We start from the raw sequence: 72,089 nt of genomic DNA, 5'->3' as shown, positions 1-72,089 counted from the left end.
CAGGAGATTGAGACCATCCTGGCTAACACAGTGAAACCCCGTCTATACTAAAAAATACAAAAACTAGCCAGGCAAGGTGGTGGGCGCCTGTAGTCCCAGCTACTCGGGAGGCTGAGGCAGGAGAATGACATAAACCCGGGAGGCAGAGCTTGTAGTGAGCTGAGATCCGGCCACTGCACTCCAGCCTGGGTGACAGCACGAGACTCCGTCTCAAAAAAAAAAAGATCAAAAGAAGAACAAAAATATGATTATCTGGCTGGGTTGCCTGGTCTCATTGCGCTGTGCAGCTGAGGCTGTGGTTTGGGAAAATCATCTTGTGCTCTGCAGCTTAGATGCTGGGTTCTTCTCCTAATTCAATTGACATATTGTTTTCTTTCTTCTTTAAAACAAAGTTTATTTTTCTATCATGGCAAATCCAGAGAAGATAAAACAATAAGTAAACGAACTAAAAAGTCGTCTCACCCTCATCTTATCAATATTCATCCATTCTATATCTATTGAGTACCTACTATATGTCAGGCTCTATTCTAGGCACTGATATTTTTGTGAATCTCAAAACACCAGTTTCAACTGAATGTAAGAATATCTGTGAGTAAAATATCCTTTAATGAAAGTATACTTTGATAAGCTCATCTTTAGTCCTCTGTCCCTCATTCTCAGCCTTAGTCCTTCCAAGACTTCTTCCCCTGCATTCAGACATTCCCTTTCCAACACATTAGGACTCTGGAATCCTCCAGTGAAATTCTTTATGTTGACTTAAAAGTTGCCTTCAAGAACAGTTCTGGCTGGGTGAGGTGGCTCATGCCAGTAATCCTAATGCTTTAGGAGACTGAGGTGGAAGGATGACTTGAGCCCAGGAGGTCGAGGCTGCAGTGAGCTATGAGAGTGCCACTGTATTCCAGCCTAGATGACAGAGATGCTGTCTCAAAAGAAAAAACAAAAAAGCAAAACAAAAAAAACCAAAACCAAAACCAAAAACAGTTCTAATTAGTGATCATGACAAGCTAAAATGACCCTTAGTAGTTTATAGCAGTCTGGGGTTCTTGGACTTCTAGGGCTTAATAAAGGCAGTTTGAAAACCAAAAAACAAAGGAGAACATATGTTTACCTATGGTAATGCCAGAATGAGCTAAACAAAACAGAAGGGTTGCTTGGCATTTTTATTAGTCTTAGATGTATAAAAGAAGGAAGTATTATTACTCAAGCCCAGTTTGATAAACAAAGTCTTTGAAAACCATGTAAATAAGTGGTAAAAATAAAAGCTAATTTTCTCGATGACATTGCAGGCATAGAACTGAAGGCAGAAAAAGTGTTTTTGATTTGAGGGGAGCCTGGCAGGCAGGTTCCTCCGGCTGCGTACAGGTCGCGCTGACCTTGCTTTTGCATTTTATTCATGCTTTTCATCCTAGAGGAAAGAAGGGGGAGCCGACTGAGCATGGCAAGGGCGATTGCTAGGGACCTGCTGTCCAGGACAGGTCACTAGCACTTCTGTTGTGCCTGCTCCTCTTACAACATGTAAACTGGCTCACCTTGCTTAGTGGATGTCATCTTATCCAGCAGAAAGCTGAGCAGAAAGAGTGCCCACCATATAGGTTTGGGTGTTGGAGCCTTGAGCTGCTCAGAGATCAAAGAGAGGAGCCCTTTCTCCAGATTTTGAATATTATGATTGTTTTCTGAACAATCATGATAGGGTTTTTCTTCTAGGCTTCTCTGAGCTTCAATATTAATTTGCAACCCAACCGAGTGGGTTCAAAATGTCTTTTGATCACACACCAACACGGGGCCATCAGAACACTGATGACATTCAACCACAAAAGAAAACCGGGGAGGGAGGGCTCTCAAAATGAGCATGGTGACAAAAGGGACTTCCGCAGTGCAGCATGTATCTCAGGCGAGGGTAGCATACAATGAATAAACTGTGGCCGGCTGACATTTCATCTGTGAGTCGCTTCTCAAGTATTTGGAGAGGGTGCATTGATCCCACTCTCGTGGAAACCCCCAAGAACTCTCATAAAATGCCTGCTTTCATTTAGCTTTTGTTAAAACAACTAAAATTCCCTTCTCACAATTGTTGGGACATCTCAACAACATAGTCCTTTCTTCCCCAGTTTGCAACTCAAACAAATATTGTTTCATTTGTTTCTTCTGGGTACCCCAGTCTCATACCAATGCTAACAATTTTTGACATTGAAAGGCATTTCCCAGGACTCCCAGAGGGTGGCAGTATTGTTCACGAGTCAGTGATTAGTACAAGAAATTAGGTACCTGATAGGAAAATGATTTAAGGGGCGTGGCTTTATACTATCAAAATGAGCAAAATCTATAATGGCAGTTCCTTTACAATGTAACTAATTCCTCCAAAGCCACATACTCCAACGTGTATAAAAGTGCAAAGATAAAAGATGAAACCTAAAAGGCTCATATCGGCAGAAAAATATGGACAAAAGTGGCAATGCTAAGATTATTTCAAATAGGCTGAATCCCAGATAACTAATACAATAATGCCTTAGGTTCTATGGGTTGTCTACAGATACCTGACTGAGAACATTCAGATGATGTCAATTCACGAGAAATTTTGCAGGAGGAGACAGGCTGCTATTGTTCTTATCCAACATAACCTTCCAATAATTTGCAGGCCCTGTAGCTTACTAGTAGACAGCCTATTGTCTTCTGAGAGGCATGTAGCAAGACTGCTCTAACAAGATAGTTTACACTTATTCATATGTAAATGAAGGCCCTCAGATTGGTCCAAAGCAGAACCAGGTAACTAGAACTTAGTGATAATATTAAATGAGAAAAAAGATTATTACCCATAGTATTGCTTGAAAGGGGAATGTTTATTTGTATGCATAGTCAAAATCAGTTACTTCCTGCAATCAAGATGCTTGTGATGGTGTTTGGGTATACCTGGAGATGACATCATAGTGTCACTTACAAGTTTGGCAAATGGTTGCTATCAGACCTCCAGTAGAAATTTTGAAGGGATACAATGGTCGCAGCTGAAAAGGCAAAACTGCAGTTTAATTTCTACAAACAGGTCAGGGGTAAGGAAAGCCCCTATGTATGGAAGGTTGGGAATATCCAGGTCTTCCCAGAAGATCCCACACTGAGAGAATTCCCAGACTTCCAGATGAGTCACTTCTACCTTTGGTTCTGTCTGGTCATCGGGGTTTTCCAGTTTTCTAGAACTCAGAAGAGGCACAGATACTTCTGTTTGTATTTAAGAGATTAAAATTAGGCAGCATAATTTTTCCACTTTGCATCTCTTGATTTAGCAGCAAGTTGCTTAATATTGTTATACATCAATGTCAGACATTTACTGAGTCACCCACAAACTCTTCCTTCCTGGAGGTCACTGGTAATGATTTAGAAAAAGTCTTCTGGAAAGCAATGCCATTTATAGAAAATTCCAAGTCAATACATAGTATCTTCTATTTGCTGAGTGTTTACTAAGTGGCAGGAACTATTATTGGTGCTTTGCACGTATTATCTCATTTAATCCTTGTAATATCCTATGAGGTAGGCACTAACATTATTTTTTTTATTTGTTTGACAAGGAGATTGAGGCTCAAAGAAGTTCAACTCACCCAAAGTCATAACTGACTACCAAGTGGCAGAGCCAGGATTCAAACTCTGTGCTTCCTTTTTGGAGGAGAGAGCAGGTAAGTTTATGAAACCACTGAACGCGCTTATGAATGTTTCATATGTTCTTTCCTTGTGATTTTAGGTTAGCAGAGGGAGGCTGGTTAGCCTGGTTATATCATGATATTAATTATTGCATGACATCAGATAAAATCACTTACTTGATGCCCTCTGCTTTGAAAATGTATCCCACTGGCCAAAGGAGTGAGCTAGGGAGAGTGTTGAAGGGATAGGACTAATCCACATTATGTAGAGAACTGAAATAGCAACATTTTACTTTAGAGGACAAATGTAGGAAGACCTACACCAGAAGATGACCCGTTCATTCAACCACTGTTACCCCAGTGGCTCAGCTCTCCACCAGTGAACCTGTCACTCAGAGTCTTGTGGGCTTGTACCAGAGCTGCATCTCCTGCTCTTCCTGAAGCCGCTGCTCTCCTGGACAGAGTTCCCACTATCACATGTCCTGTTTTTTCCCACAAAGGACGACACTAGGTGGATGTGCATGTGCCCAGCCATAGGTCACACAGTTGGATGGGTAATGCCTTGCAGATGAGAAATGAAGAAATATGGGCCAGCCACCTGGCATGTAAACAAGAAAAGATCCTGCTACTCTTTTTTTGTTTTTTTTTTTTTTATGAGACAGAGCCTTGTTCTGTTGCTCAGGCTGGAGTGCAGTAGCGTGATCTTGGCTCACTGCAACCTCTGCCTCCCGGGTTGAAGTGATTCTCATGCCTAAGCCACCAGAGTAGCTGGTATTACAGGCGTGAGCCACCATGTCCAGCTGATTTTTGTAGTTTTAGTGGAGACAGCGTTTTGCCATGTTCTCCAGGATGGTCTCGAACTCCTGAGCTCAAGTGATCTGCTCGCCTTTGCCTTTCAAAGTGCTGGGATTACAGAGGTGAAACAGCCTGCCCAGCCAGACCCTGCTACTTTTAAAGAGATACCTTCTGGGTCAGTTGCAGTGAGTCCCCAGCACAGCTAGTAGATTGTGCTCACTGAGGGCTTCATCATCACTAGTGTCCAGTGATCATAAGCCTGCCACCAAGAATTGGTCCTGAAATCAAAGCTGGTGCCATGCCAACAGAGACTCTGATTGGTTTTTTTAGTTAGATCTAGTTCATGGGTCAGTCTAGGCATATGATATGCCAATTGCAAGTAAGCAGGGAGGAAGTCAGATTTTAGCAGGATTTCAAGACAGTAGGAATCATCTGGGATAAGCCTCTGCTATTGCATCATCTTGGGCATCTCAAGGATGTAAAGGCTATAACCAGAAGTTAATATTAAAAATAGAACCAAAGATCAAGGAGCCTATATTGGCATTCTCAAAGTAACACTTGTATAGGAAACACTTGGGTGATTTGATAAAAATTTAAATCTCTGACACCCATTGAATGGGGGACCTAATCCCGTAGCATCTAGTCAGAAAGTAGAAGAGCTGGTTCATGATCTAAATGGAGTAATGGTTCTCAAAATGTGGTCCTCAGACCAACACTGTGAGCACCCCCTGGGAACTTGTTAGAAATACAAATTTTTGAACTTCACTTCAGATCTACTGAACCAGAAACTGAGTGGGGTGGGGAGCGGGCAGCAAGCTGTGCTTAACAAGCACTCCAGGGTATTCTGATGCATGCTCAAGTTTGAGAACCATTGGAATAGAGAGTTCTCTACAGGCCTATAATGATACATGTTAGCTGGAGCCTCAGAAATACGTTAGGAAGGGGCTCTGAAATCTGTATTTTTATTAAGTTTCCCTGGTGATTTTGTTGTATGCCTGTCTGAGTGTAATTGATCTAGAAGAACAAAAGTTTTCTTTCCCTTTTATCTTTTGCCAGGGCACTTCCCCATTATCTCCAAGGCTAAGAACCAGAATCATTCCTTTTGTTACTAAAAGCTCACCCATTTGGGCAAAGGACAGAATAGAAACATCATTCTGTATATCCTATACAAACACAGTGTGGCTATTTTTAAGTGTGTTGTGTGTGTGCACACACAGACGTGTATATGTGCATATGTACACGTGTGTGCAAACATTCAAAACAACAGTTAACTTCTGGGCAGATTATTGCTCTACTATGCCTAAAAGTTAATCAATTCCTCCTTCACTTTATTAGAATGCCTAAAATTTTACCAACTTGAGACAAATATATTTGTGTTAATAAGCATTTTTATCAAATTCAGATATGAAAGTAAATAGATGTTAACATTATGAAAACCTTTGGAGACCATCTAATCTTGAACTTTTCTCATGATAGTGCCTGCTTAGCCCTTCAGCAAATTTCCTCCAAGTGACATTCACACAAGCATGTAAGTCACTCCCAGATGACAAGGTAGGCACTGTCTTCCACTCCTTGCAATTCTGTGCAGGAGGAAGTACATAGATTGACCACCAACGTGAGGCCAATACTATCATCCATGGGTAAAAGATATAGTTGGGAGCCAGCAGCCCTTTCTTATAGCTCTGTGATTTGGATAAACAGGCATATCTTGTGGGTTCAATTTTTCAAGACCCTGAGGGTGCAGTCTTACAAACTGTCCAGCAGACCCAAACCTCTGGTCTCTCTGAGTAAGACTGTGAGAGCAAGCCCTATGAACAAGCATTTTGCTCATAAGCCCATGAGATGCCAGATGTAATCATCACTGCTAAACACCACCAGGCTGCCAGCAAAGTTCAATTCATATCCCAATGTACCCTGCTCACCAGCCAGGAAGGTGAGGGACGTGTTCTGCATCCCTGGAGAATTGGCACTGATATCCAGGTCAAACATGAAAATCCTAAATTTTCAGGCAAATTCTGAGGATCAAGCCTCTTCTGACTGGAAACTAGGATGTCTCTCTTACTAAGATCCATGCTTTCCAGAGTCCTACCACCAGCACTACCTCTGTTCCTTTCAGCCTGCCTGAGGAGATCTCTCTCATAGTCTATTGTGTCATGTCTTTCTCTGGCAATCCAGAGTGACCATCTACTAGCAGGTGTTTTTTTTCTTAAATCAGGAAGCAGTAAACATACAGCTGTGTTAGTGATTCTTAACTGGTACTTGTGCACCTGCCTAGCATAATACTCCCTCTCTGTGTTCCAAACAAGGTCCTCTATTAATAAATAAGTCTTAATCATTTGAGACCACTACCTTTTCTTGCTGATTTTCCATCTTCTGGTCTAGTACCATGGTGAACAACTGTGAATGGAATTAGTGTTTTATGTACCCACCATCTCCTATGGATTAGGGAGAATGAAAGGTAGAAAGCTTTCTGAGGTAGAGGAACAAATAATAATGCTCTTCAACTTGTGTTGTGCTTTCACATCTGTCTGTGATTGTGAATCTGATCCTACACGGACCTCCTGGACAGAAAGTTTCTTATCTATTGGGATATCATATTAAATAATTCCTTCAACAAATTTGGAAGCTTGCAGTGGCCCTTTCTCTGGGAAAACCCTAAGAGATATGAGTTGGGAAGCCCATAAATATGATATTGTGTGCAGGAAAGGCAACTTCTTGAGATCAGATAAGATGTGAATGATTTTGCTGTAAGACTCGGTTCTCTAGAATGATCAAAGATGGCCAGATACTACTGGTGATTTATTCCTCACTGTTACACCAGAAATAGGCTTAGTAATTTCAAGAAGGAAGAGAAGAAACATATCTATTTCACATAGCCATGTTCTTTCTGAGGCCAAAGGTGTTGTTCATTTCTAACTTGACTGGTTCTATCTAAACCTGGCTAATAGCCATGCCAGTTATAACAAAAGGGACAATATTCCACTGGGCAGAACTTTTTGCAATGACTTTAAGACCTGAGCCTACCACTCAGCTCCTCTCAGCCAAAGTTAATTCTACTCTACAGGAGTAAAAATACCCAAAAATTATTTTACATTAATTTTGGGGACATCGCCTCGAGAAGATCTTGCCTTTCTTGGTGGAAGTGCTTTGACCATGCCAACTCAAAGCTGCTGGGATACATACAACAAGGTTTGTCTGTCCCAGCTCAGCTTGGCTGCTTTCCTCATGTGGTTAAATTTTACAAAACAGTATGTGCCAAGCAGCTACAGTTGTAGGGTTGGTGCCTTGTCCTTGAAATGGGTAGTTCCAAAAGAGAGTCTCCCCAGAACAATCTCTATCCTGAGAATTTTTGTCCCTCAAAATTCACATGGCATTTCCACTTAAGTGATGGGAAAATTACATAAAAGTCCACTGTGGGCATTGGCACTGTGATTTCTCATCTTCTAAGCTTATTTCCCTTTATTCTCTCTGCTCACTGTTATCTTTTCTGCACATTCCCATTTCTGGATTCCCTTCCTGTTTTTGACTCTGAATTCTGGTTCTGACTTTTCTTTTGGTGATCTGAACTTGAGTCTCTTTTTGGCAACATATTCTGAATTAAAAATCAATTCCCTCCTGGTACAAGACTTTAAAATTCAGTCATCTGTTCTACATGCTGAAACCATGGATACCAAGCTCCTTATCTTCTTCTCACTTGTATGGGAGGTTGGGTTGATAGGTGCTCCTAGTTTTAGTACCTTAAAATGCACAAGGCAGGCCTATGGCCAGGAGGGGTCATAAGGAAAGTCACTACCATCCAGTGGCTCAACAATTCCTCTGTCTTACCCTACCCCTTCCCATCACTCCTAATCGTTGAAGTGTCTGTGATACCTTGCTCATTGGCTTCCCAGTTCTCTCTGTTTATTTTGGCTTTGTGCCATGGCTCCACCACCCCTTTCCTTTAAAGAATTGCAACCTTGGACTTTGAAAACTTAAAAAAAACAAAATAAAAAAAGCTACCCAAACCTTAGCATCATGCAATAGACCCTTGTAACAAATATATCCATGTACCCCCTGAATCTAAAATAAGAATGGAAATTGAAAAAGTAAAAAATGAAAAAAAATTGTTCTGACTCTGATAGCAGTCACCCTTGAGATTATTCCACATTGGCTCTGGGCTTCACTCAACGTTACCCTTTCTCAGCCCCACTGGTTATAGGTGTATTAGCCCACATCCAGAGAAATTGAAGACAATAGTCTCCCTGCAACTTTGCAACTTCTCTCTTCCTGCTAAGCAATTCTAGTTCCTGCATCTATTCCTCATATGACATAATTATTTTATGGCTTTGCCATCCTGAATGTTCTCTACGGTATGTACTCCAGCTTGTCAATATCCCTGTAGTGTGTGGTTCTCAGAAAAACACAAATCAGCATAGAGTTAAAGGTACCTTCATGCCTTTCGTTTCATGAGTTAACATACCTCTTTAACAGAGCCGAAATTCACATTTAAATTCTGGCCTCTCTTTCACAACGTTAGTATGAATGTTTTACACTTAGTGAAAATCCAGAAACCTTTCCATGTTGCTGTTCAGACATACCTCATCCTTTTATAATTGGACCCTTCTTAGTATAGAACTGTATCTTATTTAAATATCAATCAATTTTTCTCATTCTTTAAAAAATCTTGATTCCAGAAAAATAAATCTGGATACCTAGTACAATACAATGCTTTTCAGACTATGCTCCAAGTGAACCTGGAGTTCTTCAGTCTATACTTCAAAAATTAATTGATATGCTTTCTTATCAATTCGCAGAATGAGTTAAATTCATAGAATTTTCTCCAGATTTAACTCATAATTTTTTCCTCACATATTTATATCTGGTGCCACTTGTTTAATTGTGCTGAACAAACCAAGTGACATAGTAAGATACTTTTTCTCAGAAAGTACTATGACTTCCTGTTACTTAACCCCCCAAAAACAATTTAACAATTTTCTATTCAATATATTAGGTATTCCTACCTTTTCCATGTAGTTTACACATCTGATTGAAATGGCATCATTTGTTATTAATTTAACTTTGAAAAAGACCTTCCCAGTGCAGACAAAATGCATTAATTTTTGTAGTCTTTTGGCGAGATGCCAGATGTAATAATCACGAAATGGGAGTTTACCTTTGTTTTCTCTCTCCATTTATATTTCCACTTCTTCTATAAGAATGTCATGAAAGACCTTGTCAAAGACTTTTCTGCAATCCAGATTCATCTGAAGCATTTATTTCCACTATTCTAGAGATTGTGTGTGTGTGTGTGTGTGTGTGTAACTAGTTTGGCATGATTTGTTCTTTATGGGTCCCGTGGTGTCTGCTAGTGTTCACCACTTCCCCTTGTATGTGCTCACAAATCAACCTATTAATATTCCATCCCAGAGATTTGCCTGGATTTGGTGTCAAGCTCACTAGTTCATAAATGACAGGATCCATCTGCATCTTTTTTAGATAAGTGGGAACACATTTATCCAGTCTACACAATCCCACAAAGTACTGCACATTCTCGAAGCACACTCCACCATGGATGTGTGTTTATACAGCCAGGGAACCAAACCACTTCAGAGAGTCTAGGTGCTGCTTTATTAGACCTTATACATCTATCAATATTTATTCTACCCTTTTAAGAATTAAAATCATGCTTGTTGACAAAGCAGACCAGTGCAAAATACAAATTGAGTTCCTTTCTATCTCCCTGTCACCTGTTAACATTACATCAGTAGCCCAGGCACCTGACAAATACATTTTTACTTGCAAAATACATATTTACTTTCCAAAATGTGTGTTTGCTGTCTTAGCATGCTTCACATTTCTTAGCTCTTTGAGAGTTTTAGGTATTTTAATATTATGCTTAGAGATTCAAGCAACTCCTTCTCTTTTCTTTCTTCCTCTCTTTTTCTTGTTGTATGCTATTTCCCCTCAGCCTTCTCTTTATCTCTTGATGTTTGAGTTTCTAGAGACTTCCCTATTCAAGGACGTTAATCTCTTTAGTGATATTCTATCCTTGCTTCTTACTGGGATCATTGTAATTTCATTGTCAGTATGTAATTTTTAAAGGTTGGCCAGCTCTCATAATCCTCTTCATGTCTATCACATCAGACACGATTTATAGTGGAGAGGCACAGAGGAAGGAACTTAGAAGTTTCTTCTTCCATCTTGTTTGCTCAGATGCATGGTGAGGTTAATTAAACAGCACAATTTTTATACAACACACAAAAATGAAAATTTTATTAGAAATGCGGCTTTAGGCTGGGTGTGGTGGCTCATGCCTGTAATCCTAGCACTTTGGGAGGCCAAGGTGGGTGGATCACCTGAGGTCAGGAGTTCGAGGCCAGCCTGGCCAACATGGTGAAACCCAGTATCTACTAAAAATACAAAAAAATACAAAAATTAGCCAGGCATGGTGGCCCATGCCTGTAATCCAAGCCACTCAGGAGGCTGAGGCAGGAGAATCACTTGAACCCGGAAGACAGAGGTTGCAGTGAGCTGAGATCACGCCACTGCACTCCAGCCTGGGTGGCAGAGCAAGACTCCATCTTAAAAATTAAGAAAAAGAAAAAGAAATGCAGCTTTATACTCTTCTGACAAATTCACTATTTAATTAAACAATAACTAATGACATTCATATTCAGTTTTAAGGAACGTCTTTTGAAAAACATCAAATTTCAGAAACCACCTGGTACCATGATATTAGTCCCTGTCTGCCTCAACCCTCCTTTGCTGTCAGCAGCAACAGCTTGCTCCTTCCTGGCTCAATTCTGGCCAGATAAAAAAACCAAATGGAAGCCTTACTTCAGCAACTACTTTGCCCAGTAGGGAGTAGGTGGCAATTATTTTTCTGCTTTTGTTTTTGATATTTGGTCTGATTGAGAAGATTGTCACTATTATTTAACCTGGTATACTTGACTGTCTTGAGCCTAGAATTTTTTTCTGATTTCCACTCCAATACCTTATTGAGACAGCAATCTGTCCCTGATCCCAGACAGTCAACAGGAGCCAAGACACTTCACATAATTCCTGAAAGTTCCTTTCCAAGATGGACCTACTTTCCAACATCTCATATTGACCCAAAGGACTTTGCTTTGTTTTTACAACTCAAACATGCATGGGACAGAATCTTTGGTGGCTCACAGCAATGCCCCCTGCCCATAGCAGTCTTTGGATATTGACATCCATCTAGATTTGTTAGTAGCTCACTATCATCAAAGATGGCTTCCAACCTGCCCAAGTGTTAGATGGCTTCAGGCTCATTGAAGAGTTCTCAGAATGTCTGGAGTTTCAGAAAGAGGGAAAACTTACTTCTTTTGGAATTGACATAAAATCAGTTTTCTAAAGAAGCTTAAAATAAATCAAAGGCTCTATTCAGATTCTCGACATTTGGGAAGATTTACAGTTTTTCACAACCCCATTGAATTGAAAATTTGAAGAGTATACTTGGCTACATGAAGAAGAATATGGTAAAATAATGCAAACTCTTTGTCTGATGGGTAAAAGAAGGTCAAATATAGAGTTTGGGTGAGATTTTAGTCTTACTTAATATTTCTACCATTAGAACTGATTGCCAAATACAATTTGAACATCTCAGGAACTGTACTTTTATCTTAAGTTTTCACAACAACCCATGATTCCCATTTTAGAGAGGAGGAAACTAGAATTTGGGGTAGTATTTGTAATGAGTTCCTTTGGCTAGAAAGTTCTAGAACTAGAAATTAGGATGATCAGCTGTCCCAGTTTGCCTAGGCCCATCCTGGATTTAGCCTTGAATGTCCTGCATCCTGGGAAATCCCTCAGTTCCATGCAAACCAAGACAACTAGTTACCTTATGAGTGAACCCAAATTTGCAAGAATCTGAAACCCTTGTTTTTTCCTTTAATTGTCCAGCTTTTATTGGCTCTTCTGAGCTTTGCAGTATTTCTATAAAACACTTCAGTTGAAGAACTATTAAAATACTGGTACGCATTTGTTGGGAAGAAAAACAGTGATTAGTCCAAAGCCTTTTAGTTTCTTCAAGGTCTATAGGTGAATTTTAAGACCACTTATTTTATAAAATACTAGGACTTTTTCATAACTCACTACTTTTCTCTTTGTCCAAGTTTCTTTTTTTTTTTATTTTATTTTATTATTTTTTATTTATTTATTTATTTATTTATTTATTTATTTTTATTATACTTTAAGTTCTAGGGTACATGTGCATGACGTTTATATCATGTATAACTCCCCAATGCAATCCCTCCCTCCTCCCCCCTCCCCATGATAGGCCCCAGTGTGTGATGTTCCCCTTCCCGAGTCCAAGTGATCTCATTGTTCAGTTCCCACCTATGAGTGAGAACATGCGGTGTTTGGTTTTCTCTTCTTGTGATAGTTTGCTAAGAATGATGGTTTCCAGCTGCATCCATGTCCCTACAAAGGATGCAAACTCATCCTTTTTTATGGCTGCATAGTATTCCATGGTGTATATGTGCCACATTTTCTTAATCCAGTCTGTCACAGATGGACATTTGGGTTGATTCCAAGTCTTTGCTATTGTGAATAGTGCCGCAATAAACATACGTGTGCATGTGTCTTTGTAGTAGAGTAATTTATAATCCTTTGGGTATATACCCAGTAGTGGGATGGCTGGGTCATATGGTACATCTAGTTCTATATCCTTGAGGAATCGCCATACTGTTTTCCATAATGGTTGAACTAGTTTACAATCCCACCAACAGTGTAAAAGTGTTCCTATTTCTCCACATCCTCTCCAACACCTGTTGTTTCCTGACTTCTTAATGATTGCCATTCTAACTGGTGTGAGATGGTATCTCATTGTAGTTTTGATTTGCATTTCTCTGATGGCGAGTGATGATGAGCATTTTTTCATGTGTCTGTTGGCTGTATGGATGTCTTCTTTTGAGAAATGTCTGTTCATATCCTTTCCCCACTTTTTGATGGGGTTGTTTGTTTTTTTCTTGTATATTTGTTTGAGTTCTTTGTAGATTCTGGATATTAGCCCTTTGTCAGATGAGTAGGTTGCAAAAATTTTTTCCCATTCTGTAGGTTGCCTGTTCACTCTGATGGTAGTTTCTTTAGCGTGCAAAAGCTCTTTAGTTTAATTAGATCCCATGTGTCAATTTTTGCTTTTGCTGCCGTTGCTTTTGGTGTTTTAGACATGAAGTCCTTGCCCATGCCTATGTCCTGAATGGTACTACCTAGATTTTCTTCTAGGGTTTTTATGGTATTAGGTCTAACATTTAAGTCTCTAATCCATCTTGAATTAATTTTCGTATAAGGGGTAAGGAAAGGATCCAGTTTCAGCTTTCTACTTATGGCTAGCCAATTTTCCCAGCACCATTTATTAAATAGGGAATCCTTTCCCCATTTCTTGTTTTTGTCAGGTTTGTCAAAGATCAGATGGCTGTAGATGTGTGGTATTATTTCTGAGGACTCTGTTCTGTTCCATTGGTCTATATCTCTGTTGTGGTACCAGTACCATGCTGTTTTGGTTACTGTAGCCTTGTAGTATAGTTTGAAGTCAGGTAGCGTGACGCCTCCAGCTTTGTCCTTTTGACTTAGGATTGTCTTGGCAATGCGGGCTCTTTTTTGGTTCCATATGAACTTTAAAGCCGTTTTTTCCAATTCTGTGAAGAAAGTCATTGGTAGCTTGATGGGGATGGCATTGAATCTATAAATCACCTTGGGCAGTATGGCCATTTTCACGATATTGATTCTTCCTATCCATGAGCATGGTATGTTCTTCCATTTGTTTGTGTCCTCTTTGATTTCACTGAGCAGTGGTTTGTAGTTCTCCTTGAAGAGGTCCTTTACATCCCTTGTAAGCTGGATTCCTAGGTATTTGATTCTCTTTGAAGCAATTGTGAATGGAAGTTCATTCCTGATTTGGCTCTCTGCTTGTCTGTTACTGGTGTATAAGAATGCTTGTGATTTTTGCACATTAATTTTGTATCCTGAGACTTTGCTGAAGTTGCTTATCAGCTTAAGGAGATTTTGGGCTGAGACGATGGGGTTTTCTAAATATACAATCATGTCATCTGCAAACAGGGACAATTTGACTTCTTCTTTTCCTAACTGGATACCCTGGATTTCTTTCTCTTGCCTGATTGCCCTAGCCAGAACTTCCAACACTATGTTGAATAGGAGTGGTGAGAGAGGGCATCCCTGTCTTGTGCCAGTTTTCAAAGGGAATTTTTCCAGTTTGTGCCCATTCAGCATGATATTAGCTGTGGGTTTGTCATAAATAGCTCTTATTATTTTGAGGTACGTTCCATCAATACCAAATTTATTGAGCGTTTTTAGCATAAAGGGCTGTTGAATTTTGTCAAAAGCCTTTTCTGCATCTATTGAGATAATTATGTGGTTCTTGTCTTTGGTTCTGTTTATATGCTGGATTACGTTTATTGATTTGCGAATGTTGAACCAGCCTTGCATCCCAGGGATGAAGCCCACTTGATCATGGTGGATAAGCTTTTTGATGTGCTGCTGAATCCGGTTTGCCAGTATTTTATTGAGGATTTTTGCATCGATGTTCATCAGGGATATTGGTCTAAAATTCTCTTTTTTTGTTGTGTCTCTGCCAGGCTTTGGTATCAGGATGATGTTGGCCTCATAAAAAGAGTTAGGGAGGATTCCCTCTTTTTCTATTGATTGAAATAGTTTCAGAAGGAATGGTACCAGCTCCTCCTTGTACCTCTGGTAGAATTCAGCTGTGAATCCATCTGGTCCTGGACTTTTTTTGGTGGGTAGGCTATTAATTGTTGCCTCAATTTCAGAGCCTGCTATTGGTCTATTCAGGGATTCAACTTCTTCCTGTTTAGTCTTGGGAGAGTGTAAGTGTCCAGGAAATTATCCATTTCTTCTAGATTTTCTAGTTGATTTGCGTAGAGGCATTTATAGTATTCTCTGATGGTTGTTTGTATTTCTGTGGGGTCGGTGGTGATATCCCCTTTATCATTTTTTATTGCGTCTATTTGATTCCTCTCTCTTTTCTTCTTTATTAGTCTAGCTAGCGGTCTGTCAATTTTGTTGATCTTTTCAAAAAACCAACTCCTGGATTCATTGATTTTTTGGAGGGTTTTTTGTGTCTCTATCTCCTTCAGTTCTGCTCTGATCTTAGTTATTTCTTGCCTTCTGCTAGCTTTTGAATGTGTTTGCTCTTGCCTCTCTAGTTCTTTTAATTGTGATGTTAGAGTGTCAATTTTAGATCTCTCCTGCTTTCTCTTGTGGGCATTTAGTGCTATAAATTTCCCTCTACACACTGCTTTAAATGTGTCCCAGAGATTCTGGTATGTTGTATCTTTGTTCTCATTGGTTTCAAAGAACATCTTTATTTCTGCTTTCATTTCGTTATGTACCCAGTAGTCATTCAGGAGCAGGTTGTTCAGTTTCCATGTAGTTGAGCGGTTTTGATTGAGTTTCTTAGTCCTGAGTTCTAGTTTGATTGCACTGTGGTCTGAGAGACAGTTTGTTATAATTTCAGTTCTTGTACATTTGCTGAGGAGTGCTTTACTTCCAATTATGTGGTCAATTTTGGAATAAGTGCGATGTGGTGCTGAGAAGATTGTATATTCTGTTGATTTGGGGTGGAGAGTTCTATAGATGTCTATTAGGTCCGCTTGGTGCAGAGATGAGTTCAATTCCTGGATATCCTTGTTAACTTTCTGTCTCGTTGATCTGTCTAATGTTGACAGTGGAGTGTTGAAGTCTCCCATTATTATTGTATGGGAGTCTAAGTCTCTTTGTATGTCTCTAAGGACTTGCTTTATGAATCTGGGTGCTCCTGTATTGGGTGCATAGATATTTAGGAGAGTTAGCTCTTCCTGTTGAATTGATCCCTTTACCATTATGTAATGGCCTTCTTTGTCTCTTTTGATCTTTGATGGTTTAAAGTCTGTTTTATCAGAGACTAGGATTGCAACCCCTGCTTTTTTTTGTTCTCCATTTGCTTGGTAGATCTTCCTCCATCCCTTTATTTTGAGCCTATGTATGTCTCTGCATGTGAGATGGGTCTCCTGAATACAGCAGACTGATGGGTCTTGACTCTTGATCCAGTTTGCCAGTCTGTGTCTTTTAATTGGAGCATTTAGTCCATTGACATTTAAGGTTAATATTGTTATGTGTGAACTTGATCCTGTCATTATGATATTAACTGGTTATTTTGCTCGTTAGTTGATGCAGTTTCTTCCTAGCCTCGATGGTCTTTACATTTTGGCATGTTTTTGCAATGGCTGGTACCGCTTGTTCCTTTCCATGTTTAGGGCTTCCTTCAGGGTCTCTTGTAAGGCAGGCCTGGTGGTGACAAAATCTCTAAGCATTTGCTTATCTGTAAAGGATTTTATTTCTCCTTCACTGATGAAGCTTAGTTTGGCTGGATATGAAATTCTGGGTTGAAAATTCTTTTCTTTAAGAACGTTGAATATTGGCCCCCACTCTCTTCTGGCTTGTAGAGTTTCTGCCGAGAGGTCTGCTGTTATTCTGATGGGCTTCCCTTTGTGGGTAACCCGACCTTTCTCTCTGGCTGCCCTTAAGATTTTTTCCTTCATTTCAACTTTGGTGAATCTGGCAATTATGTGTCTTGGAGTTGCTCTTCTGGAGGAGTATCTTTGTGGCGTTCTCTGTATTTCCTGAATTTGAATGTTGGCCTGCCCTACTAGGTTGGGGAAGTTCTCCTGGATGATATCCTGAAGAGTGTTTTCCAACTTGGTTCCATTTTCCCCCTCACTTTCAGGCACCCCAATCAGACGTAGATTTGGTCTTTTTACATAATCCCATACTTCTTGCAGGCTTTGTTCATTTCTTTTTCTTCTTTTTTCTTTTGGTTTCTCTTCTCGCTTCATTTCATTCATTTGATCCTCAATCGCTGATACTCTTTCCTCCAGTTGATCGAGTCGGTTACCGAAGCTTGTGCATTTGTCACGTATTTCTCGTGTCATGGTTTTCATCTCTGTCATTTCGTTTATGATCTTCTCTGCATTAATTAGTCTAGCTGTCAATTCTTCCACTTTTTTTTCAAGATTTTTAGTTTCTTTGCGTTGGGTACGTAATTCCTCCTTTAGCTCTGAGAGGTTTGATGGACTGAAGGCTTCTTCTCTCATCTCGTCAAAGTCATTCTCTGACCAGCTTTGATCCGTTGCTGGCGATGGGCTGCGCTCCTTTGCAGGGGGAGATGCGCTCTTATTTTTTGAATTTCCAGGTTTTCTGCCCTGCTTCTTCCCCATCTTTGTGGTTTTATCTGTCTCTGGACTTTGATGATGGTGACGTACTGATGGGGTTTTGGTATAGGTGTCCTTCCTGTTTGACAGTTTTCCGTCTGACAGTCAGAAGGACTGTCTGTTGGTCTGTTAGAGATTGCTTGAGGTCCACTCCAGACCCTGTTTGCCTGGGTATCAGCAGCAGAGGTTGCCGAAGATAGAATATTGCTGAGCAGCGAGTGTACCTGTCTGATTCTTTCTTTGGAAGTTTCCTCTCAGGGGTGATGCCACCCTGTGAGGTGTGGGGTATCAGACTGCCCCTAGTGGGGGATGTCTCCCAGCTAGGCTACTCAGGGGTCAGGGACCCACCTAAGCAGGCAGTCTGTCCGTTCTCAGATCTCAACCTCCGCGTTAGGAGATCCACGGCTCTTCCCAAAGCTGTCAGACAGAGTCGTTCGGGTCTGCAGCGGCCCCGCTCTTTCCCCTAATGGACTGCAGCTGTGCGCTGTCCGCAGCGGTAGAGTCTACAGACAGGCAGGCTTCCTTGAGCTGCTTTGAGCTCCACCCAGTTCGAGCTTCCCAGCGGCTTTGTTTACCTACTTAAGCCTCAGCAATGGCGGGCGCCCCTCCCCCAGCCTCGCTGCTGCCTTGCGGATAGATCGCCGCAGACGGCTGTGTTAGCAGTGAGGGAGGCTCCGTGGGCGTGGGACCCTCCCGGCCAGGTGTGGGATATATTCTCCTGGTGTGCCTGTTTCCTTAAAGCGCAGTATTGGGGTGGGAGTTACCCGATTTTCCAGGTGTTGTGTGTCTCAGTTCCCCTGGCTAGGAAAAGGGATTTCCTTCCCCCTTGCGCTTCCAGGTGAGGCGATGCCTCGCCCTGCTTCAGCTCACGCTGGTCAGGCTGCAGCAGCTGACCAGCACCGATTGTCCGGCACTCCCTAGAGAGATGACCCCAGTACCTCAGTTGAAAATGCAGAAATCACCGGTCTTCTGTGTCGCTCGCTCTGAGAGTTGGAGACTGGAGCTGTTCCTATTCGGCCATCTTGCTCCGCCCCCCCAAGTTTCAACTGAGTCAAGACACTTTATCTCTCTAAAATATCCTGTTTAAGATTTGTGACCTTATACTGATGAGACTTGCTTTCTTGGTCAAAGTTTCCTTTTTTACCCACTTAAATAGCATACAAAGAGCTTGTTTGAATTTAACTCATAAACACAGCAAAAACACTGGAATTCTGAAAAGAGGCAAACATCACGGTGTTAATTCTCTCTCTCTCTCTTTTTTTTTTTTTCTTTTGAGACAGATTCTCGCTCTGTCGCCCAGGCTGGAGTGCAGTGGCACGATCACGATCTTGGCTCATTGCAATCTCCGCCTCCTGGGTTCAAGCAATTCTTGTGTCTCAGCCTCCCAAGTAGCTGGGATTACAGGTATGTACCACCACGCCCAGCTAATTTTTTATACTTTTAGTAGAGATGGGGTTTCACCATGTTGGCCAGGCTAGCCTCAAACTCCTGGCCTCAAGTGATCCACCTGCCTCGGCCTCCCAAAGTGCTGGGATTACAGACATGAGCCACTGCGCCTGGTCTGTGGTGTTAATTGTCATATCATTTCAAAATGTCTCAACAATATGTCTTTGGTGGAATCAGTTTTATTAGAAGGCTTTTGATTCTTCAGTATGGATTTTTATATTTTCAAATTCGTTAACATGAAAGGAAGGGAGAAACCTTTTCTTATTACATTCTTATACCTTGAACTAGAAGTATCACTACACAATTTTAATGAATTCAGAAGGCAATGCTACATTTCCAAGTATAAAATAAGAAGTTTCCATTTCAATTAAAAAAAAAAAAAGGCCTTTGGGTGTGATGGTTACATGGGAAATGCAGCTTAAAGCTCATGTTAAAACTTTCCACCCTGTTTGTATTAGTCTGTTCTAGTGCTGCTAATAAAGACATACCCAAGACTGTGTAATTTATTTAAGGAAAGAGGTTTAATGCATTCAGTTCCACATGGCTGAGAAGGCTTCACAATCATGGTAGAAGGCAAAGGAGAAAAAAGGCACATCTTACATGGCGTCAGGCAGGAGAGTGTGTGCAAGGGCAACTCCCTTTTATAAAACCATCAGATATTATGAGACTTATTCACTACCACAAGAACAGTATGGGGGAACCTTCCCCATGATTCAGTTACCTCCATCTGGCCCCACTCTTGACAAGTGGGGATTATTACAATTCAAAGTGAGATTTGGGTGAGGACACTGCCAAACTGCATCACTATTCTAGCTTATAGGGAACATCTTCATCTTTGCTTGGCACAGAGGTGTTCAGATTCAATAACATCCATTATTGTTTGACTCAGTATCATGCCCCATGTCACACTGTAGCCTCCTAGATGTGTTTATACCTCCCCCATCGTTTGTATAAGCACATCTAGGAGGCTACAGTGTGATGGGCCTGACACTGAGTCCTGTGTTTGCTGTTCAAATTCCAGAGCATGCCACATAGAATCAGCACTATAGCAGAGGGTAATTACAAATATTGTTTCTTACAGTGAACAACATTATAGCTCTTCCTCTGTCTTGCCTAGTATTTCTGGAGAAGTATCCGTGAAGAGGTCATGGAAGGCAGATATCTCTGGAAAGAGTATTGTAAAGAATAATTTGATTTTCAATATATCCTTAATGTGTACTTCTTTTTGCTGAGGACTGAATAAGAGTGGTGAACAACAAAGCCCTTTTCTCTCCTCATAGGCCTTCCAGTCTAGAAAGAGAGCACTCTGGTTGTCTCTAGGTTAGAAAGTCAATACTAATATGACAAAAGATTATTGAACACCTACTAGGTGCTAGGCCCATTTCTAGGCACTGTGATACAGAGATAGGAAAAAGACATTGTCCTCAAGGAATATTGAAAGCATAACGATGGAAACAAACACAACAAATAATTACTAGAAAGTGTGATAAGTAATAATACAGGGGAAAAAGAAAGTTCTGCAGAAGACAAAGAAAGGAATAGAAACGTAGGCAATTATATTTAACATGGGGCAAGATGGAAAAAGAGGGCTGGAGGTGAGAAGGGAGGTTGGGAAAGGGGTGATATGGTTTTCCACAGCCAAGATCAACTCTGACTAACCCTGATCAGGGGCTGAGTGGGAGACCACAGAGGAGACTGCTGCCTGGGGCAGGCCTTGCTTCTCTGCACCCGGCCTCACAGTGTGTTGCATGCATCTGTCAGCTGCCTGTGATTTGTTCCTGCCCCCACTGAACTGAGAAATGAGTTTTAGGGTCAAATTCCCTAGTCAAAAATTTATTAATCTCATCCAGTGGCTGCTTATGTTTTTTTCAAATCTCATCCCCCTGAGCAAGAATACCTATGGTTTGTTCAGCTGTCATATTCTCTATCCTTCTGTCTAATTTGCTCCCAGGGTGGTTTCTCTCCTTTGTCTGAGGGCCTGATCTGAAGCTGCTTGAACTCTGTGGGCATTCTGCAAAGCCTGGAGCCAGGGCTTCGTATCTATGGAAAGTTTCCCTCATAGATTTCACACTGGGGAGGCCAAGGCAAGGGCTTGGTACGCATGAATGACAACTGCACATTGTCTTTTGCCTTCAACCAAGAGGACACAGCTGCTGGGATAGAGATGGGGAGGACAGTGATAAACTACTAAGCTTTCTGAGATATGAAATGTTTTGAAGTAAGAAATATGTGCAGTGTGCATTAATTTGCATCCACTGGCATTGAATGCTTTTCACATATGCATTCGTTATGTAGATTTCAAGATGACAAAAATAGCTAAAAGTTGACCCTGTTATAAATACCTTCCTGAACAGTGAAAGGAATGCAAATCCCACATTCATAAATTTTGTCAGCAGAGAGTTATATTGATCTGTTCAAATGATCTAAGGACATAGATTTTCCATTAGCCCTCTATAACAATGTCACATTAACCATGATCATCAGAGAGGAGGGAGGCTAGGAGTATTTCTATTTGGGTGTCTAGTTACTAAGGGAGACAACAGCACCATCAAAATGCTTAGAATCTTAAAAGCCTTAAAAATAAAGCAAGGACATATGGAAGTACCAGCAGGCTTTGTGTTCAGATTCTGAACTGGTGCAGACCACGAGGTGTCTGGAGTCAGGCCCCTCTCGGAGCTCTGCCAGGTGTCTCTTTGCTCTCAACTGGGGTGATTCCCAGGGATGGTAAGGAGGGGTAGGAGTACTACCCCTTTGTAGCATCGTTGAGTAGGGACAGCAAAAAACTTTTTCTTTTATCATTTAAACAAAATAAGTTTAATTAAACAATAACAATATTTTTAGCACAATATTCTAACCCAATCATTGCTTTATTTTCTCCGTGTTTCATCCAAAGCTTTCTTCCCATGTGTACATTGTTTTATGTTGTGGCAACCTTGCATGTGCAATTTGATGACTTGCTTTTTTCTTCAGTAACATGATTTTGGAGATGTTTTCTATGTTGTTACAAAGTCTTCATGTTTATCATGTTTAGTGATTGAATAATACTCCACTGACCAGATACTTCATAATTTATATAACAATTCCCTGTTTTTGAATATTTAGGAAAACGATTGTTTTTGGCAGACTTCTGCTTCTGCAGAACTCCCAGCTGTGTGGGCTGAGATGGGAAAGAAAAACCAATCTAAGCAAGTGAAGATTGGATTCAGGGGAGCACGTGGACAGGATGCCAAAATTTAGCTCATGAAAGAGAAGTAGAGTTGGTTGTGGACCAGGGTTAGATTCCAGGCTAATGCAGAAGGAGGTTATTTCCCCACTTCTTCTTCTTTTATTTATGTATTCCCTTTTATCTCTACTTCCCAATCCTATTCCTCACACCCTTCCATAAAAAACTACCTAAAGTGTTTTCCAGAAGCAGCTATCCAGACAGTTATTTATAATCACAGGGAGGGTCATTGGCGCAAGCTTTCTGCTGGGATCCTGCCAGCCATGGGGGATGAGGAGCAGGGAGAACATGAGGAAACCCTGGTCAGAGGGACTGGATGGAGAAGTCTGCCTGATGCTAAGATTTGCCTACACACAGACGTAAGACACTGTCTCCAACATCAGCCTTATCATGAATTAAGTTAGGTTAAGCTGTGATAATAGAAGACACTGACAAATCTGGTAAATAAGGGGAGGAAACTTATTTCTTTGTCTCATTGCAGTCCAAGGGTGGTGTTCAGGTAAGTGGGACCCCATTCCTCCATGCAGTCATTCTGCTCTGCTCTCTTCAACGTGTAACTTTCAGGGTTTCCCTGAATATCCATCCCTGTTCACCAGAAACGCAAAAGAGAGTGAAACATCATGAATAGAAGGATGCATGGAAATGGAGATGTCATAGCCACTTGCATTCCATTGCGGGGAACATAGCCATGTGGACTCACCTAACTTCAAGGGAGCCTTGGAAATGTGATCCCAAAGAGAGAGAACAGATGGGGAAGCTAGTGGCATCTATGCAATCAGTAGTACATTTGACACTTTGACCTTCCATCTGCCTTTCTCTGTCTTATTTCTCAATTGGCTCGGAATTTGTGCAGAGAAAGGTGCTATTCGAAAGGCTCCAACAAAAACTATTTTGGCAGTACACCGGTATTACTTATATGAATATGCTGTCTCAGTGATATGTATTGTAGTGGAGGAAGGGGATGGGGGAAGGCTGAGAAAAAGGGAAATAGAAAGTATTTCTCTGCAGTGGGGTTTGCTTAAGAGTCTCACCCAACCAGGCAATGTGGTTCGTGCCTGTAATCCCACCATTTTGGGAGGCTGAGGCAGGAGGATTGCTTGAGCCGAGGAGTTCAAGACCAGCCTGGGCAACATACCAAAACCATGTCCTTACAAAAAAATAAAAATAAAAATTAGCCAGGTGTGGTGGTGCATGCCTGTATCCCAGTTACTCAGGAGGCTGAGGCACAAGAGTTGCTTGAATCCAGGAGGCGGAGGTGGCAGTGAGCCAAGATCATGCCACTGCACTCCAGCCTGGGTGACAGAGAGACTCTGTCTCAATAAAATAATAAAATAAAATAAAAATAAAAGGCCTACCCATCATGGGACTATATTCAGTGTTCCTAAAGGTAAAACTTTCTACCATTCTTGACAACTCACAGGTAGATGTTTCAATTCCATGGGGCAGCATACATTTCTTGGCTAGTAATTTGAAACTTCAACTTTTCTACACCTCACATTGATTCATTGATCAACATTTATTGGGTACCTGGTGTTTATGAAATGTAGCTACTAGATATAAAACAGTCAAAGAATGTCAAAGTTTCAAGATAAAATGTATTTGAAATTATTGCAATTAAAAATAAACTATAGGTTATATATGACGTTTTTAAATAAGAGAGGTGATTGAAAAAAATGATCAAATAAAATTTGAATTAAGAGAACCTGAAAGAGTGCTTCAGTTCTAAAAATAGATTGGGAAACCAAGTGGTCAAAAAATAATACTCTTTTCTTCATGAACATTTCAGCACTTTGGGAGGCTGAGGTGAGAGGATTGCTTGAGTCTAGAAGTTCAAGACCAGCCTAGGCAACATAGCGAGAGACCCTGTCTGTAAAAAGATAAAAATTAAAAACAAATTAGCTAGGCGTGATGGTGTGCACCTGTACTCCCAGCTGCTCAAGAGGCAAAGGCAGGAGGATTGCTTGAGTCCAAGAGTTTGGGGCTGCAGTAAGCTATGATTGTGCCACTGCACTCCAGCCTGGGCAACAGAGCAAGACTCCATCTCTAAAATAAATAAATAAATAATAAATAAATAAATAGACAGCATTTCACTAATAGTGAGTCACAGAGAAACAACTAAGTGGAGAATTTCGTAGGAACTCAGAAAGGTGTTTGCCAACGGCAGCTTTTACAAGGCCAGGAAAAGAAGAAACTCCATTCTCTGAGCTATCTCAAATTGTTTCGTTGGCATGGCCCTGTTCTGTATTCCAAGCCCTTGATGCCTATTAAGCAGCAGTAGGTAGACTCCTAAACTCAAACTTGGCACCTCCACCTGTGACCGCCCCCCACCCCAAAGGCTGTATTCTCTGTGGTTCTGGGAGCTATGGACGAGAATCATCACAGTAGCCTCCTCTTATTGATACCTACTGTGTGCCAGGCACTGGGGGGCCCAGTTTATGCAGAGTACGACATTCAGTTTTCATGACCCCCAAGAGGGAGATGGTATTACTTTCCCCACATTACATATTGGTAAAACTGAGGCTTAGGTTATTTAGCTTCCCTGAGATTACAGAGTACATCAGGGGAAAATCTGGGTTAAGACGCTAGGGCCATCTAATGTCTGAGCATGAGCAAAAACTATTATGATGTGCAACCATAGAACCCGGGCAGCCACCACACCCCCAAGTTACAATATGCACACCCATTCTTTCTTTTTGTAAAAAAATATAGTCTTTATTTTAAAATCCTTCTTTCCATGTTCCCAACAGCAAACCAAAGTCATTTACATGAGTGTCCCCCAACACTCATGAGTGTTTGCTGTACAAGGTGTAAGTCAAAGAGGTGTGCACTTTAATTAAGACACCTGAACTTCTCACATATGGAATTGGGTTCACCTACCTCATGGAGATCTTCTCCATTTTAAATGCTGGAGAAAACGCCAGCAGATTGTTCTGTAATCGCTATTGACAGCTTTAGGCATATGTATGTGTTTGGAGGCTTTGAAGATGTATTAATTTCTGGAAAACTCAAGCAATTTGTATTTGACTTACATTCTGGAAAACTGCACAGAGAATTCCATCATGGACCTGACCCAACAGATATCACCCCAGGAGAGCAAGCCCAAGATATAGCAAGCTGTCCACCTGAGAGCTCCTTCCAGAAATTAACACCCCGTGAATATAGGTATACTATATTCAGGGATAGAGATGAGCTTTAAAAACCTGAAAACCAGTTTGTAAGCCTTTCAACAGCAGCATCTACCTATGTGGTGTAAATAGTAAAGCTATATTTTCATAATTCTATGTGTATTTTTGTATTGAATAAACTGAAAGAAGTTTTGGGTTTTTAAAAAAGATAGTGTATAATAAAACCATTGTGTAAACTAAACACTTAAATGCAAATGATTATTGTTATTGTTATATAAGACAATCCTGGAAAAGCATGAATATGCTATAAAATATTGTGTGATGAAAAACACTTAGGTGAGGAAATGCTCCCCAAAACCTTACAGGTCCCAGTTTTTTCCCTCATGACCACTTATATATTTACTTATCCCTGTTAACTTTTTCTTGAGAGTTCCGTGTGCACCATCTGTCTTCTGAGCCTCTGGGATTGTGTGTAATCTGGCGGGAAAGTGGATTTCAGTAGACAATCAGCAATGTGACTTTGTAGTTTTTGGTTGAAAGACTCTTCTAGATGGGTGGAATATTAATGCTCTGCTAATGAAACACTGCTAATTGGCTAGCAGGGAATTAGACTTGTCTTATTTTTCATCAAGTCTTGAATCCTCTGGCTGTTCATATTGAACTCTTTAGTGTGGAATAGGTTACTGTGTTAAAATAAACACATGCTTATTATCTGAGGTGTTTTTAACCTAGCAAAATGTTTGTCATTTTAAAAGTTCAAAAACTCTTTAGGTCCTGGGAAGGATTTGTAGATCATATCCTAAAAAGGTGAAACAGAAGCTATTTATTAAATGTCATTATTAACAAAACAATTATGATGAACATTTTGATCTACTGAACAAAAGGTACGCTGGTTTGCCTCAAAAATAAAATAACTGAACACTGTTAGAAAAAACAGTGAAGTTGAGAAATCACAGCCCACCCCCTCTCATATCTCCAAACCTTTCCAGGTCCCTGTGCATAAAAACAAATAAGATGTGGCAGTTTGCTCTTAAACAGAACAAACCTGCATTCCTTAATCTAGCCCTGAGGTCATATTTATGGCAGAAGGGATAGCTGATCCCTGGTGAAGAGTGGTGCCTGTCTGGGGTTCTTAGTTTTCAGTCTTCCCTTGGGAATTGGTTTCCAAAAGACGTGCCTGCCTTGTTTCCCAGCTTTCTTTAGCTAGATGTATGTGTGCGAGATGTTGTATGTAGTATCACTCATACTTCAGTCTCTAGTCAAATTCAGCAAAGTTCCCATAGAGATTATTGACTGAGAAGAGACTGTGGATGGAGTCATCTAGTCCTCCACAAATCTTGCTGTGCTCCTATTGCTGTAGGCCTGGTGGCCTAAACCAAGCCCAGCATCACCATCATCAGTTTCCCGAGCTTTCAGCCAGTGGGACATCGTCATCAACATTGCACTGACTGTCTGTAATACTGCGGTAGCCCCTAACTGTGTTCCCTGATTCCATTTCCACTAAGTAGCCAGGGTGTTTCTTCAAAAATATAAACTCAATCATGTAAAATGGTGCAGCAGCTATAGAAAATGATATGGCATTTCCTCAAACATTAAAAACAAAATTAGCATACAATCTAACAATTTCACTTTTGGGTATTTACTCAAAAGAATTGAAAGCAGGGTATCAGAGAGAGATTTGTATACCTGTGTTCATAGTGGCATTATTCACAATAGCCAAAAAATGGACATAAACCAAGGGTGCAACAATGAATGAATGAATGGAAAAACAAAAAGTGGTACAGTTGGCTCTTTGAATCAGTGAGTTATTCGTTCATGGAATCAACCAACCATGGATTGAATATATTTTGGGAAAAAAAAGTGTTCATACTGAATAGGTAAAGACTTTTTTTCTTATCATTATTCCCTAAACAATACTATGTAACAACTATTTACATACCACTTACATTGTATTAAGAATTATAAATATTCTAGAGATCATTAAAAATATAGGTGATATGCAAATACTATGTCACTTTATATCAGGGACTTGAGCATCCTTGGATTTTAGTATTCAACGGGGTTTCTGGAATCAATCTCTCACGGATACTGAGGAACAACTGTATATTTATACAATGGAATATTATTCAGCCTTAAAAAGGAAAGAAATTCTGGCATATGCTACAATGTGGATAAGCCTTGAAGACATTATACTAAGTGAAATAAGCCAGTCACCAAAGGACAAAGACTGTATGATTCCACTTCTGTGAGGTTCTTAGTGTTGTCCAATGAGTAGAAACAGAAAGGAGAATGGTGGTTTCCAGAAGTTGTGAAAAGCAGGCACACAGGGATTGTTTAACGGGTACAGTTTCAGATTTGCAAGATGAAAAGAGCTCTGTGGCAAGATGATAGTGATAGCAGGACAACAGGAATGCATTTAATGCCACTGAACTGTGCACTTAAAAATTGTTAAGATGGAAGATTGTGTGTATCTTTTACTGCAAACAAATAAACCTGTTAAATTTGCTTCCCTGCACCCAATCCCCTAGGGATTCCCATCACACTGAGAATAAAAGTCAGCAAGGCTGTGGCCTGGCTAAGATTCCCTGATGACCAATGTCCTCTCTTTACCTTACTTATGGCTCTTTCTTGAAGTGTCCCTGAGCCTGTTCCACTTTGGGCCTGTGCACCTGCCTGGAACTGTTTGCTACAGACACTCACCTGATTTACTCACTCAGTTCCCGGAAGCCTCCACTTCAATGTTACCGTCAAGAGGACTTTTTGGATCACTTTACTAAAACATCACCCTTGGTCCCTCTATTCTCTTAAAAAACTTTTTTTAATTTTAATTTTAAGTTCCGGAGTACATAGGCAGGATATGCAGGTTTGTTACATAGCTAAATGTGTGCCATGGTGGTTTGCCACACTTATCAACCCATCACCTAGGTATTAAGCCCAGCATGCATTTACTATTTTTTTCTTAATGCTGTCCCTCTATTCTCTTAACCTAGGCTTTTTTTTCCTGCATTATACTTATCACTCTCTGACACTATTTTGCATATGCATTTGTTTATCTACTTATTGTCTCTCTCCCCAACCAGAATGTTAGCTCAGTGAGATCAAGGATTTTGTCTGTCTCATTTGTCACTGTATCTCCAGTGCCTGGTTCCAGTGAATATTTGTTGAATGAATGGTGCATGAATGAATGAATAAACAAAACGCATGAACCAGCACTCCAAGGGGAGTGCGGCAATCACTTGTATTGGAGGGTCTAAGGCAGAGGGCAGATTAACTAAGTGTCCAGGCAGCTGTAGAAGTGAATGCTGGCTGTGGTCTCTTGTATAACAGTCCCACCCCCTCCATCTCCCTCAGCTTAAGGCCACCCTGGGTGTCTGGGGAGGCTGAGGTGTAGGACTATTATCACCTTCTCTTGTTCCCGGCATTGCCTGACACTCTCCAGTTTATACTTTCCCTTTTCCTTCCCCCATCTGGATCTCTGCCTCTCAACCTGTGTTTCAAAGAATTAAAATCTGAGCCTGCCATTTACACATTTTTCACAAAGCCAAGTCCAGTTGCTTAAAGATGATTGGATGCAATTATCACCACTTCTAGCAGAGGTGCTCATCACTTTATCGAATTGTGTTTGAGAAAAGGAGGAAAATGCATAGCCATTGTTTACACTTTTAGGCTTCAGTATTTGAGAAAACGTTTGCCTCTTCTCCTGTCTTGTAGCTTTGAGGACCAAGCATGTTTTTAATTCAGACCTTCACCTTGGCTTTGACCCTTCACCTCTTCCTTTTAGGCCCAAGTGACTCTTCCTTTGCAGCTGGGCTGTTTTTTTAAAATAATATTTAAGACTCCAGAGCAATCACCACTATCACCTAGAGTAATCTGCCCACATGCACTCCAGAACAGCTGCGATGACCTGTCAATTTCCCAGGGGTCACTTTAACTTTGTTTTGGTTGTGACATGGGATTGGGGCCTGGGAGTCCTCATTTGGATCCAGGCTGATATCCAGTCCAGATACATTTGCACTTGGAAAGCCAATCACACACATATGGCTGAGGGGAATATTTTTTTCTTTTTGTTTTCAGATGCTTTTGTTTTACCCATTAAAGCCAGAGTCTAGACTTGAATGCGTTTCTCAGGGTCTTACTAAAATGCAATCAAGTGAGTTATTGGATGTATAAATTGGAAATTCATAAAATTCTGTTTTTAAGCTTGAAGGTTGTCAGGACTTATTTTTGGCCAAAATGGGATGGTTTCTTAGAGGAAAAGATGTTTAAGGTGAGACTAGAAAAAGAACAGGATTTATATGAGCAAGATAGAGAGGAGTAAAAACAGAACAGGCTTGGGAATTTGCAGGCAATTCAGCAGAGGAGGGGGCAGGTTTTGTGGGGAGTTGAGAGGCGAGTGAGGTCATAAGACACTAATGATCCATGTTAAGGATTCATAATCCTATTCTGAAGGCAACAGGAAACAACTGAAGTATTTGAAGCTAAAGAGAAACATGATTATGATTATTATTTTTTAAAAGTTTTATTTTAAGTTCTGGGATACATGTGCAGAACGTGCAGGTTTGTTACATAGGTAAACGTGTGCCATGGTGGTTTGCTGCGCCTATCAACCCATCACCTAGGTATTAAACCCCACATGCATTAGCTATTTATCCTGATGCTCTCCCTCCGCTCACCCCACTGACAGGTCCTGGTGTGTGTTGTTCCACTCCCTGTGTTCATGTGTTCTCATTGTTCACCTCCCACTTACGAGTAAGAATATGCTGTGTTTGGTTTTCTGTTCCTGTGTTAGTTTGCGGGGATTATGGCATCCAGCTTCATCCATGTCCTTGCAAAGAACGCAATCTCGTTACTTTTTACAGCTGCATGGTATTCCATGGTGTATATGTACCACATTTTCTTCATCCAGCCTATCATTGATGGGCATTTGGGTTGATTCTATGTCTTTGTTATTGTGAATAGTGCTGCAGAGAACACACGTGTGCATGTATCTTTATAATAGAATGATTTATATTCCTCTGGGTATATACCCAGCAATAGGATTGCTGGGTCAAATGTTATTTCTGGTTCTAGATCCTTGAGGAGTTGCCACACTGTCTATAATGGTTGAACTAATTTACACTCCCACCAACAGTGTAAAAGCGTTCCTATCTCTACACAACCTCACCAGCATCTATTGTTTCCTGACTTTTTAATAATTGCTATTCTGACTGCCGTGAGATAGTATCTCATTGTGGTTTTGATTTGCACTTCTCTAATGATCAGTGATGTTGAACTTTTTTTCATATGTTTGTTGGCCACATACATGTCTTCTTTTGAGAAGTGTCTGTTAATGTCCTTTGCCCACTTTTTGATGGGGTTGTTGATTATTTTTATATAGTTATATAGTTATAAAATATCACACCTGCTGCAGAGTGGACTCTGTGTAATGTATAGATTAGAGGGGGAATTGAAAGATGAGTAGGCGGTGGTAATAGTAAATTAAAGGCAAATGTGGATGTGGCCTGAACAAGTGCATGAAAAATGCAGTGGAAAAATGTGGATAGATTTTTAAAATAGACTTTTAAAAAACCAATTTGTTATTTTCAAAGTGGGCTTTATTTTTTAAGGCAGTTTTAGGTTTGCAGAAAAATTGTACAGAGTCCCATAGACCTTCCCCCCATATCAGGTACACAGAGTTTCCCCTGTTATCAACATCTTGCATTAGTGCAGGACGTTTGTTATAACTGATGAACCACTGTTGAAACATTATTATTGTCTGAAGTCCCTAGTTTGCATTAAGGGTTGCTATTTGTGTTGCGGAATTCTCTGGGTTTTGACATATACATAATGTCATGCATTTACCATTATAGTATTATACACAATAGTTTCACTGCCTTAAAATTCTCCTGTGCTCCACCTATTTTTTCCCTTCCTCTTACCCCTGAAACCAATGCTCTTTTTACTTAGTGTTTTACCTTTCCAGAATGTAATAGGGTTAGAATCTACAGTACATAGAACTTTTTCAGCTGGCTTCTTTCACTAGGTGATATGTACTTAATGTAAGTCTTTTGGTGGCTTGATAGCTCAATTTGTAAAATAGATTTTATTTTATTTTTTAAAAGCAGTTTAAGTTCACAGCAAAAGTAAGCAGAAAGTACAGAGATTTCCCATATTCTCTTGGCTCTTTTTTTTAAACACTTAATAATATTTCATTATATGAATATATCACAGTTTATCCATTTACCTATTGAAGGACATTTTGCTTGCTTTCAATTTTTAGTGATTATGAATGATATTGCTATAAACACTCCTATGAAAGTTTTTGTTTGTATATAAATCCTTAGCTCATTTGGGTAAAGAGTATGATTGCCAGATCACATAATACACCTATGTTTAGCCTTGTAAGAAACTAGCAACCTGTGTTCCAAAGTGGCTATACCATTTTGCATTCCCACCAGCAATGAATGAGAGTTTCTATTCCCCTAGATCTTTGTGAGCAGTTTGGTGTTTTCAGTGTTTTGGATTGTGGCCATTTCAATAGGTGTGTAGTGGTATTTCACTGTTGCTGTAATTTGCAAAATGACATATACTGTTGTGCATGTTTTCATATGCTTGTTTGCCATCTGTATATCTTGGTATTATTCATCAGATTGTATATAATATTTAAAGACATGGAAGTAGATGGAATTTCCTCAGAAATATATATGTAAATTGAAAGAAGAGAAATTCTAGAAAAGAAATTAGAGTACTCTCATTTAAGAGATAAGCAGGCAGGGCACAGTGGCTCACGCCTGTAATCCCAGCCCTTCGGGAAGCTGAATTGGGTGAATCACTTGAGGCTAGGAGTTCGAGACCAGCCTGGCCAACATGGTGAAACCCCCCGTTTCTACTAAAAACACAAAAATTAGCCGGGTGTGGGGGCACGCACATGTAATCTCAGCTACTCCAGAGGCTGAGGCAAGAGAATTGCTGGAACCTGGGAGATGGAAGTTGCAGTGAGCCAAGATCGCCCCTGCTGCACTCCAGCCTGGGCGATAGAGTGAGGCTCTGTCTAAAAAAAAAAAAGAAAGAAAAAAAAAATTCAGCAAAGAATAGGAGTCGGCTGTAACACAGATGCAGCAGCTTATACAATATCATAGAAGTCCAGGGAAGGGAGTTTTTGAGGAGGGAGGCCAACTGAGTCAAGTACTACCAGCAGGTCAAGAGAGAAAAGGACAAAAATGTGCATCCTGGATTCAGCAATAAGGTGATTAGTGACTTTCAAAGTAGTTTTGGTAGATGGGATTTGGTGGTGGTGGTGGTGGTAGGAGCAGTCAACTGAAAAGGGAATATTAACTTAGAAAGCATAGAAAGTAAGAGTAGCAACTGTTTCAAGAAATTTGTTGCTGAAGCAGAAGAAAAAAATGAGTCTTGTGGAACAGAAGACACATACTCAAGGTTGATGAGGGAGAATCGTACAAGTGTAAATATTGATGGGAGATGTTAAAGACCCAGTCACAAGACTAGAGGACGGTCATTTTATACTTGGGGGAGAACAAATATCACCCTTGAAAGTGGCTTTTAGTGCCAAGAAAATTGTTAAGATGATGAAATCCAAATGAACCAGAAGAGAAGGCAGGAGGACCCTGGCAAAGGGAGGTGAACCAAGGAACAGAGGTCTTGGCGAAGCCCAGTTTGGAAGGATAAGTCTTTGTGGTTACTGGGGAGAATATTTGATGGAAATATTTCAGAGTTTCAATAGTTTTTTTTTTTTTTTTGAGATTGAGTTTCACTCTTGTCACCCGGGCTGGAGTGCAATGGCACGATCTCTGCTCACTGCAACCTCCCCGTCCCAGGTTCATGCGATTCTCCTGCCTCAGCCTCCTGAGTAGCTGGGATTACAGGTGCCCGCCACCACATCCAGCTAATTTTTTGTGTTTTTAGTAGAGAAGGTGTTTCACCATGTTGGCCAGGCTGGTCTTGGACTGCTGACCTCAGGTGATCCACCCGCCTCAGCCTCCCAAAGTGCTGGGATTAGAGGCGTGAGCCACCATCCCCAGTCAGCAGTTTTAAGTGAAGCTAAATTATACAGGATGTGGTCATGTAGGAGTGGAATAAAAAAGTGCAGTTAAGTTAAAGTCTACTAGAGATGAAACTGATCAAGAAACACAGAAGCCAGGACCTTCTGGGTGCTGTCTCCTGTAACTTTGCATCTCTAGCACAGAAGCAATAGAAAGTGCCAAATTATGCATAGATGGGTATTTTACTCTGAATGTGCATATAAATCAATGCATTACTTTTGTAGAGGATGAGTCTGCATATTCAGTGTGACTTCTCATTACCGAATGACTGTGTCACCTAAAGGAATCCAGAGCTCCAGAAATCTGATCACTTAGGTTTTCTTACTCTTCTTAAGGCAAGGGCAGCTTAGCTAAAGCTACTAATTACAGTTGCATTCTTTTCCTCTGTGTGAACAACTTAAAAATTTCTCTATAACAGTGTTTTTATAAGTAAGGTCTTCAGACTTCCTGCATAAAAATTACTTGGGAGTGATGGTTAAAAATGCATACTCCTGAGTATAACCCTAGACTTAACAAAAGTGGATAGAGTGGGAGTTGGGTTGTGTGCGGCTGGAATATATATATATATAGCGAGAGAGAGAGAGAGAGAGACTCACTCTGTTGCTCAGGCTGGAGTGCAGTGGCAAAATCTTGGCTCACTGCAACCTCTGCATCCCAGGTTTAAGTGATACTTATGCCTAAGCCACTGGAGTAGCTGGGATTACAGGTGTGCACCTCCACACCTGGCTTTTTTTTTTTTTTTTTGAGACGAAGTTTCACTTTTGTTGCCTGGACTGGAGCGCAATGGCACGATCTCAGCTCTCTGCAACCTCTGCCTCCCAGCTTCAAGCGAGTCTCCCGTCTCAGCCTCCCAAGTAGCTGGGATTACAGGTGCCCACCACCACGCCTGGCTAAATTTTTGTATTTTTAGTACAGACGAGATTTTGCCATGTTAGCCAGGCTTGTCTTAAACTCTTGGCCTCAAGGGATCCACCTGCCTTGGCCTCCCAAAATGCTTGATTACAGGCATGAGCCACTGTGTCCGGCTAGGAATCTGTATTTTTAACCAGCTCTTCAAAAGATTCTTGTGCACATGCCAAACACAGACACATACATGTGTCTATATGTATGTATGCTTTCTATGTGTGAGGAGCATATAAGTGGATGTTGCTTACTCATGGGATTCATGCAGAGCTCTCCGTTCTCTGAAATATGCTCGCTCTATGCTTCCCTAAAGCACACTCGCATTCTACTAACCCTGGTTTTCTTTCTTACCTAAATGCTAATATAGATAGCACAGAGAACAGTAAAGTGACTTCCTGCATATTACTCTGAGGGATACAGAATATTCTCCAGGATGTTAGCAATATATTTCTACAGATTTTACCTTTGAATTGCTATTTGATTCCATGATACCTACCTCTCCAGTGAGGTCATAATCTATGAACTCCAAAAGTAAATATCTTCGCTGATTTTGTTTTTTCTTAAAGGAAAGAGTATATGAGTCAAGGGTGAGTTGGCAGAGAAGAATTTAAAGCTTCCAAATGTCAAAAAAAGGACAACACTGCAGCTTGCTTTAAGAAGAAACCAAATGTTCTAATTAACATTTTTATCTTTGACATTTCCTGACTGCCTTTATGTGTCCCTTGGGTGATTATTATAGTTTAAAAAATAAAAATTCAATATTCATTCTTACCCCTACTTTTATAGTTCAGTCAATCCCACGTAGTTCATCTGTTTTGTTGATCTACATTACTAATGCCACTTATGGAAGGCAATCAAGGGTGCTTATAAACATTTTTGTCTGGTTAGTTTAATGCTGCAATCATCTGAGATAAAAAGTACTGGTTATTTTACTCCAATGGCAAAGTACTCAATAAAATTTTTCCTTGGGGTTAATGTGTTTTCTTATTTCAGTCTTTCATCCTCTCTTCCTGTCTATTTCCAAACAGTATCACATTTATTTTTGTACTTCATTTCCTATTCAGCATGTGGATGTGGCCATTGATATCTATTATAACTTATTTGAAACTTCTTGAGTTCTTTCTGCCCCCGCCCTTTTAAATAGGATTCATGGAAAACCCCAGAAAGATGATATTATAGCAAGTTAACTTCTTGTAACTCATTTGGACTTTACAGAGCAAGTAGTATAATAATAAATGAAAAAGGAAGTAAAATAACTACAGTGGTGAGAATGCATATTTTATTTCATGTAATTCTCATGGAAATTTTTGTAGTTGGGATTATCATTTTTATTTTTATAGAAAGAATATAGGTGAGACTCCAAGAGGTAAAGAACCCAAGTTCTCCTTTTTCACCAAGTATCTCCCCAACCACTTATATTTTTAGAATCTATATCTTTTCTAGCTCTTTTCTCTTATTCTATAAACATGTTAAAAATGTCAGATCCTAAAAACACAAATTTTCCTTTTACTATAATCCGATATCACTTCTTTTCTTCACAGACAGCCAAGTTCTTAAAGGAACAGTCTACATTCTTTGTTTCTGCTTCTTCAATTCTCCTAATTCATGGTTAACCTATAGCCATGCAGCTTTAACCCATCCTTCTAATTGTTATGCACATGCTTTAGCATAAAACAATGCCACAACAACCTAAGGCATGCAGGGCTTAAAACCTAGATGACAGATTGATAGGTGCAACAAACCACCATGGTACATGTATATCTATGCAACAAACCAGCACGTTCTGCAGATGTATCCCAGAACTTGAAACAAAACAAAACAAAACAAACAAACAAAAACCAATGCCACTCTCGTCCTCCTCTGTATGCAGCATTCAGTGCTAACCATGTCCTCACTAAAAGGCTTGACTTACTACCAGGATTGTTATCTAAATTAAGAGAGTTAATTCAAGAAGTTTAGAAGAGTGTCTAGCACATAAGAACCACCATTAAATATGAGATGTTGCTGATACATGGTGGTGATTGTTGGCTACTACTAATATAATGACCAGGGTCTCTATTCACCTTATAAATTAAACGTTTTCAGTTTCTTTTGCTTGTTCTTTTTTTTAATCTTCATTTCTGCCTTTATACTCAGGCAAAAGGGATCCCTGCTCTAGGGTTCACACTCTGTAAAATCAGTTGTACTGGCTGGGCGCGGTGGCTCATGTCTGTAATCCCAGCACTTTGGGAGGTCGAGGCGGGCGGATCACAAGGTCAGGAGATCGAGACCATCGTGGCTAACACGATGAAACCCTGTCTCTACTAAAAATACAAAAAATAAGCCGGGCGTGGTGGCGGGCACCTGTTGTTCCAGCTACTCACGAGGCTGAGTCAGGAGAATGGTGTGAACCGGGAGGTGGAGGTTGCAGTGAGCTGAGATTGCACCACTGCACTCCAGCCTGGGCAACAGAGCCAGACTCCGTCTCACAAAAACAAAAACAACAACAACAAAAAACAATGAAAAACCATCACTTGTACTGAAGTTTACCGTACATAATATAACATTCATTAATTATCAGAGTCCAATCTGGTAAGTTTCTACAGATACATGGTAAATTTCTCCAAGTTGGTAAGTTTCTACAGTTGCGAAACCACCACCATAATCCTGATATAGAACATGTCCACCACCCCAAAAACTGTCCTCGTGCTTCTTGGAATCAATCTTCTCCTCTACTCCTGATTCTTGGCAAATATTAATCTTTCTTCTGTCATTATAATTTTATCTTTTCTAAGATGCCATTGTGTATAAATGGCAACTATACCGTAGCCAGGCTTTGGTATCTGACTTCTTTCACAAAGCAGAGTGCTGTTGGAATTCATCTATGTTGTTCCATATCAGTAGTTTCTCCCTTTTTATAACTAAGTATTACAGTATATGGTTATCATCTGAGGACCAGGTAATGGCCATTTGTGCTGTTTTCAGTTTTGAACTATTATACATAAAACTACTATAAACATTTGAATACAAGTCTTTGTGTGGACATGTGTTTTTATTTATCCACAGTAAATACCCAGAAGTGGGATTTGGGGGTATCATAATAATTGGATGCTTTATTGTATAAGACAATGCCAAAATGTTTTCCAAGTGGTTACACCATTTTGTATTTCCAACAAAAATCTATGAGAGTTCTCATAGCTCCACATTCTTGCCAGCATGTGGTACTCAGTCTTTTAAATTTCCACCATTCCAGAGAATGCGCAGTGATAATTCTGTGGTCTTTATTTTCATTTTCTTGATGAGTAACGAAGTTGAGAACCCTTTCATGTGTATGTTTGTCATTGTTTCTTGGTGATATGTCTGTTCAAATCTTTTGCCCATTTTAAAAACTGGGTTGTTTTCTTAGTTTTACCAATGTGTTAAGAGACCTTAAACATTCCGGATATAAGATTTTCTTCTACGTTTTCTTCTAGCAGTTTTATAGTTTTAACTCTAATATTTAGATCTATGATTCATTTCAGGTTAAGTTTTATACACAGGGGTGGTAAGGATCAAGGTTAATTTTTTTGTGTGTGTGTCTAATTGTTCAAGTTCCACTTGGTGAAAACACTATCTCCTTTATGATTTGAGTCATCTTGGCACCACTGTCAAAAATCAGTTGATAAAAAATGTGTGGGTCTGTTTCTGGCCTCTATTCTGTTCCATCAATTTACTTGAGTTTGATTTGCTCTTCTTTTTCTAGTTTTTAAAAGTAGAATCTCAGATAATTGATTTGCCACTTCTATTCTTTTCTAATATAATCATGTAGTGCTAAAAGTTCTCTCTAAATGTTGCTTTAACTGCATCTTACAAATTTTGATATGTTGTATTTGCATTTTCATTCAGCTTAAAATATTTTCTAATTTCTCTTACAATTTTTTAATTGATCCATATGTTATTTAGAGATGTGTTGTTTAATTTCCAAGTATTGGAGGAATTTTCCAGATATCTGTTAGTTATTTTTAGTTTAATTTTGTTATGGTCAGAGAATATACCTTGTATGGTTTTAATTTCCTTTACATTTTTTGAGACTTGTTTTATGACTTAGCATATGATCTATTTTGGTAAATGTACTACATTCACTGAAAAAGAATATGTATTCTGCTGCTATTATGTGAGGTGTTTCATAAATGTCAATTAGGTTAAATTGTTTGAAATGATTATTCAAGGGCATTATATTCTTGCTGATTTTCCATCTGCCTGTCCATCAATTACTGCTAGAGGAGTGCTGCGATCTCCTACTACAATCATAATTTGTTTATTTCCCATTTCAATTCTATTGTCAGTTTCTTTGTTTCATCTTTTAATCCTATCAATTTTGGTTCATGTATTTTGAGGCTCTGTTATTAGGTGTGTAAAAGTTTACAATTGTTATGTACTCTGGATGAAGTAGTGCCTTTATTACTATGAAATGTTTCTCTTTATGTCTGATAAATACATTTTGTTTTAAACGCTAATTGAATAATAATATTATCCACTCCATATTTTGGTAGATTAGTGTTTTCAGAGAACATCTTTAAATAATCAGTTATAGTTCAATGAGGTTAAAAATGAGAAAAACACGTTCTATATTTTGCCACATATTGATCACTTCTGGAATTCTTAATTCTTTACATTGTTTTAAATTATCATCTGTTATTTTTCTTATATCTGAAGAACTGTCTTTAACAATATTTGTAATTCAAGTTGGCTGCTGGAGGCTGGAGGGCAAATCTTATCTGTTGCTCCCTTATGGTTAGAAGGGAAAGTCAGGAGTTTCAGTTCCATTCTTCAGAGAGTCCAGCTCTGGGCCTCATATGACCTTTCCCACAGTGTGAGAATTCTGGGGGCCAAGAAAATGTGCCCACCCAGAACTTATCTCCCTTTCCACCAGACTTATATTATGGATAGTCAGGAACCTGAAATTTCCTATGAAACAGCCAGCCTGGTTTCCAGTCCCTACCTCTTCTCTGGAATTACCCTCACAATGGAAGACCTAGGAGTGGCTATCTGCTGTGGTGGTATGGACAGAGCTCAAATGTGCACACTGAGACATCTTCCCATATGTGTGAGAGGCCTTTTGTGGTATAAGATGGACCCACAGGAGGGAGAAGGAAGGCAGAGGATCAGAAGCTAGCTCCTTCCCATGCTAACACATTCAGGCATGAAATTTTGAGTTCCACAATTCTGTATTCAGCCTGGCATTCCAAGATATTATATTTTTCATGGTAGGAGGATGAAGTATATTTTATTTAACATCGTGCTGGCTTAATGTATAACTTTTAAGTGTTAGACATATGGAATGTGGGCCTCTGTTTGTGCTCTTGCCTCACGCTCTGCATATGTGATATGTGGGCTGCCTCGTTCTCCTCACTATCCCTTCAATGTATTTCTTAATTGCCCTTTATACTCTTCCCTTGTCACTTTATCGATTGGATGATAATCTCCCAAAGTGTTCACTAATACAGCTCTAGAACAGTATAGGAATACATTAAGAGTAGACTTTTAGAGAAACACTAAAGTGTTGGAAACAAGTAGACAAGACTGAAAATGCCTCTCTGGGCAGGAGAGGGGAAAAGAGAATATGCCATTAGACAATAGTAACTAAACTAGTCACTTGAGAAACTCATGGAGAAATCAGAAAGGGTGAACAATACAATGGGTGAGTCCGTACTCTAGAACCCTAGAACCGGATTGCCTGGGATCAAATTCTGCTTCTGCCACTTGCTAGCTGTGAGATCTTGGATGAGTTTTTGAACCCATTTATGCCTCAGTTTTCTCATCTATACAGTGGTATAATAATAGCAACTACCTTATGGGATTATTTTAAGGACAATAATTTAATAATTATGAAACAATTGGAAGAATACCTGGCAAATAGAAAATTCTCAATGCATTTTAGTTAACATACTAACAAAGTAAATTTTCAGGACTCTGGCTGGGTTTTTCATACATTTCTGTTGCATGTTTTAGAACTGGATGATCTTTACTTGCCGACATTAGGATAATCTGTGGCTCTAGCTGAATTTTACTCTAAAAGTAGCTAGATGCTCACTAATCCTGTTTCCTCTTCCTTGACGCATGGGAAGACTTTAATTCCTGGCGATTTCAGGTGTTAGGTAATTAGGACCTAATCACCTCTTAACACCTAATCGTGTTAGGACCTAATACCTAATCATGTGGTAGGACCATGTGATTGGGTTCTGGAAAAAGAAACATATACAGAATTTATGTATATCAATGTTAGACATCATCATAAAATCTTCTGTGTTAAACTCTTTTCATTTCCCTCATCTTCTGACTAGATTATTCCAGGATTGCCTTGAATTTGTAAAATGGCAAAACCATAAGATAGAAGCCACTTGGGTTATTAAGTCACAGTTTGCAGAGGAACCACATAAGACAACCATCAAACTTGAATTAAAAGTATATCTTATTTCATTAAGCCAATAAGGTTTTGAGATGTTTGCTACAGCAGTTAGCCTATTCTAATAGAGATGTTTGTATGTCGACATGGAGTGCTTTCAAAACAAGAATTTATAATATGTGGAATTGGCTTAGTAATTTGTGGCAGTCAATAGGAGGCTGAAACTGACCACTAGAAAAATGGTGATCTTCTTATGCAGTGGCAAAACATTTGGTAAAACTTTTTTTCTGTAAACACTTGGAAGGTAGAATATGTGCCTACTGAAAGTGAACTCTAGGAAAAGAAATGGGAAGCATAATTTTAATGGTGTATGGTTTTTATTGGCTGTCTTTGGCCATGAAAAAGCTTGGGAAGGAATTGGCTGGTTTGCAAGTATAAATGGGAGGAAATAGAGAGAGTCTGGAAATTCAGATTTTGCAATGTTGAAAAAGTCAGCTGTTTCTAGAATGCAAACAGTGAGAAATGAAACTACACAAAGGGAAGAAAAGGAAAGAAAAAAAAATTTAGCCACCAACAGCTTAGTAAACATTTTCAGGTGAATAAACTGATTCACACAAAAAAGATCAGTTTTAGGATAAGGTATTCCCATTCAGAAGTTACAGCCTCAAGGTAGCTGGTATTAAGTTGAATGAGATTAACTAGTATGGTGGCAAGGAAGCAGAGAGATAAACCATATTTGAGAAGTATGTCTAGGAAAGATCTTTGAATGTGGTTTCTGGCACACATGACTACCTGCAAGTAAATTGATCAGAAGCCTATTAAGTTTTTGAGGAATTTTTGTCTACAAGTAAGCCATAAACTAAACAAACAGACAAAATTAAAAACCACCAAACACCAGTTTTGACCATTTTAGAATTCAGACAATCACTCAAACTCCAAAATTCCATAAGCATAAGGCTGTCTTCCAAGGGTCTCAAAAGGCGTGTTCTCCCTCCCTCTCCCACTTCATGTATGACCAAGAGGAGCGAGGGACAAACAAGATGGAGCTTGCAGAGGATGAAGCTAGCTGTAGAGAAGAGTGGTGTGTTAGTCTATTTTCACACTGCTGAGAAAGACATACCTGAGACTAGGTAATTTATAAAGAAAAAGAGGTTTAATGGACTCACAGTTCCACATGGCTGGGGAGTCCTCACAATCATGGCAGATGGTGAAAGGCACATCTTACATTGGCCGCAGGCAAGAAAGTGTATAGAGCTAAGTGAAAGGGGTTTCCCCTTATAAAACCATCAGCTCTCATGAGACTTATTCACTACCATGAGAACAATACGGGGGAAACTGACCCCATGATTCAATTATCTCCCACCAGGTCCCTCCCATAACACATGGGAATTATGGAAGATACAATTCAAGGGGATATTTGGGTGGGGACACAGGCAAACCATGTCAACTGGACGAGGACCTTCCTCCTGGACAGCATCAGCAACACCCTTTCAAACAACTTTTCCTATCACAATGTCAGGGTTCTTCACATTTTCTACTCAAATGGACTTGAGAATTGCTGTAGATCATTGACTTCTAGGCTTTTCCCACTTGTTTCATTTGTAACTGGGAGCATTTATTACTGTTGTCCTGCTTCTGTTCCACTATTGCATATCGCCTGTGTGGGTGGTGGTGGTTACAGGCAGGTAACTGATGTTTTAATTCATAGGCTACCAGAAAACAAGGAGCCATATCCAGCCCTGATAGAAGGACTGCGCATCATGTGGAGATCCTGAACTCTGATGAAGATGTTGTGATTGGATGTGATTTTGAGTCATCTTCATAGATGAGTGGATGAGTGATTTGCAACATAGGACAAAGAATGAGCTGAAAATTTGGTGGTCAGAATGAAGTGTATGGCAGAGAGAGGCTGGAGGTTCTGAAATTATATTTCCTCTTCCTGAGCACACAAGACTACATTTCCCCATCTCCCTTGAAATTGGATAAAAATCACACGACTACTTTCTAGTCAATTAAATGTTATGGAGATGATATGCAATTTCGAAGACTGGCTTCAAAACCCTTTGTGCAAACCTTTGTTCTCTCTTTCCTTTATTGGATGGCTGAAGATGTCAGAAGGACCTTGAAGCCACAGAATGGAAGCAGCCTGGGTTCCTGAGGTTTTGTTTAGTGTAGAGGTGCCCAGGAGAACCACCTGACCAGGAATGTTCATCTTGGGGTATATAAGTGTTAAAATGTTTAACTGAGAGGCATCTAGGCTGAGACAGCTCCAGGACCTTGGGTTCCTACTTAAGCAAATCCAAACCCAATTTAATGTAAACAGTAAAATAAACTTTAAGCTTAACCAATCAGAAACAACCGATTAACCTCTAACTAGAGACTTTGCCAATCAGAAATCTCCAACTAACCTCTAATAAGGAACATTTCATTTTATCTAACCAAATATATTTTCTTTGTCTTTCTTTCATAAACATCTCATAAAAGTTTCCCCTCTCACCTGCCCCTCCCACCAGTGGGGTGCTGAACTGCTTGCCTTCCTGTGCTGATCAGTCCATGAATTGTTTAATGCTCAAACTTGTTACATTTTTAATGTGCCTAAGTTTATCTTTTAACGTAAGCAAGAAAACACTGTGCTAATGTTTGGTGATTGTGATTTGGGGGACATTAGTTCTAGCAGTTAGCATATCCTGAAGAATATGCCATGTCGTATATTGTGATGATGGAAAGTAATCACTTAAAATGGCATCTTTGTTGTCAGAGATGTCAGTTTCTCATTCTGTTCTTCAGAATAACCTTGAACTCTGAATGAGTTCAAAATACTGAATGAGATATTTAGAAGGAGGATGAAAACTGATGGTGTTCTGAGAATTTATGTCAGTGGTGGAGTCCTCTGAGATTTCAAGGCAGGTATCTGAAGAAGGGTGAACATAAAAACAAATCAATGAGTTTACCAACCTAATTCAATGGTCTTAGGAAAATAAATTTTGTCTAGAGGAGGAAGGAAGGATTGTGACACATACATATGCCAGAATTGCTAGAGTCAAGGGTACCCCTTTCTTTCCAAAGTTCACAAGAGTTGTTTGTGTATTTGTGTGGTTCTGAGCTCTGAAGCTTATATAGTGAATACTATAGTTTGAGAAGTGTCCCCTAGAAGTTGTTTGTGTGTATATATATGCACGCGCGCGCGTGTGTGTGTGTGGTTCTGAGCTCTGAAGCTTGTGCACAGAAAATATTTAGTTTGACAAGTGGCCACTAGAAGTTTTGTGTGTGTGTGTGTGTCTTGAGTGTGCTATTCTCATTGTGGGGATGTCTCTGAATGTTGGCTGGAATTATCCACGGAAATGTAATTCCAGAACTGAGAAAGCAGAGGCAGCTGCTAAAAGCCTCCAGGGGCAAGTATTTGTTAGAGTTCAGGTTCTAGAAGTTACTTACATTTTCCTCACTGTGCAATATTGCCTCAGCGCTCCAGATGACGGTTTGTGGAGTGTGAAGAGTATACAAAATCTTAACAACTTACTCGTGACTATTAACTATATGTAGTGCAAAAAAGGTCTTCAACCATGAAGAGATCCTAGAGATAACTTTAAAGGAGGTATGCTTAAAGACTCAAATAACCAGACTTGAGAATGCATGAATCGTGCCAATCTGTTCCAGGAAATCAGATGAATTTTAGATGAATTGTTTGTCTAGAAATTCCAATTACATAGACAGCAAGAAATAATTTCCTGATGCACTTGACTGATACGGTTTGGCTTTGTGTCCCCACCCAAATCTCATCTTGAATTGTAATCCCTATAATCCCCAAATGTCAAGGGAAGGACCAGGTGGGAGGTGATTGGATCATGGATCATGGGGGAGGTTCCCCCCATGCTGTTCTCGTGATAGTGAGTGAGTTCTTACAAGATCTGATGGTTTTATAAGGAAGTTTTCCCTGCTCTTGCTCCCTCTCCCTCATCTGCCACCATGTAAGATGTGCCTCTTTTCCTTCTGCCGTGATTATAAGTTTCCTGAGGTCTCCCCAGCTATGCAGAATGCTGAGTCAATGAAACTTCTTTCCTTTGTAAATTACCCAGTCTCAGGTGTTTCTTTATAGCAGTGTGAAAACAGACTAATACATTGACTAAGGATAAGAGAGTAAATTCTTCTTCCATTTTATTTTAAACCCATTGTAATCAGACATCTTCCACCCTCCGCTGAAATGCTTCTCATTAATGTCACCAATGACCCCATGTTTCTAACTCAGTGGTCAATTTTCAGTCATCTTATTTGATCTTTCAGTGGCATTTGATGCACTATTGACTGTCTTTTTCTTGGACTAGCTTCTCCATTTGGATTCCAGGATATCACATTATACGTATATCATGTTCCTGGAATCCAAATAGAGGAGTAGATTCTTTTTTTAAATCTCTCTTCCTGAATCTGTTTTTTTGGTTTTTTGTTTTTTGTTTTATCTCCCTTCTGCTCCTTTTTCTATTCTCCTTAGGTGGTTTCTCCTCATCTCCCTGACATCTACATAAATTTTAGTTCTCTTAGACTTACTCTTTAGATCTTATCTCTTTTTCGTCTGCACTCCTACATTTGGTGACTTCATCTACTCTCTTGGTTGAAACATCATCCATATGCCCATGATTTCCACATTTATATCTCCAGGCTGTATCTCTTCTCTGGACTCCAGATTCATATATTAATGCCTCCTGGACACCTTCTGTTGTTTATTTTTTAAACAGTTATCTCAAAATTCACTCCTGATATTCCCTTGCCAAGCCTTTTCCTCATGCCCTCTTTCTGTGTCCATAAATTACAACTCAATCCTTCCAGTAGCACAGGCCAAAGGCCTCAGTGTGACTTAATTCATCTTTCACAGCTTACTTTGTATGAAAGAACAAGTCCTTCAGTGTTCAATGTGTACTTTCCATATATATCCAGAATACAGCTACTTTTCCCTGTCCTGGACTTCTGCTTCTGGCTATGATGAACTAGCTTACAGCCACAAAACCCTTCTTCAGAGACCAACTAGAAAACCTGGATAAGATACAAAAGAAAACCAATTTGAGGGCATTGGAGAGCTGTCAATGCAGCCAGGTGTTGAGTAGCTGAGATCTCAGAGAAAAGAAAATTTAGCAAGGCAAGTCCAAAATCTGATGTCATTATTCTCATTTGTTGATGCATAAGTTGCATGGTGTAAGAAATGAAAATTATAAAAAGTGCATAAGCAACATGTGTGGCATTAAAGAGCCTGACATAAATGTAAAGAGACACATATATGGGGAGGAGGAAATGAATGGAACAGAAACAATATTTGAAGAGATAATGGCTGAGAATTTCTCAAAATTGATTGAAGAAATAAAGCCATAGGTTAAAGAAGCACTTTAAACCACAAGCAAGATAAATACTAAGAAAACACACCTACATACATCATTATAAGGCAGGTAAAACAATACTAAAAGACAAAACTTTAAAAATAGCTAGAGAAAAAATGGCACTTTACTTTCAAAGAATCAAGAGTTAGTCTGACAGCTGATATCCCAAAGGAAATGGTGCAAGTCAGATTACAATAAAAAGGAATGCCAACTTTAAAGTGCTAAAAACATTGCAGTTTATGACACAACAAGCACCCAAGTTTTTTTTTGTTTTTTTTTTGTTTGTTTTTTAAAGGCAATCAAGAAGTCCAAATTGTAATCCGTCAGCTTTGTCCTAAAGACAAGCAGTGTGGAGGTAGTGTGATAGGAGATTTTGGTAAACATCAGACTGATTTTGAGCATCGTGCCAGATAATGCTGGAGATAGCTGCAGTCTCCTTATAAGTGTGAACCAATTCCAGCAGTATTGTACTCTTGCTGCCTCATCCAAGTTTCCTCCCCCATCCTTCAGGAAGTGATTACAAAGCCTCCTTTGCCAGACTTCATAGTAGAGGAAATGAATGATGTGGAACTTCCTCAGCAGAATGAAGACACACATATGAATGAGGCAGATGAGATGAATCTAGGAACTGTAAACCCAGCTAACTGGCTATCAGAATCCAACCATCTTGGAACTTGGGCTCTAAGTCAGTAGATCTAGATTGCCACTTAAGTAAATTCTTTGATGAGGATTGAAAAGGCCAAAGAGTTCCTAAAGACCCAGACCTGACCAAATTATGATACATCTGGAAAATGAGTAATGATTCTACCCAGCTGCTTAGTACTGCCTGCTGGCGTGGAGAAGAGTACTACAGTCTGGGAGGATTTGGAAAGAACATATGAGATGTTTGGAAAGGAATCACTTTATTTAAATATATAGGACTCGACTTTTTTTTTGTATTATGTTTATTTCTAGGATGGAAATTTTTTTACTAGAGTATGGACCCATTAGGGAGGAATGGCCCAAAGGATATTGCAAGTTAGTTTCCGAGGGACACAGAGATGGCAATGGTGTGGTGGAATCACCTTCTTCTGGCTTTCGAGAAACAATTATGTACATCTTTTCCCAAACCCATATTTTGTGATGTGTTTGGTAACTTGAAATCTACCATAGTGGGTGTATTTACATCACAAAATTTGGCAGATGCCACAGATCAGGGCTTTCCCTCCACTCCCTGAGAGTTGGTTACTAAATATTTGCCTGTACACTATTGGAGATATGTCATAAGGCAAAATGTCATAACATGAATTATTGGGGCAATCTGAACAGATTAAGACATTGCATTTGTTTTTGTGCTGGTATCTGCCCCTGTAATTCAAGCTTACACTTTTCTCTTGAGATTACCTTTTGAACCACCCTTGGTATTAGCATAAGCACTTCAAATTTGACTTTTCTAGAATTCATGATCTTTTCTTCCCAATCATTTTCTCTTTTGGAATTCTTTACTGTATTTCTTGTATCAACTTAACCCAGGGACAAAAATCAGAAAATAAGTGCCTTCCTCTCTATTATTCTCCAATGATTAATGAGTTTTAACAGGCTAACCTAATTAGCACATGATATAATTTATGGATTTCCTCATTTCCTCTATTAATCCTATTGTCTTGGTTCAAGCCTTTATCCTCTTTGCCTCATCTGGTTTCCTCACATAATCATTAGAATCAGATAAAAGTATTAGCTAAACTACACATTTTCAGGCTCCTTTCCCAGAGATTAGGATTTGGTTATGGGAAGAGGACTGGAACCTACATTTTTAACAGCTAATCCAGAATTCAGATGAATTTGAATTCTTAGCTAAATTTGGAAAATACTCAGATCCAGAATAAAAAATCATAATTTTAAACCTTAGAATACAAACCCAACCTAATATGTTCTTTGCTTGTTTCTCTAGTTTAATTTCTCATGATTTCCCCACACATTTTTTATCTTATTTGTTTTTTCACCAAATATGTATTGTGCTCAAACTATGTGTCAGGTACTCTCTTAGGTGCTAGAAATTACAGTGGTATAAACAGACAAGTTCTTTGTTCACACAGTGTTTTGTATATAAATAAAACAAACTTTCCTATCTTTATGTTCAAACATAGCAGTCTTAGGCATGTCTGGACATTTTGTTATCTTTTGGTCCAAGGTTCCTTTTCATTTAGCTACTTTCTCACATTACCTATTGGTTTGTGTTACCACTGTTCATTATTCTATTGTACATTATTTATTTCATTGTCTATCTCTCTTTCTAGATTGCTGGTTTCTTAAAGGCAGAGCCTTTCAATCTCTAGTGTCTAGACCAATAATTGGCATAAAATAGTTCTCAACCATTTATTGAATGAATGTTACTCAACTAGTAAGTGGGAAAGTAGCGATCTGAATTTAGGGATATCTGACTCCAAAGCCCCACATCCTTTTAACTATACTACACCCTCTCAATAAAGCTTTGTTCAGTTTGTCAGAGGAGCCATTGAAACAAATTATTTAAGGAGAACCTAATGATACCCTAAGATAAGAGCTACTACCTCTCCAAAGGGAGATGTGCCAATTAACCACTTTAGTTGATCATATCTAGTCCAGATTGGAAAATTCATGCCAAAGAGTATTCTCTGACATTTATTAAGCCAACAAAAGAAGACAAATATATCTCCTCTTATCTTGGCCTAATATAAATATAACTTTACCATTTAGATGTATCTATCCTGAATAAAGCAAGCGACAGGCTAAGTCTGGGTGATGACATTTCCTAACATTAATCTAAGCAATTAAACTCATTTCTAGGTAAAGATCAAGCACAGTACTTGGCACACAAAATTCCTCCAAAGCGTTTCAGAACTATTGGGTTATACTAGGAGACTGATATCGTTTGGCAGAAAAAGAACGTAACTATCAATTTAAGCATCCTTTTTATTGAGGAAATTAATGAAACTCATATGTTTTTGATTCTTTAGCATAAAAAACTTGGGCAGCAAAAGCTAATGGATAAAATTTAGAGAGTCTATTCTGTCATCTGATTTGGGAAATGTGTGCTGACTCTGCTAGTTCCATTAAAAATGCTGCCCATAAAATATACTTGTACTAGCTTGGCACAAGTTATTTTAGAGCTGTGAGAAGGACTGTTACTAATAAAATCTTCTCTTTCCCTTCTAATTAATTCATAGCATTGCCACCAGAGTGTTCTTTCTGTATTATAAATTTATGTCACTTCCCCTGCTAAAATACTTCTGATGACTCTACATTTTCTATAAAAAATGATGAGCCAACTCCTTAGTTTAACATATAAATTTTCTATAACCTGATCACCATCACCTCTCCATTCACAATTCATTTCACTCTTTTTGCTATCTCAAATAACATATTACATTCTTTAATGACACCAGATTACTCACTCATAAATGCCTCTTGATTTCCCACCTCTTTGTTCTTGACCAAGCTGTTCTGCCTTCATGCCTTTCCTCCTGGTTTTATGGCAAACTCTTGCTACTACTAGTGATGTTGTTCCTATTCCTTACAGCCCCTCAATAATTATTCATTGCTTTCTCTTCTGTGTCCACACATGATTTATGCATGTATGTATGAACCAAGTCAAACACATGGTGTCACAAGTGCAAGTATAATTAAGAGAACAGAATAATCAAAGTGATTCCAGAAAATGTGGGATATATCGTTGTCATAGTTACGGCATTTATCCCTAGTACCTTGAGTCAAGAATTATATTTTATGAACCTGTGCATAATTAACTGCCATCATTAATTCATTTATTTATTCAACAAAAATTGTTCAGGGCCTATCCTGTGTTATGCACTATCAGAGGTGATGGAGATATTGAAGAGGAAAGGATTTGCTGCTTTCATGCAATTTATATTCTATTGAAAGTGACAGAGACAGACAGGAAACAATGACTAATAAAATAATTTCAAATAGTGGTAATTACTATGGAGAAAATGAAAAAGATCAGTATGATAGAAAGTGACTTGAGAGGTGGGAGAGGGAGACATCAGATATGAAGCATTTCTGCAATATATAGATTACTTACAGAGTGACAGAAAAAGACACACGATAGAAAAATGCAGAGAGGGTTTGAATAAACAATTCAAATTAAAAAAACTTAATGGTCAACTAAACATGAAAAGATGCTTGAATTCATAAGTAGTAAGAAAAATTAAAATGAAAATAATGACAAAATATCATTTATATCCATTGGATTGACAATATTAAAAATAACTATAAAACCCGTTACTGGTGGGGAATTGGGGAAATGGATTCTCTTGTACATTTTCATTTGTTATTTATTTATTTATTTATTTAGAGATGGGGTCTCATTATGTTGTCCAAGCTGATCTCAAACTCCTGACTTGGAGAGATCCTCCCACCTCAGCCTCCTGAGTAGCTGGGATTATAAGCATGAGCTACTGCACCTGGCTCTTTTGTACATTGTGGAATTGCAAAGCCTTACATCCTTTCTGGAAGGCAATATAGCAACATCTATTTTAACCTAAAATACACTTCATCTTTAATTCTACAATTCCATTACTGTAATCTAACTCATATAAACAAAGGTGTCCATTTGTAAGATCGTATGTCCAAGGATGTTTATTGTACCATTATTAGTATTGGCCAAGCATTGGGTACAGAGAAAGCTCACCAATACAGGAAAGGCTGACTAAATAAACTGCAGTTCATCTATGCCATGAAATATTATGTGACCAAAGAAAGAATGAAATACAGCCCTCTCAGATAATTTGGAGGGCTTTCCAAATTTTGACACCCTTCATGATGGGTTTTATACTTTTATTAACCCATCAATTGAGATAATATATGATGACCCAAAGGATTTTTGGATTCTATTTGTTTTCGAAAATTTTTTATCTTGTTAATCCCAACATTATATATATTTGAAAAATGACAGCACATATATTTGTGAGACATATTATTTATGCAGTCTATATGCAATGTTTAGTGTATATATGGGTGTATGAAAAATCAGTTTTGCAGCTCCTAAGGCGTTAATAGTCCTCACGTTTGGAAAGAATGAGATGTGCCACAGAAAGAATACATCTTAGATGATTACACAAAGAGTTGAGTGACAGCCAATGTCTTAACTTCCTGACAGTGTTTGCATTTTAAGACTTAAATGCATTTAAACACTGACAGTGTTTGCATTTTAAGACTTACTAATCTGATTACATCTTTGGTCTCTTTTCAGGGATGGTGTGAAGGGAATGAGAGGAAAGAGTCTCTTCCATGATATTGTAAATCACAATTCCTGTAAAAGTCTGTCTCTGATGTCCATCCAGAGTGCAAAATTGTATTGATTATATCTATTCTTCTAATTCTCAAGCTGCATGTCAAAGCAAATTCAGAAAAACCTTAAATATTTTACACTAAAATATTTTATCATAAAAGGAAAAATGGAGAAAAATGTAACAAATATTCGTATACCTGACACAGAGAACAAACATGCTAAACTTTCATCCTGTTTGTATCACATTCTTTAAAAGACATAAAATGTAACAGAATCTATTGAAGTCATCTCTGAATCCCTTCTCATTCTCTATTTCTATAGCTTAGATGGTATTCTAATAAATTCTAGCTGTAGTTTATCTCCTCATAGTACATAGGATCCATCGCACTTGCTCACAGGGGCCTGAGTAACAAGGGAAAGCTCTTACACTTCAAAGCAAGGTGGATCATTATGTTGCATTTTTCTTAATTCCTCCTAGAGAGAAGAAAGCAGCCTCACTGCTCATTTCAAAGAACAATGATATGCATTTTCTCCACTCACTTTGTAGTGTATCACAAAGCAAATAACTTCTGTAGCATGCAGGTATTGCAGAGCTTCCATTAGCATTACACATCTGGGCCTTTTGGTTTTCATACTCTTGGTAAATAAGGGAAAGAATAAATCAAATACCTTACTCAGACCAAGTCTACATTACATCAACACAGCCGGCTTAAATGATGTTTATTCAATCATCTGGTTAGTAAAATATTCAGCTGGCTTTTAAACACATTTTAATATGGAAAATTTCAAATATATATGTAAATATATATATGGAATAGTCTAATAAGCACTCTTGTACCATCATTCAGCTTCAAAATTATTAAGTTATGGACAATACTGTTTTCTCTCCAATCCTAACACTTTCAACCTACTAGTATCATTATGATGCAAATTTCAAATGTATAATTTCCCTTATAATGTATCAGAATGGATTTTTGGAGGATAAGTCTGCTTTTAAAAAACATAATTACAAAAAGCATTTTTACCCTCAAAATATTATTTTCTTAATATTGCATATCAAGCAGTGTTCAAATTTATCTGATTGTCTCACAATTCTTTTTTACAGCCATCCTGTTTGAATCAGGATATAAAGATCATATGTTGCAAATATTTGATAGTATCTCAAAATCCTTCTTACTCTGTAAGTTCACCTCCATTTCTCCCCTTTTATCCTTGTAATTTGTTGTTATTGTTGTTTAAGAAACTAGGTCTTTTGTCCTGTGACATTTCCCACATATGCATTTTGTCTATTGCATCTTTATAGGGTCCTTTAACATGGTCTTCAGTCTCCTGCATTTCCTGTGATTTGGAAGTTAGATACAAAGGCTTAATCTGCTTCAGGCTCAATTTGTTGTTTTCTTTCTAGATCAGATTTGACTGATTTTAAAAAGCAGCAGTTGATGAAATTTGTATATGCAAAAGTAAAAGGAGGTGAGGAGAGAGGAAAAGGGGAATTTTATGATGAAAAGACCACTGTCTTCAAAGTTATGATCTAAGAATTGGGTCCTTTCTGAGATCTTTCAAATGGTCTGACCTTGGGGTAGTCACAATTCAATGCCTTTAAAGTCAGTTTCACACCGACAATTCAATAGCACAATTTGTGTGCTCATTTGGGAATAAAAAAGATACACAAGGAACAAGAGTATAAATCTGAATGTCACAGTGTGGATGGTGTTATTTTCTTACCTAATATAGAGGTAAATCTGGGATGGTTCTTTCCATCTGTAATAGGATGTTGGCAAAAGACACCAATGTGATATAAGTAGGTACAAAGGGGATGGAAGACCAATAGATATATGCAGAATTTAACAAGGGAAAGTTTGGACCAGTTCTTTAAAGCTTGAATTATCATCACTTAGTTTGGGAATACAAAATGGCATAGGAAGATTTCTGAAGGAGAGAACATCTCCATTCACATAAAGAATGATGTGTGTTATATGGCTCATCTCTCACCTGATGAAGGCACTGTTCAGGAAGCCATCCACGATGTGATCCCGCTAATAGTTGAGAGCATGGGAAGTTTGACTCCCAACTTGAGAAATACATAGTGAGGCAGCGCTCCTTTTACGGGGGCAATAGCTGGGGGTGGGGGAGGGGTGGGTCTGTTCCTGTAGACTCCTGATTCGGCAATGGATGAATAAAGTACACTGACACACAGGTAATCTGTTCTGCCAGTCCAGCTGAGGGTCTGAGCAACTTACAGCCAAGCTGAATTCTGTAAACAGTTGCGACTCCCCTGATACGCTAGTCAGGCTTGCATTTACTCAGTAAGACTAAATAACAAAAGTTGTGAGTAAACACCACTAGAGGGTAAAGATTAAAGGCCTAAAGCAAACACCATTTGCGGGTAATAAACTTCTGCCCAATTCCCCCTACCCCTTGGCCGCCCCCACAGTAGGAGGCAGTAAAGTACCTGCAGTAGGATGAAAGTTAGTTTTAAGCCCATAGAAGTAAACAGGTGAGTAAGATAAACTTCCCACATTCCTTTGTACTTGCACCCTAATGTTTCTGGCTTATGCAAAGAGACCCTGGCTGCCTTCAGGCAAGCAATCTGAAGCTATGCGAAAGCTCAGGCCTTCCAGTAGAGTTTTTGACTATTACTGTAACTATCTTTAATATTTTTCCCACCAGCCTGATTGAACCCCAACACACAGGACATGAGACAGGTGGAGACAAGTGGCATATTTCCCTGGTAGTAGAACTAGGAGAAAGTTGTCATGTTGGGAAGGGACTACCTGCTTCCCAGAATTTGAGCAGATTCCCGGAGGGACAGAAAGTCTCTGTGTCAAGAAGTTGAAGGTGAATGTGAGATTCTTAGGTGCAGCAGAAAACATCTCAAGTCATACTCTAGAACTAAAGATGGATTTAAACAGATCAAGAAAGAAACTATGAAGAAAGGCTGCCAGAAAAGCAAACTTTTGTGCAATTCAGGAAAGGGCATACAAAAGAAATAATTAGCTTTATTCACCTGTCATGCCCAGAGGGCACACCTGAAAATCACCTAGAGACTAAGTATGGTGGCGGTTACTCACCTCCAAAATTGAAAATGTTAAAGTAAAGGAAATACGTATTTGAGGTTTTTTTTTTTGTTTTTTTTTTTTTTTTGTTTGTTTTTTTTTTTTTTTTAGATGGAGTCTCGCTTCTTCACCTAGACTAGAGTGCAGTGGTGTGATCTTGGCTCACTGCAACCTCCACCTCCCGAGTTCAAGCAATTCTCCTGCCTCACCCTCACCAGTAGCTGGGATTACAGGCATGTACCACCATGCCCGGCTAATTTTTGTATTTTTAGTAGAGATGGGGTTTCACCCTGTTGGCCAGGCTGGTCTCGAACTCCTGACCTCAAGTGATCCACCCGCCTTGGCCTCCCAAAGTGCTGGAATTAGAGATGAGAGCCAGTGTGCCGGGCCAAACTTTAAGGTTCCACCGAGACTGATTATTTTTCTTATACATTCCCTATTATTTATTTATTTGATAAATAAAAGTTGCGTGTATTTATTATGTACAACATGATGTTTTAAAGTATGTAATTGTGCAATGACTAAATCTAGGTACTTAACGTATGCATTACCTCACATACTTTTTTGTGTGATAAGAACATTAAAAAGCTATTAGGTTGGTACGAAAGTAATTGTGGTTTTAATGTAAAGTACATTAAAAGTACTTTTAATGGCAAAAAATGCAATTAGTTTTGCACCAACCTAATACTCTCTTAGCCATTTTCACACAGAAAATACTTTGTTATTAATTATTGTTACCATGTTGTACAATAGATCTGTCAAATTTATTCCTCTTAACTTAAATGTTGTATCCTTTGGCCAACATCTCCTTGCCTGCAACCGCTGGTAAACACCATTCTACTCTCTGCTTATATGAGTTTGATTTTTTAAGAATCTGCATATGAGATCATGAAGTATTAATCTTTCTGTATCATGTTTCTCTGGGCACATCCATGTTGTCACAAATGACAGAATTTCATTCTTCTCTGAGGCTGAACAGCATCTGTTGTGTATGTATACCACATTTTCTTTATCTGTTTGTCCTCTGATGGACACTTAGGTTGATTCCATATTTTATCATCCAATTGTTATTTACATTTTTTGATGCTTTAGTTTTTATACATACATACACACACACACACAAACACACACACACACACACACACACACACACACACACACACACACACCACACACACACACACATTGGTTTCTTATAATTACTCTGGCCAATAGTCCAGGAAGGGTAGACATTGTTTTCTCCACTTTATAAATGAAAAAAAAAAAAAAAAGACTCAGAGGGATTCAGTGCTACCCAAGGCTTCACGGCTTTTGAGGTGAAACTGGAATCAAAACACAGATCTTCTCACTGCTAGTCAGTATTCCTTCTGTATTTCGCCATGTCACTGGCTTGGTTATTACAAAACCCTCACCCCATTTAGCATTCTGATCTCTCTTGAACACTCCTTTCATAGATAGTTACACTGAAGAAATATTAGAAGTTTGAAAATCAGATTCAGTCTGTGGTTCAGGGATTGCTGCCAAATTTTTGCAAAGTGCTTTTCAATAATTCATAATTCCTTAAACCTGGAAACTCACAGCCTAAATAAAGCCTGAGAAAATGTGCTCCAGTGCTTAGTTAAGCCAAAAGCTGTGTATTTAAATACATTAAATTTCTTTCAAGTCATATAACTACATCCAATGTCATCCATTTGTTTGTACAGAATACTTTAAAAATAGCACTTCTTGAAATATTCAGGTACCTGATATGCTATTCTGTAGGCTTGTAATATTTGTGTTAGAGTTTTGCAATTTCAGCACTCCGAACTTTTTCCCTTTGGTTTGACAAGGCTACATCAAATGCCTTGTGGTCACAATCTCTGCTGAAGGTGCTACAGGGCCAAAGGAAAAGGCTAATGTGAACTGTGGGGAAAGACCAATGGGAGAGTCCATTGAACCAGAAGACTAGCTTTCCCCAGACTGCAGGGAACTTGAATTCCCCAACAGATCTCCAAATCTGCAGAGGGGATGTCACACTCTTGGCCAACATGGGTTCTGAAGGCCTCTGGGTAGGTGAAGACAGGGCTTTAGATAGGAGTATCAAATTCTTAACTGAATTGGTCTCTTTGAGATCAAGAAGGGACCATGCTGCAAAGGTATCTCCAGAGGAAGACCAGAGGCTTGTTCTTTCAAGTTTCCAATCAAGTAAAAACTCACTGAATCTGTCACTGGAGTCAGCCTTCCACTCTGCCTTAGACTGTCTATGGCTGTGTTTCTGTCTTACAGTCAAGCCCTGCACTGTCCTTGACTCCTGATCCCTGTATTGAATCCCATTCAAGACTGTTTTCTCTGCTTTTTCTGCAGGGACAGACTGACTGGCTGCTTTTCTACCCTCTAGAAGGATTCGGTCTTGCCCTAGCTACTTCCCATCCCCATGGTCTATTACATTCCCATGTCTCTGTTGAAGTGGTACTTCTGCAGAGGAGCTTTTCCTGAAAACCAATCTAAGCTAGTTTCTCTTCTGTTATCTTTCAGACCCCTGTTTCTTTCCTTCATTGCACTTATCACAGTTCACACTTACTGCTTTGTTTGTTGTTTTACCTAACTTCTGTCTCCCTCTCCCCCCATTAAACTGTAAACTCCATTAAAGCAGGAGTCAAGACTATCTTGTAGTGACCTGTATCCCTATTAAATAATCCCTATTATTTAATACAATGCATGGCCCGTGGTAGGTTCTTATACATATTTGTTGAATCAGTGATTGAACGAATGAGTTCTAGCATTGAGTCCCACTTAAGTCTAACGTCTGTTTTCTTAATCTATTGAATTCCCTTTAACAAAACCTATGACAGCATGTAGTAACTACTCACTTGAATTTGAGCATGCTGGATGTGAAGATATGGCTCATGGTGAATTATCTACAAATATTTTCTTCAGTTTTTCATTGATATGTAATAATTGTATATATGGGGTACATGTGGCATTTTGATACATGCATATAATGAGTAATGATCAAATCAGAGTAATTAGGTGACCCATGACCTCAAACATTTATCATTTCTTTGTGTTGGGATCAACAAATGTTGACTGAATGAATGAAAAGACTGAACTTTAGCTGGTTGAAGCAAGTAGCTGCAGAGCTTTATTCTATACACACAATCTCTGCTATTAAAGCAGTTGACTTTAACAACAGCAACCAGGTAAGCAGATCATTCTTTTTATGAGCACACATTAGTTTTATTTGACAGAAAACCAATACAACTTGAATATGGCTGAGGCAGCCTTAGAAAATATTTCAACCCAGAATCATTTCTCTGTTCACTCTCATTTATATCATGTAGTCACCTTCCTTAAGCAGATCATTTTTTAGAGCAATTTTTAACAATGGAAATTTTTCTTTGTAAATTAATTAGAAATCATAGATTAGAATTAAAATATCTTCATGCGTGGTCATTAACCTTTGGATTTACATGGCACCAAAACATGCCTCATCTGAACATAATGTCTCCCTCCCCAATACAGAATTTACCTTATGTATTTACCTTATGTAAGCTGAGCTAATTAAAGAGAAGGATTTTAGTTATTTTCTGGAGTCTCTCAATAAGAAATACCTATGCCATTTTCTTTATGCCCTTGATCTAAGGGTTTCAAATTCCTTTGAAAAGAAAGTATTTTTGATACTGTATCTAAAAGTTATGTGTTATAGACTGGATATTTGTGGCATCCCAAAATTCAGATGTTGAAATTCTAACCTGAAAGGAGATGGTATTAGGAGATGGGACCTTTGGGAGGTGATTAGGTTATGAAGGTGGAGTCTTCATAAATGGGATTTATCCTGTCATCAAAGAGACCTCAGAAAGCTCTGTCTACCCTATGAGGACACAGTGAGAGGATGGCCAGCTATGAACTGGGCAGCTGGCCCTCATCACACACCAAGTGTGCCGACACCTAGATCTTGGCCTCCCTGGTGTCCAGACCTGTGAGAAATAGATGTTTGTTGTTTATGCCACCTAGTTACTAGTAATTTTGTTATAGCAGCCTGAACAAACTAAGATACTATGTAACATGCAAACAAGTAGTTCATTTATCAACAAAGGTTTGTTACACTGGGAAATACTACAGGTAGGCAAAGATGGGAGGCCGAGGTGGGTGGATCACCTGAGGTCAGGAGTTCAAGACCAACCTGGCCAACATGGCAAAACCCTGTCTCTACTAAAAACACAAAAATTAGCCAGGCATGGTGGCGTGTGCCTGTAATTCCAGCTTCTAGGGAGGCTGAGGCAGCAGAATTGCTTGAACCCAGGAGGCAGAGGTTGCAATGAGCCAGGATCACACCATTGCACTCCAGCCTGGGTGACAGAGTGAGACTCCATCTAAAAAAAAAAAAAAATTAAATAATATAAAAGCTTCTAATTCAAGAAAAAAACTTCTAGTATAGTAGGAAAGACAGGTATCTTAGCAATTAGAATACAATTGATAGGCATCAGAGTAAGCAAACAAACATGAGCTATATTGGGAAGTCAGAAGGAGAGACTGATTTTGGAATGTGTCCTATTTGCTGGCATACCTGCACATGCTCTGTGACAGCTGTATATAAGCAGAACATATGGGAATGCACTTCACCTTTGGAGGTGCTCTGGAAATGGAAATGCTCTGGGCCACATTGCTTTAATCCACTCTGCTACACTTCATTGTGTGCTTATACTTTCCTGGATACTCTTGGCATCCACTCTGGAATGAGAACCTTGAATCGATCACCAAACATAGGCTTTGCTTTCTAGCTTTGACCTTCATCTTCCTTCCAGTCAACTATACACTGCTCCACAATTTCACACACCAAACCGATAAGGCATTGGTTCTCAACCTTGTTTGTACAGAATTACCTAGGAATTTTTTTTTTTTTTTTTTTGAGGCGGTGTCTGGCTCTGTCGCCCGGACTGGAGTGCAGTGGCCAGATCTCAGCTCACTGCAAGCTCCGCCTCCTGGGTTTACGCCGTTCTCCTGCCTCAGCCTCCCGAGTAGCTGGGACTACAGGCGCCCGCCACCTCGCCTGGCTAGTTTTTGTATTTTTAGTAGAGATGGGGTTTCACCGTGTTAGCCAGGATGGTCTCGATCTCCTGACCTCGTGATCCGCCCGTCTCGGCCTCCCAAAGTGCTGGGATTACAGGCTTGAGCCACCGCGCCCGGCTACCTAGGAAGTTTTAAAATGAACTATGCTTAGGTTGCTATAGAGATTCTATATTAATTGTTCTATATTAATTGCAACTTGAGTGAGTGTTGGAATGCTTTAAGGCTCCCCAGGTGATTCTAATGTGAAGCCAAGGTAGAAAATTACTTGGAAGAGGGAATCTCTGTGTAGGAGAGGGGAAATCTTTTTCTCTATCTTCTTATGTTTTTTTTTTTTTTTTCCCCTGGGACCTGCAAATTAAACTGAGAAAGATTAACGGTAGAAAAAGCATATAAATGATATTTGATGTTAATATTTTTAAAATTTTATGTGTCTTGGGGGGGCTTCATAGAAAAGAAGTGAAAACTCCAAAGAAGTGGTTAAACTTGGGAGTTTATATATATATATATATATTTTTTTGGAACTACATTTTTTAAAAACATTATACTTTAAGTTCTGGGGTACATGTGCATAACGTGCAGGTTTGTTACATAGGTATACACGTGTCATGATGGTTTGCTGCACCCATCACCCTGTCATTTACATTAGGTATTTGTCCTAATGCTATCCCTCCCTAGCCCCCCACCCTCTGACAGGCCCCGGTGTGTGTTGTTCCCCTCTCTGTGTCCATGTATTCTCATTGTTCAACTCCCACTTATGAGTGAGAACGTGTGGTGTTGTGGTTTTCTGTTCTTGTGTTAGTTTGCTCAGCATGATGGTTTCCAGCTTCATCCATGTCCCTGCAAAGGACATGATCTCATCCTTTTTTGTGGCTGCATAATATTCCATGGTGTATATGTGCCACATTCTCTTAATCCAGCCTATCATTGATGGGCATTTGAGTTGGTTCCAAGTCTTTGCTATTGTGAACAGTGCTATAGTAAACATAGGTGTGCGTGTGTGTTTATAGTAGAATGATTTATAACCCTTTGGGTATACACCTAGTAATGTGATTGCTGGGTCAAATGGTATTTCTAGTTCTAGATCCTTGAGGAATTGCCACACTGTCTTCCACAATGGTTGAACTAATTTACATTCCCACCAACAGTGTAAAAGTGTTCCTGGCCAGGTGCAGTGGCTCATGCCTGTAATCCTAGCACTTTGGGAGGCCAAGGTGGGCAGATCATGAGGTCAGGAGATCGAGACCATCTTGGCTAACATGGTGAAACCCTGTCTCTACTAAAAATACAATAACAAAATTAGCCGGGCGTGGTGGCGGTTGCCTGTAGTCCCAGCTATTCAGGAGGCTGAGGCGGGAGAATGGCATGAACCCAGGAGGTGGAGCTTGCAGTGAGCCAAGATCATGCCACTGCACTCCAGCCTGGGTGACAGAGCATGACTCTGTCTCCAAAAAAAAAAAAAACAAAACCAAAGTGTTTCTATTTCTCCACATCCTCTGCAGCATCTGTTGTTTCCTGACTTTTTAAATGATCGCCATTCTAACTGGCATGAGATGGTATCTCATTATGGTTTTGATTTGCCTTTCTCTAACGACCAGCGATGATAAGCATTTTTTCATGTTTGTTGGCTGCATAAATGTCTTCTTTTGAGAAGTGTCTGTTCATGACCTTCACCCATTTTTTGATGGGGTTGTTTTTTTCTTGTAAAGTTGTTTAAGTTCTTTGCAGATTCTGGATATTTGCCCTTTGTCATATGGATAGATTGCAAAAATTTTCTCCCATTCTGTAGGTTGCCTGTTCACTCTGATGATAGTTTATTTTGCTGTGCAGAAGTTCTTTAGTTTAATTAGATCCTATTTGTCTATTTTGGCTTTTGTTGTCATTGCTTTTGGTGTTTTAGCCATGAAGTCTATGAATGGTATTGCCTAGGTTTTTTTTCTAGGGTTTTTATGGTTTTAGGTCTTACATTTAAGACTTTAATCCATTTTGAATTACTTTTGTATAAAGTGTGAGGAAGGGATCCAGTTTCAGCTTTCTGCATATGACTAGCCAGTTTTCCCGACATCATTATTAAATAGGGACTCCTTTCCCCATTTCTTGTTTTTCTCAGGTTTGTCAATGATCAGATGGTTGTAGATATGTGGCATTATTTCTGAGGCCTCTGTTCTGTTCCATTGGTCTATATATCTGTTTTGGTACCAGTACCATGCTGTTTTGGTTACTGTAGCCTTGTAGTATAGTTTGAAGTCAGGTAGTGTGATGCCTACAGCTTTGTTCTTTTTGCTTAGGATTGTCTTGGCTAGGTGGGCTCTTTTTTGGTTCCATATGAAATTTAAAGTAGTTTTTCCCAATTCTGTGAAGAAAGTCAATAGTAGCTTGATGGGGATAGCATTGAATCTATAAATTACTTTGGGCAGTATGGCTATTTTCATGATATATTGATTCTTCCTATCCATGAGCATGGAATGTTCTTCCATTTGTTTGTGTCCTCTCTTATTTCCTTGAGCAGTGGTTTGTAGTTCTCCTTGAAGAGATCCTTCACATCCCTTGTAAGTTGTATTCCTAGGTATTTTATTCTCTTTGTAGCAATCGTGAATGGGAGTTTACTCATGATTTGGCTCTCTCTTTGTCTTTTTTGGTGTATAGGAATGCCTGTGATTTTTGCACATTGATTTTGTATCCTGAGACTTTGCTGAAGTTGCTTATCAGCTTAAGGAGATTTTGGGCTGAGACGATGGGGTTTTCTAAATATACAATCATATCATCTGCAAACAGAAACAATTTGACTTCTTCTTTTCCTATTTGAATACCCTTTATTTCTTTCTCTTGCCTGATCGCCCTGGCCAGAACCTCCAATACTATATTGAATAGGAGTGGTGAGAGAGGGCATCCTTGTCTTGTACCAGTTTTCAAATGGAATGCTTCCAGTTTTTGCCCATTTAGTATGATATTGACTGTGGGTTTGTCATAAATAGCTCTTATTATTTTGAGATATGTTCCATCAATGCCTAGTTTATTGAGAGTTTTTAGCATGATGGGCTGTTGAATTTTGTCAAAGGCCTTTTCTGCATCTATTGAGATAATCATGTGGTTTTTGTCATTGGTTCTGTTTTGTGATGGATTATGCTTATGTTTATTGATTTGTGTATGTTGAACCAGTCTTGCATCCCAGGGATGAAGCTGACTTGATTGTGGTGGATAAGCTTTTTGATGTGCTGCTGGATTTGGTTTGCCAGTATTTTATTGAGGATTTTCACATCAATGTTCATCAGGGATATTGGCCTAAAATTTTATTTTTTTGCTTGTCTCTGCCAGGTTTTGGTATCAGGATGATGCTGGTCTCATAAAATGAGTTAGGGAGGATTCCCTGTTTTTCTATTGTTTGGAATAGTTTCAGATGGAATGTTACCCACTCCTCTTTGTACCTCTGGTACATGTGTCTCATTGTTCAACTCCCACTTATGAGTGAGAACACGTGGTGTTTGGTTTTCTGTTCTTGTATTAGTTTGCTGAGCATGATGGCTTCCAGCTTCATCCATGTCCCTGCAAAGGATATGGACTCATCCTTTTTTATGGCTGCATTATGTAATGCCCTTCTTTGTCTCTTTTGATCTTTGTTGATTTAAAGTCTGTTTTATCAGACACAGAGATTGCGACCCCTGCTGTGAAAGTGCTGGAATTACAGGCATGAGCCACTATGCTTGGCCTTATATATCATTTTGACAAAAGGTGATAAATTGTGGAGAAGTGACTAAATAAAGGATATGGGATTTTACGCCTTTAGGAAAGGTAAATTGTAGGAAGGTAAATATATGCAGGAAGCTAATGATAGATAAGCGTTAATTAGAAAGGTTTGTTTATGCAGATTCATCTCAGTTATGTCTCTATATCTGGTGATAAGGCTGGTCCTCCTGTTCCTCCTGGTATCTGAGAGGGGAAGGGGGCACCTTCACAAAGGGAAACTAAGGCTCTGCTTTTAGGCAGATGGGGGAGGGAAGAGAGTTCTGTCTGATTTTGCTTTTTTTCTTCTATCATCTTGAAATCAAAATAATTCATATGCCAAGTGGCATAGTTTGAGGCAGCATATTCTGATCTCCTTCACCTACCTCTGTGCTTGAACACACCCTCTATGGGAACCTCCCTTCCTTTCACCCCCAAATCTGCCCTACCTCCAGGAAACTGGATGATATTTTTCATCTCTTGAATTCCCATTCATCCCTGACTTGTGATATAGGTAAATAAGGAATCACATAGAAACCTCATTCTGTTTTGCCAGCACAAGCACAGGTAATAGACATGAGTGCTTGGTCAAAGTCTTTCAAGCCCATGACTATGACTGCTTACCAAAGGAATCTTTTACCTTCATGGGCTTTCCAGGTCCTAGTTTCCATTAGTGGCTTCTATTTCAGCTTCAGAGGACTCATTTGAGGTCTTCCATGCTTACACCTAGTCAGGTGTCTACCCAACTTTCACAAGCAGGTTATTAAATAGTGCATATCTATGACTTGGCAATAGATTTACTAGAGGAAATCACAGGCACTGGGAAAGTGAGTGAGACATGGATTGAACTTGAGCAGTCTGTCTTTTAGATGCTCTGCTAGCTGAGTTCTGGTTTGAACTGTGAAAAATGATGGTTGTTCCTCAGAGCTGTAAACATTTGATCCTTCCCTAATTTACTTAATGGAACAGAATCTTCCTAAGTTAATTTTTTTTTTTTTTTTTTTTTTTTTTGTGATGGAGTCTCACTCTGTCACCTAGGCTAGAGTGCAGTGGCATGATCTTGGCTCACTGCAACCACCACCTCTCGAGTTCAAGTGATTCCCCTGCCTCAGGCTCCCAGGTAGCTGGGATTATAGGGGCCCGCCACTCAGCCTAGCTAATTTTTGTAGTTTTAGTAGAGACGGAGTTTTGCCACGTTGGCCAAGCTGGTCTCAAACTCCTGACCTCAGGTAATCTGCGCACCTCGGACTCCCAAAGTTCTGGGATTACAGATGTGAGCCATCACACCTGGCCTCTCCTGAGTTAATTTTATGAGAGCTATTCCAGATGATTTGATATGTTCATGCTTTGCTAGATTCACAAAAACCCCTCTACATTTCAAGTCAACATCATATAAATCTAATATTTCCAATTTAGCAGCTTAAATTCATTATTTGTGAAGAACTTCTGTTTGTCACCAAAATTCCCCTGGTCTCACCTACTTCAACACTACAACTTTTGCCCGTTCTCATTTGCTACATAAACACCCTGTGATGGTTAATATTGAGTATCAACTTGATTGGATTGAAGGATGCAAAGTATTATTCCTGGGTGTGTCTGTGAGGGTGTTACCAAAGGAGATTAACATTTGAGTCAGTGGACTGCAAGAGGCAGACACACTTCTAATCTGGGTGGGCACCATCTAATGAGCTGCCAGTGCAGCTAGTATAAAGCAGGCAGGAGAAGATGGAAGAGAAGACTTGCCAAGTCTTCCGGCCTTCATCTTTTTCCCGTGCTGGATGCTTCCTGATTTCGAACATCAGACTCCAAGTTCTTTAGCTTTTGGATTCTTGGACTTACACCAGTGGTTTGCCAGGGGCTGTCAGGCTTTTGGTCACAGATTGAAGGCTGCACTGTCAGCTTCTCTACTTTTGAGGTTTTAGGACTCGAACTGATCCACTACTGGCTTTCTTGCTCCTCAACTTGCAGATGGCCTATCATGAGATGTTACCTTGTCATTGTGTGAGTCAATTCTCCTTAATACACTCCCCATCATAGGCTTGGCATGGTGGCTCATGCCTGTAATCCCAGCACTTTGGGATGCTGAGGCGGGTGGGTCACCTGAGGTTGGGAGTTCGAGACTAGCCTGTTCAACGTGGAGAAGCCCCGTCTCTACTAAAAATACAAAATTAGTTGGGTGTGGTGGTGCATGCCTGTAATCCCAGCTACTCTAAAGGCTGAGGCAGGAGAATTGCTTGAACCCAGGAGGTAGAGGTTGCAGTGAGCTGAGATGGCGCCTGGGCAACAAGAGCGAAACTGCATCTGAAAAAACAAAACAAAACAGAAAAAAACCTCCCCGTCATATATACATCTATCCTATTAATTGTGTTCTGCTAGAAAACCCTGCCTAATACACACCCTCAGGGCAACCCCGTCCCCTTCTGTTCACAGCAGCCACAACTATTTCCCTGTACCTGCTTGTATCCCTCATGCCACAGAAATTCGCCAATACTGATAAGAAATTTGTGGTCCAAGAGATTTCTGGGAAAAACTCCAGAATTCCAAAAGTTGCCATGGGATTTTGTTATCGTAATCTATGTCCTGGAGGAAGGACATAAAAAAGGTGCTTGTCATTTAGTTAGTCTCCAGTTTAAGCACATTGTTTATATTGAAAACTGGAGAACCATTTCTGGGGGACTTTTGCGCTCTTACTTCATCATACTTACCATTTTCCCTGTCTGTTCCTCCTTGTGGGTTTGTTTTCTATACCAGTGACTTGAGCTCAGTTCCTTGGTTCCTCCTCTCTGCTCACTCCCCTGTGATGATCGCCCAGTTTCCACTTATCTCAGTTTTAACCTCTGGGACATGATCTGGTGCTTTACTTCAGCCATGGTGACAATCATAAGAAGAAATCTGCCTCTGCACTCCTGGCCCTGATGTAATTGGCCAGAGAGCTCTGCCTCATTTCAGATCCCATCAGACCAGGAATTGGGGAACTGGGTAGGGTATTAGAAGGGGTTTGTTGGAGGAAATAATGCTGAGAAAACAAAAAGGAGAAAAGGTGTTCCAGAAAGGAAGAACAGTGAGGATGAAGACAAGAAAATGAGAAGATGAGATACTTGGTTTTCTCATTTATTTATTTTTGACAGAATGTAGAGAGAATATGGTGGGGTTCTAGTATATAAGGTTAGAAAGATAGGCATGGCCAAAACACAGTTTGAAACTCTCTCTTTTGGCCACATTTGAGTCAAGCTCCTGTGATCTCTTTCTGACTAGTGCCCAAATTTGGGTTCTGTCATTGGCACATTTAGTCTTATTTTAGCAAGACTCCTACTGAGTCTGTTTAGGAAAAATCCTTCACCTCTGGTATCTTGTGACTCTGGCCTGCTTTCAGCAAGAATCCTGTTGAGTTGGTCTAGAAAGAATCCCCCTAACCTTGATGTTGCCTCTTAGTAATCTTTCATCCATTGATCTCTTACCATGCTCCTTGGCTACAAATCTTCATTGTCCTTACATTTAGAATCGAGGCTCATTTCCTCTCTCTGTCCTCTACTATAAAACACCACTGTAGTACTCCCCAATCCCCTGAATAAAGTTGTCCTTACCTTCTTTAACAAGTGTCATGAATCCTTTTTTCTCTTTTAACAAAACCTGTGTGCACATAAGTACAACATCAAGCTTTATGGAATAAAGTATTATGTATGCAATAGAAATGCTCAGTGCTCCAAGAATTTTTAGAGGTTGTTTAGGACTGAGATGATTAAGAAAAACACATAGAGAAAATGGTATTTGGACTGAGCCTCAACTTAAAGTTATATGAGATTTTTATATGTGAGATTGAAGGATGAAAGGAGGGAAATTTGCACTGAAGGGTGAAAAGTAACCAACACTGGGTACAGCTCAGCATCCTGAGAGGACATTCTTTGTCATATGCTAATCAATTTTTTGGCCTGAAATCAAAACAGTCTAAACCTCAAACTTTCTTAATCTCTGTCATGCATCATCTTTGTCTCTGACAGCACCTACCATTTTATTTTTTGTGTTCCTTATTCATGTAGTTAATACATTATTTCCCCTGGGTGCAAAGGTCTCTAAGGGCAGATGATTTGTCCTAATCACCTTTGTACCCCCCAGCAAAGGCAAACAAGGCCATAGCATGCATACTGTAGGGGTCTCATATCTGTATGTCAAAGGTTTAAATTAAAGACTGAAAGTTTTAATTATTTATTATTACTATTGTTTAGAGAGCCCCTTTTCAACTCTACATAAATACTGATTTTTGATTGGAGGGAAAACATGCTATACTAGGAGCCAGGAGATCCCAATCTCAGGCCAGCCACTAACTCACTGAGTGATGTTGAGTTTAAATTTCCTCCTCTATAAAATTTAATGATCTTGATTTTTTTCCAACCCTTTAGCCAACAAAAATGAATTCTGAGTTATTCACTGTATTTTAACTTTTAATTTTATAAATAGTAATTATTCATTTTTACATTAATTCTATCAGTCAAACAGAATGTCTGATCAAATAGGGAGGGGGACACTAAGAGGATATTAAGGTCCTGCTGAAACTATTGGAGCAGTCTAATGGCATATAAATATCACATTTCCATTTGATAGTGTTACCAGTGGCAAGTTTGGGTGGGCTTCATAATCTTTCATCCTTGTCTTCTTGGGAGAAAGAATTTAGACAAGAGACGAAAATAGGTTTAAAGTAGAAATGAGAGTTTATTGAAGCAAAGAAAAGTACACTTGGAAGGAACTTTATTAGTCCGTTCTCATGCTGCTATAAAGACATACCTGAGACTGGGTAATTTATAAAGGAAAGAGGTTTAATTGACTCACAGTACTGCAGGGCTGGGGAGGCCTCAACTTAAAATCATGGTGAAAGGGGAAGCAAACACATCCTTCTTCACATGGCAGCAGCAAGGAGAAGTGCAGAGCAAAAGGGGAAAAAGCCCCTTAGAAAACCATCAGATCTCATGAGAACTCACTATCATGAAAACAGCATGAGGGTAACTGCCCCCATGATTCAATTACCTCCCACCAAGTCCCTCCCACAACATATGGGAATTATGGAAACTACAATTCAAGGTGAGATTTGGATGGGGACACAGCCAAACTATGTCAGGAACCAAGCAGGAAACTCAAAAGATTGAGTACCCTGCCTGGTCGTTAGCTCAGGGCTCTTACAGATTTGCTATTTCCTGGTTTTCCCTGGTCTCTTCCTCTCGTCATTCCCCTGGCATGGATTGATAGCTAATTGTTGCATGTGCAGTGTCTTGCCAGTATCTGGAAGGGACCACAAGTACCATTTGGTGGTTGAAGCTGTGCACATGCTTTCTTAGGGCAATTTTCCCTTACTGTTAGCACTAGATAACAAGCACCTTTAGAGGAAAGTCATATACAGGTCGAACTCTGCCATTTTATGCCTTACTACACACGCCTGGGCATGTCCCCAGAGGGAGGTCAAACTCCATCATTTTAAGTTCTTATTAGGAAGTGGTTTCCCACAAGCTCAAGATGTCTCCTGTTTGTTAGGATATTTTCCCCTCCAGCTGCCTGACAATCACCTGACAGTCACCTGCCATTCTTTGGGGCCCTATCCTGCCCTGCTCACATCTGCCTATCTACCTACTCTAACAATAGGGCTCTAAGAGTCTGAGTGTTATAATTTAAGGACACTGAGGTAGATAGATGGTCTTTCCTAACAATCACCTAGATTTCTTTTTTCAAGTGAGTCCCCATCTCGGATAAGAAAAAATGCATCCCACGAATTGATTTCAAAATGCCCTTTTATTTCCTCTAAAAATATTGTAAGACATATATTTAAGTATTTTAAAGTGGATACAAAATAAACATAAACTGCTTTAAAGCATTTTGAGAAACTATGCAACACTATTTGAGATAATTAGAGAATTTCCTAAGTAGTAGGGACCCCTAGGGTAAGAATCATTGAGATGGCAGCATTTGTCTGAATTGTGTGAAGCCTGGAGAGGAAGACAGGATACAAGAGACATTTCTTAAAAGTCTCTTTTTTGGCTTGCTAAAATTTTAAACAAGAAAGCTAGACTTCCAAGTGCTCTAGCTCATTTAGGATTCTCTCCCAGTCCTTTCCTCAGCTCTAGGCTTCTTTTTCATGTCAGTCAATGCCCCACCATGTTGGAATAACCCCAAGAGGAAGTCGAATATGCTTCCCTTTGCAGAACAAATCTCTGCTTCTGTAGGAAGACAAGTAGAGAAAAATGGGTTATGACTGAGAATGATATTAAGATGTCCATGGAATAAGTTCTTATTTAGCTTTATTAGCTTCCATAGAAAGTACAAACTTCAATAGCCTTATATGCTCTCCTGGGCAATACTGAGTCTCTCGTGTTTTATTTTTAGCCTTGGCAAGGAAACTGTCTTTGCTAATTTGCCTCAAAACAGATGATGGATATAATACTTTTCCCCAAGGAAAGCAGTAACAAGAGCAACAATATAACCTTCATATATAGTGTTTTTTCATATTTTATATCATTTGGTCTTTGTAGCAACTGTAAATCAAAAATAAAATTCTAAGTCTCCCTTTGACTGATGGACCCTCCCTTCAGTCAAGGGCATTTCAAAGCTAACCTGAAAAACAAGTTCAGGCAATGACGGAAAGCAAGGTGAACATGCCTCCTTCTACTCTCCTGCCTTTTGGAAGTCAGGCACAGATGACCAGCATTAACATCAACACAGAGACCTTAAGATTTATAGTACTGACTCTTTAATTCTGATAAGAAACATTTGCAATCTATACACCATGAAATACTATGTAGCCATGAAAAAGAACAAGCTCATGTCCTTTGGAGCTGGAGGCCACTATCCTTAGCAAACTAAAGCAGTAGCAGAAAACCAGATACTGCATGTTCTCACTTATAAATGGGAGCTAAATGATGAGAACACAGGATGCATAGAAGGGAACAACACACACCGGGGCCTACCGGAGGGTGGAAGGTGGGAGGCAGGAGAGAATCAGCAAAAATAATTAATGGGTACTAGACTTAATACCTGTGTGATAAAATAATCTGTACAATAAACCCCCATGACACACATTTACCTATATAATAAACCTGCATATCTTGCACTTGTACTCCTGAACTTAAAATAAAAGTTAAAAAAAGAGAAACATTTGCAATCTATTATTACTATTGTCTCTGAAGACTGTTACCTGGAGGCTTCAACTACATGATAAAGCTCTGCAACCCCTTATTAGTCTCCACAACCCTGTATTTTAACCCAGACATTCCCATCTATTGATTCCAGGTCTTTAGACAATAACTTAACTCTTTCAGCCAATTGCCAATCAGAAAATATTTACGTTTACCTATGACGTGGAAGCCCCCATGTATTAGTCTGTTTTCACATTGCTATAAAGAACTACCTGAGACTGGGTAATTTATAAACAAAAGAGGTTTGATTGACTTACAGTTCTGCATGGCTGGGGAGGCCTCAGGAAACTTACAATCATGGCAGAAGGTGAAGGAGAAGCAAGGCACATCTTACATGGTGGCAGGAGGTTGGGAGGAAGTGCCACACCTTTAAACCATCAGATCTTATGAGAACTCACTCACTCTCACAAGCAGAGCATGGGGGAAACTGTCCCCATGATCCAATCACCTCCCACCAGGTCCCTCCCTTGACACATGGGGATTACCATTTGAGATGAGATTTGGGTGGGTACACAAAGCCAAATCACAACACACTGCTTCAAGTTGTCCCACCTTACTGGACCAAACCAATGTACATCTTACATGTATTGATTGATCTCTTATGTCTCCCTAAAATGTATAAAACCAAGCCATAGCCATCCTGAGGTCTGTGTCATGGGCTACTGGTCACTCATATTTGGCTCAGAATAAATCTCTTCAAATATTTTATAGAGTTTGACTCTTTTCATTGACATAACCTTGCAAGACAAATTGGTATTATTCCTCCTAAGTAAAAATTTGAAACCCATGGGGGTTGTCTTGTTAAGTGAGTAAGTAGAGAAGCCAGGATTTGAACCCATATCTCTGTTACCAGTACCCATGATTTTCCTACCCAGGAGCCTTCTTTAAGTTCTGTTATTACTCACTCCCAGGGCAGGGAAGATTCACCTGCTTAGTGCACAGCTTGGACAGCCAGTATGCACAATGCCCTGTATGAGCATTGAATTGAAATGAGCAGAAAGAAGTGGTACTGTCTGAAAAGTGTCATCATTTTCAGGGGAGGCTGACAAAGGAACAAATAAAACTATTAACTCAGTGTTTTAAAGAGGCAATAAATACTAGTGAAGGCAGAAGCCAGGCAAAGTCATTGAAGGGGTAGTGTTTGTTTTGCAGATACAAATGGCCTATATGGAAATTATTCAAGCTTAATAGCTTAGAAATGCAAATATAGAATAATGAGAGACAAGTTAATCCCAGCAAAATGGTAAAGATTCTTAAAACGTGATAAGATGCAGTTTCGTTGTGAGTGAAGGGAAATGAACCTCTCATAATTGCTTGTGGGTTTAAAAATTGGTGCAACCTGCCACAAGGGCAATTTGGCAGTATTTTTCAAAACCTACAAAGTTTGTATGTGTTTTTATATAACGTCTGTCTTCCTGTGCTAGGTATTATGCTGGGTAGTAGAAATATGATGGTAAGGAAGATATTGTCCCCGCCTTCTTGGCAGGAGAGATGACTAAATAAGCAATTGCAATAATGTGATCATCTGATGAAGAATGTGTAATAGATTTTCTTATAATAATAGCATATGTGTGTGTGTGTGTGTGTATGTAATATGAAATATACTGAAAGAATAATGCCAAAGTTTTTAATGGAGCTTATCTCATCTTTTGATGGTGAAATAATGGAATATTTATTTTCTTTTTTAAATGTTTACTGTATTTTTTCAAATGC

This window comes from Trachypithecus francoisi, unplaced genomic scaffold (assembly GCF_009764315.1).
Source record: "Trachypithecus francoisi isolate TF-2019V2 unplaced genomic scaffold, Tfra_2.0 Contig01440, whole genome shotgun sequence".
Taxonomy (NCBI): Eukaryota; Metazoa; Chordata; class Mammalia; order Primates; family Cercopithecidae; genus Trachypithecus; species Trachypithecus francoisi.
The sequence above is the reverse complement of the archived record's forward strand: the minus strand, read 5'-3'. Positions refer to the sequence as shown.